This window comes from Musa acuminata, chromosome BXJ2-7, assembly GCF_036884655.1.
Source record: "Musa acuminata AAA Group cultivar baxijiao chromosome BXJ2-7, Cavendish_Baxijiao_AAA, whole genome shotgun sequence".
Taxonomy (NCBI): domain Eukaryota; kingdom Viridiplantae; phylum Streptophyta; class Magnoliopsida; order Zingiberales; family Musaceae; genus Musa; species Musa acuminata.
Window position 1 is genome coordinate 15,586,130 of NC_088344.1, and position 72,089 is coordinate 15,658,218.

Below are 72,089 nucleotides of genomic sequence, written 5' to 3' on the forward strand. Positions count from 1 at the left end.
TAACATGATCTCGTATAAAGTGATGTCTAATATTAATATGTTTAGTTCTAGAGTGTTGAATAGGATTTTTTGTTAAGCATATTACACTAGTGTTATCGCACTATGTTTTTTAGGTGAATTCCATAATCCTCTAAAGTGTTTTTCATACATATAACTTGAGCACAGCATGCACCTGCTACTATATACTTAGCTTTGATTGTAGATAATGCAATCAAGTTTTGTTTCATGGAAGACCAAGAGACAAGTGCGTGTTCTAAAAATTGACATGTTTTGGATATACTTTTTCTATCTATTTGGTAGCTAGCAAAATCGACATTAGCATAACTTATTGAATCTTAGATTTTGATGATGAAGTCAATTGTAATTGTTTGATCTAATTTATATGTTAAGAAAAGTATGTAGGATTAACTACGATGGCCATAAGACATAAAGCAGGTGTTGTGCCGAAGTCAAGATCAAGATCACATTAGGAGTTCGAGAGTTCGTCGGAAGTTCGGACGTTCATCGGAAGTCCGGACGTTCATTGGAAGTTCTGCAGGAACCAACCGAGAAGTCTAGGAGCTTGCCATAGAAGCTCATTGGAACTCACCAAGAAGATCGTTGCAAAGTCCAAGAGTTTGCCGAGAGTCTACCGGAGCATTGCTAAGAGTTCGTCGGATGTTCGTCGGAAGAACAATTGATGCACCGGAATAAAAAGTGCAGTAAACATGTCTTAATTATCGTAATTAGAGTGTAAATTAAGTTAGAATTAGGAGATAATCTCACTAACTTAATTAGGAGCCAATTGGGCCCTTGATAGGGCTGAATTGGGCCGAATGGTGCCCATTCAGCCCTTGAATTCCTGGCCGACGGTGGCACCGCTTGGGAGACTCAATCTCCCAAGAATTCTAGGTGGTGGTACTGCCCCTATCAAACGATGGCACCATCGATAGTTATTGCTGCCAGCAATGGTACCGCCCCTATCAGGCGGTGGTGTCACACCTCCCGAATTATCACATTCAGGAGGTGTGACCCTGTCTAAAATCAATAATATTATAATTCATCGTCAATTCAATCCAAGATCTAATCTAAAAATTTGAGGATACTAAGAACCATTCAAATCAATATTCATAATTCATAAAATTGTACGTTACATAAATCATACTCCACTTCACTCAGAGATTCATAAAATCCAAAGGCAACTCAACTAAACATCAACCACAATACAAATCCATAATCGTAGAAATATATACAATCATAAAAAGATAATTATTTACCATGAGTTCTTATCTTTATACAACTTAAACTTATCATTCCATAAACATGAGCGGTTCTTTAAACTTTTACAACACATAAGTATCAACATATCCTTAACATTATATCAAAAGTAAAGTATACTATACAATAAAAATCTATCAACCAACAAAGATTAGCCCAAAATTCTTCTAGCCTTTCACTACTTCAACCCAATTCTAGCTTTTCAGTATGTGACAAGCTACCATGAAAAATTTATATAGCAACGGGATGAGCATAAAGAGCTCAGCAAACAACTAACATATCCATGGCGATAGGAGAAGTTCAAGCAGGCTTAGTATCAAGATAACAAAAGCAGAAATACCAGTGTTCATTTGAAATCATCTTATTTGATATAAAAATCACAAAAGGTTACCTCATTCGAAAATAGGTGTTAGACATAACAATAGGAGAAAGGAAATTGGAGCATTTCATTGGCAAAAGAAGCATTTAGGCGTCTATCAAATGGCACATGAAGCATTTAGGTGCATATCAAAGGCGTAAGAGTGTTTGGGAGCATAAAAATGACATATGAAATACTTCAAGTATAACAAGCGAACCGAATAATAAACACAAGCTTGTATGTCATTTTTTGATGTAGCATGCATTCCATTTTTATCTAAAGCATAAATATAAACTCATAAGCAAAGCTTTGGATATCATATCAAAAACATAGAGGGTACTATGGGACCACATACATAATGTGATTCAGCCATTTCAAGATGACTACCAAGTATAAGTCTCCCACGTTTTGGAGCTCCATCCACTCACGTCTAAGTGAAGTCAATAGGGGCCGGCAGAGCATCGCGGGCTCTATGCATAACTCCCTTTATCATTTCTGGCAAAGGTTCACAATATCTCACAAGACACCAGAGTACAAAAGGGTAGTATGAACAATAATATTGGCACATATCGAAAGCACATGCGGAACAAGGAGATATGCATGTGCCTTTATCAAACAAGGAAATGCAAACAAAGCATTACATAATAAATTTCAGACATACAATAATTTCAGGATGAACAATACAAGAATTTCAAAGGACTAATATAAAGCTCAATTGAAGAAGAATTTAGCAGAAATCAAATTTATGATAGAATGAAACTTGAATAGGCAAAACTCAACAATGTTTTCAATTCTGGCGGAATTCGAATGGTACATTTCCTGATTTGTTTGAGTGACCAAGCATACTCCAATTCACTAAAAATAGGTATCAATGGAAAGCTGTATCAATCTATTTTCAGATGAACTTGGATTTGTATTTTTTTTTTTTAGTTCCTAATAGGAAGTTACAACGAATAGAGTAACGGAATGTCAGAATTGATCATCTCTGTTTTGTAGAATTGATAGAATCAATTTAAACAGATATTTTAGAAGGTAAACATAATTCAGAATTTTCACTAAAGAGTTATGAGCAATTTAGTAACAGAAGGTCAGAATTGATCATCTCTGTTTTGCAGAATTGATAGAATCAATTTAAACAAATGTTTCAAAAGGTAACCATACTTCAAAATTTCCAAATTAGGTATCAAAAGAAAGATATATGAATCTAGTTTCAAAAGAACTATGTTTTACATAATTCAGAATTTTCACTAAAGAGTTATGAGCAATTTAGTAATAGAAGGTCAGAATTGATCCTCTCTGTTTTGTAGAATTAATAGAATCAATTTAAACATATGTTTCAAATGGCAAACATACTTCAAAATTTCCAAATTAGGTGTCAAAAGAAAGATATGCAAATCTAGTTTCCAAAGAATCCATAATTCAGAATTTTCACTAAAGAGTTACGAGCAATTTAGTAATAAAAGATTAGAATTGATCATCTCTATTTTACAGAATTGATAGAATCAATTTAAATAGATGTTTCAGAAGGAAAAAATACTTCAAAATTTCCAAATTAGGTGTTAAAAGAAAGATATGTGAATCTAGTTTCCAAAGAACTAAGTTTTGAATAATTCAGAATTTTCACTAGAGAGTTATAAGTAATTTAGTAATAGAAGGTCAGAAGCTATAATATCTGTTTTACCGAATACATGAGGTCTTTTCATTCATATGTTTGGATAGGTAAATTTATTCCAAATATTTCATTTTTTTTATATCAAATGAAAGCTCTATAAGTCTTCTTTCGTATGAAAGAGGTTTTTCCTCAATCCAAATTTGGTGCAAAAAGTTATGGCCACACGAGTACTGAAAGGTCAAAATCTAAAAAATTCCAGATTCAACATTTGATCTATAAACGGCATAGATATCTTACATGCAGCCACAATCTTCCAATTTTCTCAAAATCAAGGTGAAAAGGATCAAAATTTATCTCTAGGATGGGTTAGAACGCTTGTCTTAAATAGTTTTGATTTCCAAATGTTGGAGAATTGATGCAAAGCCTTAAACCAAGATAAAACTTCTTCTTCTTCTTCAATTCTTTCTCTTTCTCTTCTCCTTCAATTCCTTCTCCTCTTCTCAAGTTACGTTAGATACAAAATTTCCCTTAATTGTGCCTTAAATTACTTAGGTTTGGCTTATGCTAAAATAGTGAGGTGGCAAGCATACATGAAGGTTTAGGTGTCATCTTTAGAATAAATACAAGTGGCTCATCCTTGCTAATGCCACAAGTCCTTCATTTTATTTTATTTTATTTTTTCTTAGTATGAATCTTTCATAAATCTCCTCCAATTAATGAGATTCACATTTTGGTCCCTCATAATACTTTCAATATATATAAAAAAATATTTAGTGCTAAAGAATTATTTAAAAAATCCTCATATTTACAAATAAGTCCTTATAAATTTTTAAAAAATGAGAGATGTTACAGGTGGTACTGCCAGAGCTCGGTCTCTGAGCTCTATCAGGCGGTGCTACCGCCCAGACTGAGCGATAGTACCGCCCAGTAATGGTGATGGTCCCGACAGTACCCCGAAAATCCGGGATAAGACACTTCTTGACTCTATTTTTGAAAGTCATTGAGGTCTATAAATACTCCACCCTTTTCTACATGAAAGGGAAACGAAATCTTGATATATTCTTGAGTCTTTAAAGTGTTAAAGAGTTGTAAAAGTTCTAGAGTTCTCCTCCTCCCTTTCTAAGTGTTGAGATCATTCAAGAGAGGAGTGAAACTTATAAGGGTCGTCTCCTAAACCCGGCAAAAGGAGAAAAGCTATAAAAGGTGGTTGGCCTTCGCCTATTGAAGGAAGGCCTTTAGTGGACGACGGTGACCTCGTCGGAGGAGGAATATGAAAGTAGATATAGGTCACATTGACCGAACCACTCTAAAACTCGTTTTGCATTTACTTTGAGCAACTTTCTTTTATAGCAAACTACATCTCCTTCTTACTGTGCTTTAACTATGTTTACATACGCTTTCAAGTAAACACCTTCCGAGATCGGCTTTAATCATATGAAGACTTTACGAAATTAACGCTTTTTTATTTGTGCAATTTACATTACTACAAATCACCTTAGTCTTCTCTTGCACTTTCACGAAAGCTTTCAAGTTCAAATTCTTTTCAGATTGAATCAAAACTATTCTCGTCGGAATCAGTTTTAATCAAAACAAGTTTTTTTTTTTTTAAATAACGAAAGTTTTCCACTACACTAATTCACCCCCCCCCCCCCCCCCCCGCTCTTAGTGCCGCTCTTGATCCTAACAATTGATATCATAGCAAGGTTCACTCTCATTTGGTTTTAAACCCAAGAGAGATGGCATTTACCGGCAACCTAGATAGTCATTCAATTACACGTCCGCCCATGTTCAATAGGATGGATTACACATATTGGAAGACTAGAATGAGGATCTTCCTAATTTCAATAGATTTTGAACTTGGGAATGTTGTCGAAAACGGTTTTCAAAAGTCTTCTCTTCCAATGAACGATTGGAATGAGTTGGAGAAGAAGACTTTTACTTTAAACGCAAAGGCTATGAATGCCTTATTTTGTGCATTAGATAAAAACAAGTTTAATCGAGTATCGATTTGTGAAATGACTTTTGACATTTGACACACACTCGAAGTGACTCATGAAGGTACTAGTAGAGTGAATGAGTCAAAAATTAATCTTTCAGTGCATTCTTATGAGTTGTTTCGAATGAAACTGAGTGAGACCATTGGAGATATGTACACCCGATTTATGGATATCATCAATGGTCTAAAAGGACTTGGTAAAGGTTTCTCGGATTTTAAACTTGTTAATAAAGTTTTAAGATCCCTTCCAAAGAGTTGGGACTCTAAAGTAACGGTCATTCAAGAGGCCAAAGATCTAAATAATTTTCCTCTTAAAGAACTAATTGGGTCACTAATGACCTATGAAATGACATGCAAAGCTCATGAAGAGCTTGAGAATACCCTTCTAAAAAATAGGAAGGATATAGCATTGAGAACATAAGAAGACCACTTGAAAGAAAACTCAAAGTGATGAGGACTTTGATGAAGACTTGGCACTATTAACAAGAAATTTTTAAAATTTTATAAAAAGAAATAAATTCAAAAAATGATATTAAAAATAAATTTGAACCAAAGAAAGAACAAGTAATATGCTATGAATGCAAGAAGCCGGGACACTTCGAGAGTGAATGTCCCCAAGCAAAGAGGAGGCAACCAAAGAAGAAGGTGCTCAAAGCTACATGGGACGACTCAAGTGCTTTCGAAGAAGAGGAGCCAACCAACACCGAGCAAGTTGCTCACTATACGCTAATGGCTATTGGTTCCTATTGCACAGATCCATTAACACCATAATATATATATATATATATATATATATACACACGCAACAAGTAATATAAAGTGATAAAATATTAAATAATAATAATAAGCAAAAAGACTACGTGTTGTCACTCGCGTGATTGACTTGTAGGGCACCTATAACTAGTAGGGCCTCTAGTAGATTTCGTATGGGCCTAACAGCACCATATCCAGTATATAGTCTTTGGGATATTAAATGGATAAGGGACTATAGATACACCATAAATGAGGATAGATAAGTCCAATGGATTAGATTCCCTTGTATCTTCTAGGGACTACTACGTAGTAGCCTAGTACATCCATAGTCGATAAGTCGAGTGAATTATTATGAAAGATGATAATTCACTGAGTCATAAGGAGTTCTGACAGATATGACTCACGACCAACTTGATATTGGGCCTAAAAGGTCATACACAAATGGTAGGTGTTGCAATGAATAGAGGTTCAAATATAAGATATCCGTTGGAGCCCCTAGCTTATTGAATATCCAGTAAGCCCCTGAATTATTGGATCTTATGGATAAGATCCAATAAGAGCTAATGAGATATTATTATATAAAAATCTACTAATCTAATATGCTTGGATAGTTTGATAGAGATCCAATACCCAATATGGTATGATCCATTAAAGTTAAGTTAATAGGGACCTTTATAAATAGGATATATATATCCTTTTTGGTTGTCACCTCCTATTCTCCTTCCTCTCTTTTCTTCTCAGCTGACAACCCCAGTTTGGGGCGTGTGGACAGCAAGAAGAGCTGGCCCCTTCTTGATAATATGGTGCTCTTGGAGAGAAAGATTGTGTAGTAATTTAAAGAGTATCTTCGTCAAATATGTCACGTGGATCATCACTAAAAAGGAGAACAGTTGATCTCCTTTATTTACTTCTATAAATATGAGATTTTATAGGGATATATGATCTCCCTAAGTAATAAATCTCTCTTAATACATGCGGTTTTGGTTTTGAGTTTTGTTTCATGCATCAATATTCATGCGATAACAAAATCTTTTTCTTTTAAAAAATTTAAAATTTTATTTTTTCTATTCTTTTGTTACGTATGTAATGTTCTTTCTAGGTTTTCCAATAATGATACGAGGCAAGGGGTGAAGATTTCTCATATCTTAGCGTTAATTTGACCTTGATGATCCTTCGTTTGCCTAACGAGGGGGTGGATGTCTTGACGCAACCACATGCAATGTTGTGATGGCCCAATGGCATAGCCTAACCCACCACCTTCCGACCATTCATTATTAGTTTATGATAGCACAAATGGGGTTGTGACCTCCTTGCCCATTCATTATTAGTTTATGATAACACATATGCCCTTACTTCTAATTCTAGTCCTTTAGCATCCCCTGCCCATTCCACTTGAGACCTCCTTGCTTCCCAAACACCTTTTTCTTTCTCGCAGATGGTTTTAAAAACTAAGTGATTGAGAATACAGCTACCATTGATGCTATGGCAGATGCTACAACTAAGGAGGTCGATGATGTCCAACACAAACTAGACTATGATCTTGGTCAAGGATTTGCCACTTACTAGCACTGTTGCATGTACCCAGGAAGGCTAAGGAAGTGGGTGTGATTCTTAAACCCAGGAAGGCCAGATCTGATGGAAGTACCTACTGTGCCTTCGGATCAACCCTTCCTATATGAGAGTTATTCTATTAGTTAATTTCTTCTCTTATGAAAATTCTAAATCAGAATTGTAGCGGTCTTCGTAAGAGACCTATCCAAGAAGTTCTTACCAATTGTATTAGATCCAACCAATTAGATTTGATTGTCTTACAGGAAACACACTTCCCCAAGCTGCGGGCAGAGGAATATGCATGGGTATTTGGTCAGCGGTGGTCCAAGAAAACTGTTGATGTTGTCGGTGCCTCCGGAGGGATTCTTCTTGTCTGGAATGCAAATAGGCTCCATCGTTCTAGTGATATCCTATAATTCTCAGCTTACGCATGCTATGGTGCAATCTTGTAGGGGTAAACTACGAGTGCTTACTGTTATCTATTCTACTACTTTCTCGTCTGTTTGAAATCAACTTTAGAATAGCCTTCGTGGTTTTCATGGCTTGTGATGGGTGATTCTAATTTGTACTCTTAATGCATGTGATTAAAAAGGTGGTCATCGATTTTTGTTTTTCTAGTTCGGTTGTGTAGTTTTGGAATTTTATTAAATTGATATGTTTAAATGATCTTAATTTTTCATATACTCGTTTTACATGATGTAATAATAGAAGTGGTGCTTGTTGGGCTAATAGCCCATATTCAGCCCATGTGGGCTAGGGCAGCCCACAGCCCACAGCCCACACCCCCTCTTAACCTAACCCTAATTAAGATTAGGGGGGTGTGGTGGCTGCGTTTTAGAAACAGAAATAGGCTATAAAAAGGCAGCAACGAGGCAGATCTTGAGAGCCACGGGATTCCAAAGAGAAGAAGGAGAACAAGGCAGAAAAGGAAGAGAAAGAAAGGGAAGAAGACAAGGACAACGCATAGAGACTGTTCTCAATCATCTCAGGCATTGTTACTTCTCAGTTCATTACCAGAAAGTTGGGAGACACTGGTGGTTTCCCTTAGTAATTCTGCGCCAGATGGTATTGTCACTATGAGTCAAGTAACAAGCAGTTTGTTGAATGAGGAGTTGAGAAGAAAGAGTTCAGCAACATCTCAGAATGATTCACAGGCATTTATCTCAGAGAACAGAGGAAGGTCAAAGTCTAGAAGCAGTTCACGTATGGGTAGGAGCAAGTCAAGATCAAGAAAAGATATTGTTTGCTATAACTATGGTGAGAAAGGATATTACAAGAACCAATGTAAGCAACCTAAGAAGAACAAGAAAAAGGGAAAAGAAGTGGAGTCTATAGAGTCATAGGATAATACTACAGCTACAATACAAGGTGGTGATTATTTGATTTTATCTCCTTCTGATGATATTTTTTCTTGTGTGTGTCAGGATCTTGAGTGGGTGATTGACACAGGTGCTTCTTATCATGCTACACCTCGGAGAGAGTTTTTTGCTACATACAGGTCTGGAAACTTTGGTGTTGTCAAGATGGGCAACTATGACACAGCAGTCATCATTGGCATGGGTGATATCCATTTAAAGACCAACCTTGGCTGTAAGTTGGTACTTAAGGATGTGAGGCATGTGGTTGACTTGAGGCTGAATTTAATTTCAGTTGGAAGACTAGATGATGAAGAGTATGAAAGTAGATTTCACAGAGGGAAATGGAAGCTCAGTAAGGGTTCTCTTGTTATAGCTAATGGAAAGAAATATCATACTTTGTACAGGTTGCAAGCTAAAGCTTATGGTGAGCAGTTAAATACTACAGAGAAAGACTTCAGTATGGAGTTGTGGCATAGGCGATTGGGACACATGAGCAAGAAGGGGCTGCAAGCTCTTTCCAAGAGAGAGGTATTACTAGATCTCAGAGGTATACATCTGAACCCTTGTATTGATTGTTTGGCTGGTAAACAACATAGAGTTTCATTTGCTAGTGCTGCTTTGTCTAGAAAAATGCATGTCTTAGACCGTGTTTATACAGATGTATGTGGTCCTTTGAGAACAAAAACTCATGGTGGATCTGTTGATGTTCTTGGTATAAGTGGTGCACTTTATTTTGTCACTTTTATAGATGATTTTTCCAGAAAAATTTGGGCTTATGCTTTGAAGATCAAAGATTAGGTTATTAATGTCTTCAAAGAGTTTCATGCTAGGGTTGAAAGGGAGACAGAAAGGAAATTGAAATGCATAAGATCATATAATGGTGGTGAGTATACGGGATTGTTTAATGACTATTGCAAGTCACATGGGATCCAACATGAGATGACAGTTCCTGGTACACCTCAGCATAATGCAATTGCAAAGAGGATGAACCGCACCATCATGAAAAAGATCAGATGTATGCTTTCACAGGCTAAGCTACCCAAAAGGTTTTGGGATGAGGCTTTGTGGACTGCAGTTGATGTGATCAACTTATCACCATGTACAGCCCTAGATGGTGATGTTGCAGAGCATGTATGGTCAGGGAAAGATGTTTCCTACAGGCATTTGAGAGTGTTTGGTTATCGTGCATTTGCACATGTTCCAGATAATGAGAGGTCCAAGCTGGATGGTAAGTCTAAAGAATGTATTTTTCTTGGTTACTCACATGATCAGTTTGGTTACAGGCTTTGGGATCCAGAAAAGCATAAGGTGTTCAGGAGCAGAGATGTGGTCTTCTTTGAAGATCAAACCTTTGAGGATTTGAAGAAGAAGGCACCAGCCAAGACTTCTGCAGAAGGATTAGCAGATTGTGACCCAATTATTCCTCCAATATATCAAGGTGATGGGGGAGATACGCAGGAAAATAGTGTAGAGCCTGATGTTGATTTACCTGCAGGACATGTTGAGCAAGAAGAAGTAGGAGAGCAAGTTCCCGCAGAACCTCAGTTGAGAAGATCTTCTAGACAACGTCAACCTTCCAGAAGATACTCTACAGATGAGTATGTGATGCTTACTGATGCAGGTGAACCAGAGAGTTTTCAGGAAGCAGTTGAGAGTGAGTAGAAAGAGAAGTGGTTAGTTGCTATGCAGGAAGAGATGGATGCTCTTCAGAAGAACCACACTTATGATTTGGTGCATCTACCAAATGGAATGAAGGCCTTGAAGAACAAGTGAGTTTTTAGGTTGAAGACTCAAGAATATTGTTCTCAACCAAAGTACAAAGCTAGATTGGTTGTGAAAGGCTTTGGTCAAAAGAAAGGTATTGACTTTGAAGAGATATTTTCTCCTGTTGTTAAAATGTCTTCTATTCGTGTTGCTTTTGGTATTGCTGCTAGCCAGGACTTGGAGGTTGAGCAGTTAGATGTGAAGATAGCTTTCCTTCATGGTGATTTGGAGGAAGAAATTTATATGGAGCAACCATAAGGCTTCAAAGTCAAAGGTAAAGATAATTTTGTCTGCAAGTTGAAGAAGAGCTTGTATGGGCTAAAGCAAGCTCCAAGACAGTGGTACAGAAAGTTTGATTCATTTATGACAGAAAATAGATATAAAAGAACGACTTCAGATCATTGTGTGTATATCAAATGGTTTGGTGAGGATTTTATTATTCTCTTACTTTATGTTGATGACATGCTTATTCTTGGGAAAGATATGTCTAAAATTGACATGTTGAAGAAGGAACTGAGTGAGTCTTTTGCAATGAAGGACATGGGGCCAGCAAAGCAAATACTAGGCATGCAGATTTCTCGTGACAGGAAAAACAAGAAGATTTGGTTGTCACAGAAGAAATACATCGAGAAGGTATTGGAAAGATTCAGTATGAGCAATGCAAAACCAATTGGTTCTCCTCTTGCAGGTCACTTCAAGTTGTGCTCAGAACAGAGTCCGTCAAGTGATGAGGAGAAGGAGAAAATGCAAAAGGTTCCTTATGCTTCAGTAGTTGGAAGTTTAATGTATGCAATGGTATGTATGAGGCCGGACATCGCATATGCAGTGGGTGTTACTAGCAGATTTCTTGCAAATCCAGGCAAAGAGCACTGGGCAGCAGTGAAGTGGATTTTTAGATATCTCAAAGGGAGCTCTAAGGTTTGTTTAAGCTTTGGAGGTGGACCACCTATGTTGACAGGTTACACAGATGCAGATATGGCAAGAGATATAGATACGAGGAAGTCCACTTTAGGTTATGTACTTACTTTTGCAGGGGGAACTGTGTCATGGCAATCCAGGTTACAAAGATGTATTGCTCTCTCCACCACAGAAGCAGAATATATTGCTGCTACAGAGGTATGCAAAAAATATTATGGATGAAAGAATTCTTACAAGAATTGGGGCTGAAACAGAAAAATTATGTGGTGCATTGTGACAGCCAGAGTGCCATCCATTTGTGTAAGAACCCAATGTTTCATTCCAAGTCAAAGCATATAGATGTCAGATACTACTGGATTCGAAATGTATTTGAAGAGAAGCAGTTGCAGCTTCAGAAAATTCATACAAATGACAACGGAGCAGACATGTTGACGAAGACCTTACCAAAAGAAAGACAGGAGATATGCCGATAGTTGGTCGGCATGGCTTCACATTGAGGAGTCATGGGACAGCCTTCCTTATGGGCTGAAGGGAGAGGTTGTTGGGCTAATAGCCCATATTCAGCCCATGTGGGCTAGGGCAGCCCACAGCCCACACCCCCTCTTAACCTAACCCTAATTAAGATTAGGGGGGTGTGGTGGCTACATTTTAAAAGTAGAAAAAGGCTATAAAAAGGCAGCAACAAGGCAGATCTTGAGAGCCATGGGATTCCAAAGAGAAAAAGGAGAACAAGGCAGAAAAGAAAGAGAAAGAAAGGGAAGAAGACAAGGACAACATAGAGAGACTGTTCTCAATCATCTAGCAGTGTTCTCATCTCAGGTTAGATCAAATCTATAGTAGACTCTTGCTGTGATTACTTGGGGAGGTTTTAGATATTGTGGGCAGTAACGTGATCCTTGTATCCCAGTTATTCTCTTGTGGTTGTTGCTAGGGTTTTAGGCAAGAGATTGAGATTTGTATATTCATTATTCTCATAGTGGATTATCTCTAGTTTGCCCTGTGGTTTTTACCCTTCACATAGAAGGAGTTTTCCACGTATATCTTGGTGTTCTATTTGATTGTGTTTCCATTTTATTCCGCTGCGTATTATGGTCTTCTAGTATTTGTTCATATACAAATGTTATTCCTCTTTATATCCCCATCAGTACTATCCATATTTAGGTTCACTTAGATTCAATCATTTGCTCGACTTATTTGATAATTCTTCTATCATGCATTGCTTCCGGTTTCCGATCATAGCCCTTTGATTCTAACTTGAATAGCAGTTAATTTTTTTTTATTTCAAAATCTTTGAATGAAATATCCTTACGTCAATTGGGATGGTAGTCAGTGGTGCAATAACTCTCTTTATGGTCTCTCATCTAATCTTTATAAACTTATAGGGGTTCTATCACAATGGAATAAGTCTTGCCTTAGTAGATAGACTCGAGAACCTCCATGGCTTCACTCAACAACAATAAGGATTGCTCCAATGGCCTCTCACACCTTGAACTAACTAATCTAACCTGCTTGTAAAAAACAGTTGACTGCTTCACCCGTCAGATTAATCTTAAGTACCAAATGGATTGGTCAAGGGAATGCCAAGGCAAGGTATTACCATACTCTTGTGTCTATACTCCATAATACTAATTTGATCAATCATTTATCCTTACCTAGTAGGTCTATCACTTATCAAAATTTTATAATGAGAGAGTTTGTTTGTTTCTTTCTACTACTCGCTATGGAATGACAACTCTATTTCCTCTTCTATCCCTCCTAATTGGCCTGGAATAGAAGGTTGGGGCCTTGGTACCATTGAGGCAAACCTACTTACCAAGTCAATGAGATTTGGTAAAAGCTCTAGCCTTAATAATTTTATAATTAAATTCTACAAAACTTACTGGGATACCCTTAGTAATCCTATGACTATGGCTTTCCGACGGATTTATCATACTATCTCTATGTTCGGATTGAACTAAGACCTATATTATTTTTATCCCAAGATACAACAATCCATGCCACATTAATTATTGGATCCTTACCAAGTTGCTAATCGTATAAAGCCTTTTCTTAACTCATTAATCTCTCTTCTTATCTAAGTGTAGCATCCATAATAACATTCTAGTTGCTTAAAAAAATATTCATTTTATATATAATTTGAAGAGCAAAAATCCTTTTATTTTGATCTATCTTGGGTGATCATTTATTTTTTTTTTTAATTATTGATTTTTCTAACCAATTGGATTATGGCTTGTATTACCTCTCCTAATTATCTTATCAATAGCAAAACATCTCACTTTTTTAAAGGTCACCGAGGTATTAAACAAGAGGATCCCTTATTTGTTTATCCTTATATCTCAACTATTGTCATACTTCTTGAATCAAACTTGTTGTAGTGATCAAATTACCCCTTTCTACTTTACAAGATCTTACAAGTTGTATAATTTACTTTATGCTAATAACATTCTTCTCTATTTTAAAGCCAATATAACCTCATGTGATAATGTTATCAAAATTTTTCAATTGTTTGAATCTCTTACCAACTTTAAGATTAATGTCCAAAAATTTGATATATATTTCCTTAGAATTACTCATCTAGATACAAAGAAGAATATCTATAACTAATTTAACATGCGAAGATACCTTTCCTTTCAAATATCTTAGAATTGTAGTAGCTCCTAGAAGGTATCATCTCATGTCCATAAGCAAGCTATGATGACGATTACTAATAGAATTAGGGTTTGGCGAGGATCTCTTCTTTTGCAAGCTAGTAGAATTATTCTCATTAACTCCATCATAACCATTATGTCATTACACTCCTTAAGTGTAACCTGAATGTCACAATTTGTCCTTCGTGATATTAACAAATATATAAGAAGATTATTTTTGATAAAAAATTGATCACCCTAGGGTTTTATACCTCCCCTCCTAGGAGGTGGTCTTGGCCTCTAAAACACATAAGGAGCTTGGGATTAAGGACATATAAACTTTTATTTTTCTTTTTACAAACTAAATGCATTGAGTTATACCTCAATAATAAGAATAGCTTATATGTATGTGTTGTGAGAGTCGAAAATTTTAATCCTTAGACCATTAGCCCGCTCCTAAGAATGGAGATAATTTTTAAAAGTTTTTTACCAACTCAAAACGGCATTATTTGCATTGTTTTAATAGTGACACTTGTATTGATATCTTTTAATTACTCATGGATTTTAGATACTCCACTCAACTTTAAACCTACATTCCTTAACGTGTCCTTGCGCTCTTCTTATAACAAATTAGATGGGTTTTGATTGATGATGTATGGAATTTTAATGAGCTTGGGAATGCGTTTAGATCGGTTTTTGTGGGTAAGATTACTAAGATTGATTTATTCCTCGAGTCATACGATGATAGATGGATATGATGGTCTGATGTGCATAGTAAAACTTCGACCAAACCTACTTTCCATTTCCTTTAATCCCATAGGCTAAATTCTATAGATTAAAGTTTTCTTCTATTAGAAGCTCCTATTGATGTTGCTTGTTGTTTATTTTATGGATGCAAGAATATGACTCGTAAGGTGACTACAGTAAAGTAGTAAAAGGCTGCTGCTTACGGCTAAACGATTTGGTATCCAGAGAATCCATGTTAAGACGAATTCAAAGGTGCTGATTAGAATCTCCTGAAGAATTAGAGCTATTATCCCGTAAATGAATCTGTAGCTTGTTCTAAGGAAGGTATTTGAACCTCCTTCATAGAGTTTTAAAGTATCACATGTTTTAAGGGAGGGCTAATTTTGCTAGAAGAACCACTTCATGCTTGTCGGGAAGAAAATCTATCTTCCAATTTGACTTTTATGGTTCGTTAATATTGTTTTTCTCTTCATTTGGAAAAAGAAAATTCCCTTTATTACCTCGCTACCAACCATCTGAATCTGGTGTTGGCGGAGTCTACAATAGTATAGTGTGACACGGGCGAGAACGGCCCGGCCGACCGCCTCCAAGGAATCCATGGCCATGGCCATGCACGCCCCGTGGAGCACGAAGAAGTGGAGCGGGAGGTAAGGGAGGAGGGAGAGGAAGCGGGTCTTGCTGGGCTTAAAGCGGGAGGCGGCGAAGCGAGCGTAGGTCATAGACATGGCCACCCACACCGCCACCTTCACCAACGCCTTGAGATCCGACCGTTGCTCCATCTCTGTAGGTGCACGCTGGGAAAGGGCCGCGTCTGCCGGCCGATGCAAGCAGGAAAAGACGGCGAGCGAGAAATTCTAGCGAGAAAACGTGACACCTACACTCGATCTGGTTGCCTGTGGGCCTCACCTTTTACCAGCATCCTGTAATTGGTCCACCTGGCTCGACTCAGCTTGTGGGCCTCATAATATAATAACCCGTTAAAGGTCTACACCAAAATTTGGGTTGGATTTGGGAATGGCTAATTTCCATATTGTTAAACGCCTACAAAAGTTGTATTATACGCCCACAGAAGTGATCCATATCATCCAATTAGTTACCAAATATGTCTGTTATTAGGACGAAGACGAGGTTGTATATATGCAAAGATGATTACGCTGTCCAACCGAAGATAGAGGAGGCATTCAATAGCAATATCACTTTGAATGTAATATTCAAGCAGCATATTATTAAAGAAGCAAAGACGATTTCTTGAAAGCAACTTCGATTTCCATTATGATTTGCTAATAGATTCATTAAAAAATCAAAATACATGATTATACTAAATATACAATTATCACCACAGACTAAAAGCAAGCCACTTCAAATTTGATGACTGGTGAAACCGTGAAAGTACAATTACATTGCTAGAATTAGAAATCTGCCACAGGTAAACACATAATGTTATGCTGCATCGATTATAGCGTGTCCTCAGAGAACTTTCAAGTTAACAAACCAAAGAGCCGAATCATTTCAATTAAATCCAGAAATAAAAAGCAGTATACTGGTGATACAGTTTTTAATTCTGGTCCGACAGCTTTTAAACAGTTTGAACTCCGAGTAGAACCAACACACAGGATTTCCACAAGATTTATATGGGAAAAGTTTGATGATAACTAAGGTACCTCATTCAGAATAATCATGTCTGAAACAGTAAATGTTTATGATACACTTGGAGCATAGCGGGTGCTGACAATACAGTGTACAGTTTGAAGTATAAACAGTGATTAGGTATCATCATCAACATGATGCATGTCGGTAACTTGATCTGCTTCACCAGACCATGAGTCTCAACTGGAGCAGGCTACATGGCGTATGATAATATTTAAGAAGCTGAAATCCAAAATGTGAAATAAATAACAAAAAAACAAAGAGATCAACCTAAAATCAGCCAGTGAGCAGAAGAACCAATATGTGTGAATGGTTTATATTTGAAGATCATCCAGCGAAATTTCTTGAGCTGACATCAGTTTCAATTTCTGCAGTAACAATTTCAGAGAAATATAGTCAGGCATATTATCAGCAGTGAATTCATAGATTCAACAAGCAGGGAATCAGTTGCACGGGCATAAGGCTTAGGAACAAAGATGTAGTTACTGCAAGAAGTCTTAAGTTTTACAGTGCATACAAGGTACCAAGAAAAGAGTCAATGCAATTTCCAAATGTTTTAGTTTATCCTTTGATGGAGGATTAACATAAATAATGAGGTAGAGCATGACCTAAAAGGATTTTACTAAAAACTATAAATAAACGTTTAAATACTCTCAATTTAATATAGTTCAATGGTGACCTATATTAAATTGAGAGGTAGAGCAAGACCTAAGGATGACTTTTTATATAACTCAGTGGTGACTGATTCATGTAGCCAATTTCAAATAATTGGGACATTAATGCCTTGGTGTTATTGTATCGTAAATCCTTTGATCAAGAAAGAGTAAAAGCACTCTTAGAAGTTGGCCACCATTGCCTATACTGCCATGTAATTTGTTACCTTCGGTAGAATGAGAACTGTTGAATTTGAGATAAACGGTTCACTAGCCTAATTAGGTCTTGCAATGATTTCATAGAAAAAAGTCAATTACTCCACAAATTCACAAGTGAAGTTGACTAATGGCAGAGTTAGTATCTCTAAGAAAACATGTGACCTCTCTGTACTTGAGCATTATAAATTTTATCATGCAAGAGTATGATTAGGAATAACATGTAGGGAAGGTGAATGCACGTTAGAAGTTCAGATACAAGACCACAATAATATCTTCAGATCATATTACTTTGTTAAATGCAAAACAAAGATTTTCTCGAGTAGAAACTCACCGTGATAAACTGGGGAGGATCATCCAGACTGGATGAGCCAAGGATGATTTCTCTATTCAGCTTTGAAGTAAGTTTGTGAACTACACGTAGCTGAAGTAGCATTTGAAAAGAATAATTTAAAACAAGATCCAACAAGTAAATTCAGGACACACAAAATGGTAAACACTGAGCTACCTCGGATCTTGTGGCCCCACCAATGATGAAGATGAATATCCGCTGGCCCATCTTTCTAAGATCACTTGAAGAATGCCTCAATATGGAATCACTACAGATGAAAAAATTCTGATCAGCTAATAAATAAAACATACATTGCCCTCATACTAACAACTAGATTGATCAAACATCAAATAGCACTAATCAGATCTGCCACTTGGATTCGAAATGTAGCACAGCCTCATTCAGGGCTACAATATGGACAATGGGCTAAGCAATTAAGTCACTTGTCTTCATACCTTGAATAGCCATCATCAGAGTTGCGAGGCCTAGCCCATGTCGCAGTTGGCCTGGATCTGACAGAGTGTGCCTGCGCGGGCTGAGCATGGGTTGTCCGAACAGACGTGTTCTGTGAAGTTCCATGGAAAGTTGGACTTGGGTCATTCATACAAGGGTACTCATCCTTTGGCAAATTACCGTTGCTAAGCTTCTCAAGCAACTCCTAAAATTTAAACAGGAATGAACATCAGAAAAAGATAATGACCAACAAAAGATCAAAGATGAGCAAGTATATCTGAGCCAGACTAAATAAAAAATAGTGTGGGAATGATAATTATCAATTCATTGTAACTTGCACAAGATGATAAGCAAACCATGTCTAATTTGGACTATCAACCAGAGCAATTTTCATCTATAACATGAACCACAGTCTACATTCAATCAATTATCATCCACACATTCACTTTCCATAAACAAATTATAATTGTTCACTCCTGATCATCCTATATTCCATAAACTAATAAATGTTCCTATATTCCGCTATCTCATCTAATCCTGTTATCTGAACTATATTCTTTACCTGGACTATCATATTGGTTCAAAACAGTACAAGATCCCTTATTTTACAGTACACTTGAGTTATGATATGTTGGGGTCACTTCCAGATGTTCTATTGGTCTACCCTATGTTATTTGGCTAATAAAGATGTCTCACATCACTGTCAACTAATGTGCTAATCCTCTACTGGAATCAGTACAAATTCACTTATAAGATCTGAAAAAAGCTTGAATTGGTTGTTAGCTGCCTAAGGCACTCCCTTTTTTCCAAACTCATGACTGGCTTAAGCACACATAAGCCTTATCATAATAATACATGTGCATTTTAGATCAACATGCAAGAGCTAGATGAATGAGATTATTATGTGAGTATTACTAACCCTCATATAAAATATTTGGTGCACAGCCAAACAGTATGATCTGCAAAAGGGACTTGCATCACCAGTCAGATAAGGCTATTTATATTTTGTAGCTCAATTCATTTGCTGATCAAGAGTGAAGATGAAGAGCAAAATAGATGAAGATGAACAACATAATACGAACATCATGTATGATTCAATCTTCAATTTAAGGCATATATACTTTGCAAGTTCGCTGTCTCTTCACAGTCCAACCAGCTACTCCATTTGATAGTCCTTTAAGATCTTCTTACAAAATTGCAAGCAATAAAGAATTTTATAATAACTGCTATGTACACCTTTCTTTATCTTGCAATCTTGTAAATCAAAAGATCAGTCCCAAAGATGATATTGTCACTCCTGATAGTTTTTCCTTTCAATTTTCAGAAGTACCAGAACATCTTTCTATATTTCTGATTTGAATGCCTTAAATATGAAAAAAGAAAATTACAATAAAGAGAATATTCTATATTAGAAACATATTAGGGGATAACTTGGTAAGTCAATTGAATTTTTTCTGACTTCATAATTTCAACTAATCTATAACATGCGAAGATGTGTCCCATTTCTGTAACAGTTCCCTTGTATGTAGCTTCTACATCACTTTATTCAAAATTTAATAAAAACACTGGGTAAAACCAAGGATCACCGTTTCAGGTACTAGACCCATTTCGATAATCTTGTCGAATAGGTACAATACCGACCACTACCGATGTACCATGTGTTAATACACCAGTACATACTGGCATTTTGAAGAGGAAGAAAAAGGAGAAGTGGAAAAGTGGGTGGAGGAAGAGGAAGAAAGAAGAGGAAGGAAGGAGAGATAGTGGAGGAAGAGGAAGAAAGAAGGAAGAGAAAGGAATGAGAGATAGTGGAGGAATAGGAGGAAGGAAGAAGAAGAAGAAGAAGAAGAAGAAGAAGAAGAATTAGTGGAGAAGAAGAGGAGAAGAGGTGGGAGTATACTTGGGAGATACACTAGCGAATGGCAGTAGCGACAATGTCGAGTGGCAGCAACAGCCATAGCGGAGTCATGAGAAGATGTGGCTGCAGCGAGAAGAAGGCTGGCGTGATGTCGAACGACAACGGTTGCGACAGCAGCATTGCAAGAAGATGGTAGCAACAAGAAGAATGCTCATGAAGCAGCAGCAGCAGCACTGCAAGAAGTGGGCTCGCATTCGCTAGCCCTAGTTGCTAATTTAGGTTTTTCCTTTTCCAATACTGAGTTGGATGGGACCCATCGCTGTTTTATCACTGTTTTAGTTTTTTTATTTTTTTCCCTGAGTTGGACCAACCACCCAAAATGGATGGTGATACATGTAGTGATCCAAGTCAGGACTGGTAAGTCCCACCCATCTTTGTACCATTTCAGGTGATACCACAGTCCTTGGGTAAAACACCTCATGAGTAAGAAAATAAATAAATAACCAGTTTCATTTTCTTTCAGCCAGCAAATCATATAAGGTAGTAGGCAGGGAAAGAAAAGAGAAGAGACAAGAGAAAACAACCAAGATAACCCATAGAAGTACAGAAATATAAACTTAATATGTTCAAGCATGATAAAATTAACCTCTATCAGAGGATAAAAACGTGACAGCTGCCAGGTTTCCTCTGAGTTCCGTTCTTTTCTTACAGCATGCTTCTTCTGACAGAAGATAGATTGAAAGAAGTTATTGCCAGAAATCACCTGCAGGGATAAATCTATAATCATTAACTTAGGAGCACAGGCGGGGTTACCTTGCTTATATCAAACTTGAGGGAGAAACCACTTCCTGATGCCTTCTTAGTATCAGACCCTCCCAAATAGCGCATATTGTTTACAGCAATCATATCATCAGATGACAATTGTGCAAGCTGGAAAATAAATAAATTGAATATCAACAAATTTAGCTCACCATTATATGCATATAAGAAATAGATCCCATAAACTATCATCCTTCAATTTATTAGGAAATTAGAAACATAGAATTCCATGATCTCATCAATATCATTTGTTTCTCATATACTGTTGAATACTTAGATCATAAACATTTTATCTCATAAATAGCTCAGCATTGTAAATATCATCATTATTCTTTAAAGTTATTCTAAATTTTGATATATGGAGTTTGACAAATACTTGACTACAATATGTGATAACATAGGAAAGCAGATTGTATATGCAAAAGATTGAGTATCACTTACTTCCATTAACTTTGATCCTTTTTCACCTTCAAACTTCTCTGGATAGATTGATGCATAGAGCATCATTAAACGCAATTTATTTTCACGACTGACATCCTGCAGATGGCCATTTTTTAGACATCAAATTAGAGAAACTTGCATATATATACACACACACACACACACACACACACATAATGATTGATAATAATAAACCTGCTTTGTCCTCAAAAAATTTATTAGTTCCTTGGTCCCAGCATCACCAAAGACAAGATCCTGCTCCAGTTGTCCAACTTCTCGAAGCCCCTGTTCTCTTATTACTCTATTAATTTTCCCTGCAATCTGCAAACGAATATAAGATTATGTAAAGGCAATTTTCCATCTGATTATTCTTGTAACTTTACAATATATGGTCCACAGGAATCTCAGTTGTTATTATCCAGAAACATACATCTATTGAAAAACAAGAAATAAGTGTAAATGATACTGAAATAGCATAAATTAAGAAATCCTTGTGTGGTCAGTAATGCCTAAACTGCTGAAGGTTGATGTGGCACCCTATTTTAGAATCCCAACCACAATTTTGACAGCATAGGAAGAGAAAATTCTTTGGAGTGAATTTACAATGCTGTATCAGCCTGGGCAGAGAGAAAGTCTCAGCTTACAGTTCTCCCATCATCATTTGAAATTTTTGAACTTGATCAAGTTGATTAATAAACTCTTAAAGAGTAGTTTCATCATGGTTCTGGTGACACCACAGTTCAAGGATTCTATCAGATCAGTTCATGCCAATTGATATTTACCAGTCCGACTGCAGGCCAACACATGGATACATCAATCTCATCCAGTCTAATTCCATACCATTGGTAAGCCAGTAGATTTACGTTACTGGGTATACTACTCATTATTCTCATCTTACCAAATTGCACCAAAAAGTGAGCCGACAGCCTATTGCCCGTACTCTTACCATCTTTTTTTCATGCCTCACCTGATTACTCATTCCTCTTATTTCTTCTCCACTAACAACCCATTTTCTCCTAATAATTTTCTTTATTTTTTTCCAAACCTCTCCCTTTTTGCATCAAATTTCCCAAATAGCTTAGATTTTGAGCTCTCTCTTGCAATGGGATGGATTTCTTGTGAGAGAGTGTAATTTCTTCAAGTCAAGGTAAATTCAAATCTCATCATCATATTTATTACTTAGTTTTTTTACTGGTCGATATACCACTTTATTCATTGGTACTATAATGGTCCTATGGGTTCCAAAAATGATGATAAACCAATATAAAAAGGGCATATCCAGTGCATGAAGCTCCTGCCAATATGGGGTCGGAGGTGGGTCTTGTCCAAGTCACTTCTCTTTTTCTTTGCAAGTACTGGGTCAGAAATATCCTCATTCATAGGTCCGAAATCTACATCTATGAATTGAAAGATCCGAATGATCAACTCTACAATCAATTGTTAAAATCAATAGGTGTTCAAATCGTTAAATTAAAACCCTTCTTATTGGAGCCATCCCTATAAATATAGAGAGATTGTTTCCTTGACTCAAACCCTGGCCTCTCAAATAGCAAAGAAGCAATATCCCAACACAGTATATAAACCATAATATACAGGTAATAACCAAGTATATAAATGTTAATTGCACCATGCTAGTAAGGCATATGCATAGAGCTCAATGCCATGCCAAAAGTATCCCAAGACCCACTTTAACAGTCAAAGCGTTTAAGATTTGTACAAATCCTTGTAGACCCTGCTGGCATGCCTTCTATGGACAAATTAGAAAGTTCTTCTGTATTGCACCACTAGTCAAATATGTTACTTAATACACTGAATGGACAATTTGCAACAAAAAGATCTAGTTGGAAATGAAAGATATTATCACCATAGTTGTCTTATAGATTTGGTGCATTTAGCAATTACATATTTCTTTTGCTGTAGGCTTTGCAACCTAGTGTCAGGAAATCAAGGTTCTTAGGCGATGTTATCACTACCGCCAGGCATGACTTGAGATCTGCCAAAACTTTTGATCGGAAAGGAAAGACAATGGGCACTTGAGTTTGGTCGAAGATATCTTTAGTAGAAAGAACATGCATGAAGCAGTCACACAGCTAACCATGTCAAATGAAAAAAAAAAAAAAAAATTTAAATGTTAGCAGTTCTATAGATTAATGGATCTCTGCCATGAAACTGTCCTAACCAGCATGCATATGATTCGATAAACTTTAAGCCTTTATCGGAAATGTAACAAATTTGCAAATGTGGTAGAACAAAATATGTTAGAAATTAGCAATATGCTCCAAATAACAGCACTATTAATTGTGTCACAACTAAAGCTAAATTTCAACCAAATGACCAGAGAAGAGGGATTAGATATGTACACAAAAATTAGGACAAAATTTGCTAAAAGGATAATTTTGCGTCTCATAAAGTGCTGAAGGACGAGAATATGAAACTCGACAACAGAAGTTACACTAACTTGAATGAAAAAGTGAAAAGCCAGTTCACTATCTACATCAATTCAGCTACCCCTATGAGAGACAGAAAGGCTACACTTATCACAGGATTTGAGATGCTCGATCTTTTGTTCAAAGAGCAAAGACCACAGTGAAATATAATGAGGATAAAAATAGGAAATATCTCTGAAACTAAACATACAGAAAAGTAGACAAGCAAAACCACTGAAATATGATTATTATCCAGTGTATTTCTCACTGGCACTGTTTCCTATTTAATCAGAAATAGTCAATTACATATCAAACATTGTTCGAAAAAGTAAAATCATATTTGTTAGCTGGAAAGACAAATCACTTGGAGGTCTTAGGAGATAAGATGAACCTCTACATGGAGGGAAAGCTTGTCAATTTGCTCACTATACTGTGGCAAAGCTTGAACCATCTTTTGCAAATCTCTAGTGGACAGCTCACCACCATCTCTAATTACAAATGAGAAGAAAAAACAGGATCAGATATGGTGTCCCCATAATGACACTGAGATCCTATAAATTGCCAGGAAACAGTTTCACAATGTCACAGGTAAGATCAACATACAAATAGCATAGATCTAATCACAGTATCAAAGATTTCAGTAAAAAATTAGCTACCCTCTTAGAAATGAAGGCAATCACTAGACTTACAAATATCGTAATAAGTCTATGGAGCAAAATCAATATATCGCATAACATGCCATTTTAGTTTGAATCACAAGGTGGCATGGTATGGTAAATAAAGAAATTTACATTCCATAAATAAACACAAATCGATCATGTCTTCTTTCCTTATTCAGAGAAGGTATATATTCATACTTATTCTTGGCAAACAATCTTTCTGGGTAAAATATTTGATTGATAGGCTCTCTTCCTTGTTTATTCATTAACAGCAAAGGAAGTTCAACAAAATGTTCAATAAAATTCAAAAGACACCCTATACTAACAAAATTTATTCAAGAGAAAAATAAATCAAAATTATCTCACATTACACACGATTTTAAGCAGAAGAATTCAGCTTCCTTGTTCTTGAGCAGAAGAACAACTAATCATATTTTTCGACTAAAATTATATTTAAGCAGAATAATTCACCTCAAGGTTCGCCATACCGATGTGTACCGCCCGGTACGGGCGGTACGTACCGGTCCGAGAGGCGACCGGTACGCGGACCGCCCTCTACCGGGCGGTACACCAAAAAAAGTATATATCGGGCGGTAACGGTCGAAATTTCGACCGTTACCGCCCGGTACCATTCGGTAACGGTCGATTTCGATCGTTACCGCCCGATACCACTCGGTAACGGTCGAAATCGACCGGTACCACTCGGTAACGGTCGAAATCGACCGTTACCACACTGTAGCAGTGCTACAGTGCTCCAACGGTCAAATTGACCGTTGGAGCCCTTTCTCCTCCTATTTAAACTAATCTTCTCTCCCCTATTTCATTATACTCTCTTAAACTCTCTCTCAAACATTTCTTTTCTCTCATAAACTCTATAAAACAACGATTTGTGAATTCAATCGAAGTAAATTTGGGAAGATTAAGAGGAAGAACTTTCTAATCAAGAGGTATGTATTCGTTTTCTTTAATTAGAGAGTAATTAAGTTATTTAATGCTGCGATTAGTTATTTTAATGATGATTTAATCGAAATTTGTTTGATTTTATATCAATTTAATGTCTTTAATACCTATTAGGGTATTTGTCATGTTTATAGTGGTGAAAGAGAAGTAAATGATTAGTGTAGATAAATGATAAGTTTATCATAATTTGAATTTTGAATCATATTGGATTAAAATTACATATTTAATGTTTCTTTTATGTGTTTAACATATATATGATGGTAAAATAAATTTAATTATGTTTTATTAAAGTTATTTAATACTGTAATTAGTTATTTTTACGATGATTTAATCAAAATTTATTCGATTTTATGTGAATCCAATATCTTTAATATCTATTAGAGTATTTGCCATGTTTATAATGTTGAAAGAGAAATAATTAGTGAAAAATTAACTATATTAATCACATAATTAGTGTATCTAATGATTTTAATACTTCTTTTATGCACGTAACATATTTATGATAATAAAATATGATTAGTTATGTTTTAATAAAATTACTTAATATTGTGATTAGTGATTTATAATCGATATTTGGTCAATTTAATATGTTTATACTTTATAGTTTATTTGATTTAAATTTGATAGGATCATGGCACCAAAGGAACAGTCACACGATGATGCATGGGTTCATGCCCGAAAGCTAGATGGAAACCGTCATCATTGGCAATGTATTTATTGTGACTACATTGGTAAAGGTGGAGGAATAACTCGAGTAAAAATGCATTTGGCTGGTGGGTATCCTGACGTTGCAAAATGCAAGAAGGTTCCAACGGAGATCCATAAATTATTTCAAAGCAAGATGAAACAAGCAAAGGAAGATGCATTAAAAAAGAAGGCAAGAGTTGAGGAAGAATATCATAGGGCTACACAGGAACCAGTTTATGATCAGTATGAGGGTTGCGGCGATGAAGTCGACCCGAATCTCATAGCTGGGATTCGTGCATCATTGGAGCATCAGCATACGGTCGATGAAGCAATGAGGCATCGACGACCTGACTCACAATTAGAGCATGGTAGTGGTAGTGGAATCCAGAGGTCAACCAGCATGAGGCAACCAACTGCTCCTTCTCAGTTAGGCCGAACTAGTAGCATGAGGTATGGTGGACTCCGTGGTTTTATGAGAGGTCTTGGCAGGAGGTCCGCACCAGATATTGTTGATATTGATCCGCAAGCCTATCCCCCACAAACAGCGAAACAGACACGGATTAACGATGCATATACAAAAGAAAAAAAACGGGATATTGGGAAGGCAATCTCAAAATGGTTCAACTTTCATAGGATTCCAGCCAACACAGCCCAAGGTCCATATTATCAGAGCATGATCTCCTCTATTCAAAAGTCTGGCACGGGGATCCAACCTCCAACACCGAAGGAGATTCACGGCGTGTACTTAGATGAGGAGGTGGCAGAACTAAAGGATTGGATCAAATCCTTCAAGAGGCAATGGGATGAATATGGGGTGACATTGATGTGTGACAGTTGGACAGGACCAACAAGAATGAGTATCATCAACTTTCTTGTTTATTGCAATAGAAGAGTGGTGTTTCATAAGTCCGTTAATGTTTCTGAAAAGATCCAAGATGCAAACTACATTGAGAGCTTGATGGACACTATGGTAGAGGAGATTGGACCACAGTATGTTGTCCAAATAATAACCGACAATAGAGCGAATTTCAAAAAAGCCGGTTTGCAATTGATGGAAAAAAGAAAAACTTTGTTTTGAACTCCATGTGCAGCTCATTGCATAGATCTAATGCTAAAGGATATTGGTGAGTTGGATACGGTCAAGAAATGTGTAGCTCGAGCACAATCAATTACAAAGTTTATATATAATCATCATTGGGTCCACGCATTAATGCAAAAGTATGTAAATGGTGAGATACTTCGACCTGGAATTACTCGGTTTGCTACAAATTTTATTGCATTAAAATCATTACAGCAAAAAAGACATGGCTTGAAGGCAATGGCTAGCTCACAAGAGTGGTCTGAATCCAGATATTCGAAATTGAGTGATGGAAAGAAGATAGAAAAGGCCATTCTTTCATCTAGATTTTGGGAGACTATAGCAGAAATCATAAAAGGTGTGGAACCACTTTATATTGTCCTCCGTAAGGTCGATATGGACAAGCGTCCACAAATGCCGTATCTTAAATATATGCTGATTTCAGCAAGAGAGGAGGTCAGGAAAGCATTCAAAGATGATTTTAAGGCCGACCAATACGTACGAATCATTGATCGTCGGACCGAAGTTCATATGGATCAAGATATCCATAATGCAGGTAAATTCATATTCAAAAATACTTAATTTATTATTATTTAGATAATAAATTATCATACTAACAAAATTATGTTTTGCAGCGTATTATCTAAACCCGGCAATTCAATATCGATATGCTCTCGGAACGCAAAATAATTTCCTAACGACACTACGAAATGTTATATATCGACTCTTGCCAAACACTACCGAGGCAGCCGATGCTCTTATGGAGGGTCGATTATTTCGAGAAACAGTTGGTTTATTCTCCGACGTTGTAGCTATATCATGCCGTTACACTATGGATCCTGGTGAGGAAAAGTTATGCATATTGATTATCAATTATATTTAATGTTAATTATTTGTTATGCTAATAAAATCTTATTTATATCTTTTTGCAGTCGAGTGGTGGTTACAATTTGGAGGCGATGCACCACATTTAAGGAAGGTTGCCGTTCGTGTACTTTCACAGACAACAACATCTAGTGGTTGCGAACGTAATTGGTCAACGTTTGCGTTGATTCATACGAAAGTCCGCAACAGACTCTCCTACAGACGGTTAGAGAAACTAGTATATGTCCATTATAATATGCGACTAAAATTGCGATGTGCTGAGTTGGATAAGGAGCTAGAGGAACCAGATATTGATCCCATTGACCTCCAATTCTACAACGAAGATTCAGAGCCAATGTTAGATTGGGTTGAAGCAGCAGAGAACCAAGAGGATCCTCTACTTGATGAGGCGGGAGATCCTCAGCGTCCTTCACGTTTTATCACCGAGGCAATAGAAGAAGAAGAAGCACAACCCCAACGGGTAGAAAATCCCCCTCGATTACAACATGGTATGAGTCAAACTGCTCAAGGAACTACCGATACCCAACGGTCACACTCGTCCGCCCAACGTGCAAAGGCAAAGGGGAAGGCAATAGCATCAGTTGCATCGTTGGAAAGAATCGAGTCGGGCGACGAGACACCTTCACAATCACATTCTCTTTCTCGTTCGGTCCAGAGACATGACAGCAACACGGACAGCAGTGCCTCAACAGATGATGGCGGTGATACCGGGCAGTCGTTGGTCTCGTCTGCACAACTTGAGGGTGGTGAATGGACTGAGGAGCAATATTTTACACATGTCACTCAAGATTCAGATCATGGAACTCGACAAGGTACTGGTCAAGTTTATGCGCGGAAGGGAAAGGAGAAGGGGAAGGGGAAGGCAGTGGATGAATATGAACAAATGCGACAGAGCATACATGATATAGACACAGAAAGAGACTCATCGTATTCACAGCCATCGTATTATGAAGAATCATATGGGCAACAACAGTATGGTGATAGTTGGTCATCCTTCTCTGAGCAACAACATGATACAGAACAACACCAATATATGCCTCAAGAGCTGCCTCGGACAAATATGATTTATGACGATCAATCTACGATCAGTACCACATTGATGCATCAATGGCATACGGTGTATCAATACACTATGTCATGGGATCAATTTCATGATTGGGTCCAACAAACGTATCATATTGATATGTATCGGATCGAGGACCCCGATCCACCACCCGTGGAGGCTCGTCGTTCGTTTTGGTGGTAGAATTAACAATCAGGTATATCTAGATATATGATTATTTAATTCATTTGAATTTTAGAGTTTATATTGTAACAAAATAGTCTAACAATTCAACTGATTTTTCTATAGATATTTCAATCTATAACGAGCTGAAATACGAACCTCGAATAAGACTACCTCAAAGCCCGAAAAAGATATGTGATGCTATTTTTATCTAATTTACATTGATTTTGCTAAACTTATACTATTACTATATTTATTTGTAACTTGAAAACTCTATCCTAACTTTTTTTTTAATTTTCAGGTATTTTCGGAGGGATAAATCGGTGAAATTAAGTGTACCGAGCGGTACACCTCGGTATACCGCTCGGTACGCCGTACCGTACCGTACCGAGCCGGCATCGAAACGCCGGTACGGTACGGTTCGGCGAACCTTGATTCACCTTCCTTCCTCTTGATCCCTATGTTGAATGCTTCATTCCCTTAGAAAATTATTTCATACTTCCAGCATAAAACCAATTATCAAGGCCATCAAATTTAAGTGTTCAACAGCCAATTTCCGCTGTATCACAAATTAACAATGAATGAACATTGCATTAAACTACAATTTTTAAGTTTCATTAGTAGGAGCATATAGGCAACATGCCAACGCAAAGCAGCGATGTGCCAGCTTCACAACAATAGGCTTATACCAACAAATAGAATTGTTGTGCCAGAAACAGATGCTTCATGCTAAGGGAGCACAATGACAATAGCTCATCAGCACCAAACATGGTGAAAAAGACATTGTCAATGCATGATACAGATTTAGTACATAGTGCCATAAACCAAGATTAAAATCTATTGATCCAACTATCTGGGCATTCGTTGTATACAATAGTCTGAGTTACTCACTGCATCTAAGTTAACACTTAATAGTTAATAGTTAATAGTTAATACAACTATGAACATGCTTGAATTGACAATCTTAACTTCATAGCTTTCATAAACAATACAAAAGCATTCATGGGTTCAAGATTCAGGAAGTTTAGGTTAGTTATGAGTCTATGACTATATGATACCATGTCAATATGATACTAACAATATATGCCATGTCTAGACCGTGCCAACACACCGATCTGGATATAGTTGGCTTGCACCAGTCTATATAAATCCGATGGCATAACATGTATCCTAGCAGGAACCAAGGAAAAATAGTATTGACACGAGACATGCCAACAAAAATTAAATCCTTGACTAACTCAAACATCTATGCAGATATAGGTAGACTTTAAACTTCATATATGATGGCATTATTCATAATAAAACTTTAGTTGAATTGCAAAACTAATCTAACTAGACAAATAAAATAACTACTTATCAAAATATGTATGCTGGTAATGCCCTATAACGTAATATTATGAACGAATCATGGTAGTCCATTTTGCACATACCTAATATGTTCATCATTTGATAAGTTGGCTTAGCAGTTAGCTTTTGTAGAAATCAACAAGCTAAACAGGTCTTAGCCTTGAAATATCTGCTTATTTCCAAGAAGCTAGCATATTTATAATTATAGTAGCTGAAGGTTCAAGAGATAAAGTGTTTACCTTGAGCTATGGTGAATTTGAGCCGCTTTATTCTTTGTTATGAAATTTGTCATCTTCTCATGCAATCTCTCACTAGCCTGCCAGAGAATTAAATTGAGTAGCAATTTTATGTACTCTCATCCAACAAATATTGATAGAATAGATTTAAATCATCAAAAACTAACATCCGCTATATGTGCATCACGAAGTTCAAGCCAAATAGGATCATGATCTTCCAAAAGGACCTCTTTCTTTTCAGTTGTTGATCCTGTTTTGCTAGGAACCTTCACATTAATAGAAAAAGTTTCAATAACAGCCCACAAAACAGAACTGATAGCCACTACATCTGCATAGTTCTACATTGACAGACTTACCTCGTGTGTGTATTTGTTACCATCCATGTTTAGTAAATCATGACACATGGCATCGTAGGTCCATTCATGTATGATGGGAGCAATCTATTTATTCAGTATCATATATGTGTTGGTTAAATCATAGTCCATACCAATTAAAGCTAGAAAGCATATTAGAGATTGTGAAAAGCTAGTACCTGATCTATGGAACGATCAACAATAAGTAACTCGCATGTCTCCCTTTGGGGAAAATCAGGAATCGTAGCCTTATACTTGGCAAGATAATTCCAAACTGCAGCAGCAAGTTTAGTTGGGACTAGATCACGAAGTGTTGTCAACATGGAAACATCTAAAGATGACTTAGCAGCACGGTAGCGCACATTAGGAAATTCCTGGGAAGTATGTAGTATCATAAGTGAGATGAAACCTCTCTGTCTGTATTTACAAATATAAGCATATCGACATCTATAAATGTCAATAAAGAAACAGGAAAAGGAGAAACCAAGTAGTTCAATAAAGAAACATAACCTAGTTACAAAGGGTCAAAGGCAATAAATGTCTGAAATATTATGCATACAAGATATATATAGATTTGCAACAGGAAAAGGAGAAACCAAGTAGTTCAATAAAGAAACATAACCTAGTTACAAAGGGTCAAAGGCAATAAAGAAATTTATTATCCCTAACCCAAAAAATTATCAAAGACCATATTACACCAAATATCCACATTAAAAAAATATGCCCATAACACTAATTACTTCAGGTTGTAAAGCAATTTCGTACATGATGAATTCAAAACAATTGTCTGAAGGACCTATGGGTGAGATCGAACCTGTTTCCTTTCAGGTTAAATGGATTAAACCGGCTACAGGTTATGTAAAGTTAATTACAGATAGAGCTTATGATGCATCTACGGGTAATGGTGAGATCAGTTTTCTATTACGGAATATTAATGGACAGTGTACTGTTGCAGGGCGGAAAACTACCATGGAGATGGAAGCTGAGTATAATGAGGTGCCAGCAATTAAAAATGGACTGCAGATGGCTTTACAAGAAAGAATCACCTATCTGGCGGTGGAATCAGATAATCTACGTCTCATAAAGATACTAAAGAAAGAGGCTACTACCCCTTGGCCTATTAGAAATTGCATCAATAATATATTGCCTCTTATGTCGAAGTTTCAACTAATCGTATTGTCTCATACACCCAGGGACGGTAATAAGGTTGCTCATTCCCTTGCAATGCATGCTAAACTTATGAGAGAAAATAGAGTGTGGAGTCTCGATGGCCCCCATTCCTATCCTGTATACTAAGCTCTGACGAGCTTGTTGATAATGTTACCTTCTTTAATAGTTTAAAAAAATCAGTTTTCTTTGGGAAAAAAAACACGAATTACTTCAGGTTCTAAAACTGGCAGAAAACAAGTTCTAGTTTGCGTATAATTTAATGAACATCAATCAACTATATTCAGAATTTGGGATAGCATTGATTCAATGTCTCCAAAAGAACCAGTTCAAATGTCTCTATTCCATTCAAATTTTGGGAACTCATAATTTAAAGGCCAATACCATGTGCCAAATGAAGGACAAACAGAACATAACAGGCGACTAAAAAAATCTAAAATTAGTTTCTGTACTATATTTCTACAATGTCGAAGAAAGCAAGAGAAGATTTAGGTCGACCCAAAAGGAATTGTTAATAACTTAGTAGATTTGGTAACGACAATTACAGACAGACCAATAATAAACCCATGAACATCTCCTGTAGACAAGCTTTGTTTATAATGGACGTCGGGGTTTAAGCTTGATTCTATTTATAAGGCTAATTAGAGTTCAGACTAAGTCCAATAAGAGAACATTAGGTTTTTATATCTATTTTTTCTGTATTTCAAAATAATATTATCATATATTTTGATCCTATATACGTTCAGTTTTTCTTAGTGCAATTCGACCTACTTGGATGTTATTTGATTAGGGTTATACAGAGTAATACTGTATTTTTTTCTGAATAAAGTGAAGTTTTGCTTCAGTTTTCACAGAATTATATCACATATTAGAAATTTAACATAATAAGACCATTGTATAAGACAATTAAAAGAAAAGTTTATAAGACAATTGTAAGGTCATTTTGTTGTAAAACATTGAGAACCAAAATGTAACTGAGCTGAGAAACTTGTACAAGTAAATGTAGCTGAGATGAGAAAGTCGAGGTAAATATGAGAAGTTGCAGGAGAAGACGAGACAACACAACTGTTTTTATTTATAAACAACCAAAGGTAGCCCCAAAGAGAATAAAATGAAGCAAGATTGTTTAAGATAGTGGACATATACACAGTAGACATATAGATGTTCTAGCTAGATGAGGAAAATCAAATAGGATTAGTGGACCCAGGGGTAGAGCAAAATCCAATAAAATTTTCTAGAGAAAATATAGTGAGATCTACCTTCTATTAATTTAAATGAATATTTCCTGACACCAAGCTTAATAACAAAAGAAAGCCCATGTTGCCAAGCACAAAAATATTGAGGTATTGTGGCATGTAGCTGTTGTTGCAACATAATAGGGTATTAGTAGTCCTGTTTAAAGTTGGTCAAAATTCAATTAAAGAAAGACAACAGTTTTTTCAATATTTGATAGCTGAACAGTGATCACTGCAGTAATACTATGCTACTTTCAGCCCTTTAACTTCTAAGAGTCCCACTTGACTGCCATTGGTAATACTACACGACTTTAAGACCTTTAATCTGTAAGAGTCTTATCTGCTTGACACGAATCCAGGAGGAAAAGAAATGGGACAGGTATCACCTAAATAGTATAGTTCATCGGATCTTAGCCATTTGTGTTTTATATTAATTTAAGTTGTATGACTAAATGATATCATTCTTGCTGATGTAAACAGCTTTATATCCTACAACAGTTTGGTTTATTTTGTTAGAGAGTAGATAGAAAGAGAGCTGATTATTTATTTTACAAATGGAAACATCATGTTTTCTTAGGCCAGATGCCCATGTTACCTTACTTTTTGTGACTTATCCTGCATCTAACCTGTCTCTGCTATCCAAGGTAATCTACCTGTGATCAGTCTTTACTCCCTAAACTTGTCATTCATTCATTAAATTCTAAGAGACTTGTAAATTATGTTTGCTATGAGGTGCATCAACTCCAAGATTGGTGTTATTATGATGAAAGCCGGACAGACAGTTCTAAGATTCCATCTCAATAATATGTGGGTCACTGCATCAGTTACGGTTTGGAACCAACATGTCACTCAATCATACTTCAAAATACAGGAAAGACAGTTACATTTTAGTCACAAATCAGCAGAAATTCAAGACGAAGCTGCAGAATGTTGTACCAGTGAAGTAGATGTTTCATCACTTTATTTACCACAAACATCTGTTAATTAACAATTGAAGTTGAACAAACTTTTCATATTTTCCTAGCAGCTATAAACAACATTTCAATAAATATTAATCAGTGTCATCAAGTCATCAATAACCATACCCTCAAGGATGCAAGTACTGTAGCAACACGAATGGCCATTGTATTCAAACAGGCATTGTACTTGTGAGAACCTTCTGCATTTTCCCCAAATAATTCCTCCAAAGCCCTCTCATGGTCGGTTACAAAACCCTAAATGTCACATCACAAAATATGGCAATTGGGTGTGTACATCCTTAACAATGACATTATCTTAAGAATAAAAAATTCAGTTGATCCATTTCCTAAATTGTTCCAAATAACCAATAATCAGAATGTACTGAGTGAGTAACACATGAAGCAATTAGAACATGAAGTGACAAAAATACCTGGCTATCAATAGCAAAATATTCCAAATTCATCTGCAAATTCCATCACAAGAAAATGAAATTAACTAAAAAGATGTTTCAGGAAGGAACACTAAATTCACCAATCAAATTCATGAAGATGAATAAATTAAAATGTCCAGCAAGTAAGGTGATCTTTATATGTTCAAAAAATAGAGAAACAGGAAATAACTTTGACCTCACTCAGTGCACCTATGCGAGGTAAGACACTAGCATCCTTCTTTATAATTGTCACTAATTCTTTATTAACAGGTGAACTGAAGAAAACAAATGCCCTAGAACAAAATGGATAAAAATTCACATTAGAACCTTGAGAAATTCAAGTTGAAGTTTGAAAAATACAATTATGTTAGCTTAAAGCATACTTTCTGTACAACGGAGACCTTCCTGACATGTCAGCTAGGAACCTGACCACACTGTATAAATGAATGTAGCATATTAGAAGTATCATATATATGCATATACATATGTATGCACAAGAAACCAAGCATTCAGCATGTAGTAGACCATAGAAGCTATCAGAATATGCAATGTTGTTAAAGTCATGGTTTTGAACAATATAAAATCTTGGAAATTGGAATTTCTACAAGTAGAAGTTTAGGATGCTATTTAGATGTTTACAGATTTCAAAATGTCAAAATTTCAAACAAAAAATTCAGTAAAAAGACAGCAAACAACCTGAGGTCAGAACATGGATAAGGGGTAAACTCAGAGAACTTCAAGAGGACCTCGCCATTAGCCTTATGGTAAATAAACCAAGCTTCTAATATCTTTTGGTTTTCTGAAGACAATTTTTTCTAATCTTTTAGCATCTATTATAAGGCACAAGGGACAGTAGCGGCAAAGTAACATTTCTTTTTTTTTGTTGTTGAATATCACAAAGGTCTAAAGATAATATGAAATGATTTATTTACTAACCAATGTTCAGCAAATCATGAACATGAGTGCACATACAAATGAAGACAGTTCGCATGTCAAATCAATACCATGTTAAAAATGTAATTTCAGGCATCATCAGTAAATAAATTATGAATGTTATACCCACAAAAATTGAATAATGTTCAACAGGTTAAACCATGGAAACAAGAAGAGATATAACCCATTCACTGTCAAATTTTCTCAGCCATATTACAAAACAACAAATAAAGTTTTTCCTATTGATTTAATATACCATTAACTCCTTATTAAAGGCATTAATAGTGCATGAAGATCCAGCAACTACAGAAATGGATTCCAAGGAGGGTTTGATGTGCATAACCTTATCCCAGCATGCAGGGAATCTGTTTCCACAATGCAAACTATGATGCTAGGTCAATCAAGCAACCTCATCATTGCCACTATACTAAGACAAGTCCTACACCTTGTTCTAATTGTTTAGCATTTGTAATACATCCTTCACAAATGATTTTGATAAAAAATTAGACTGATTTCCAATTGTGGTCATACGCCTATGAGTTATGGCAGCTCTAAAATAGAAATTTTCCACATAAATGATCAGCTGATCAAGCTACAATACCCTAGTATATACTCTTAAATAAGTAGTTTCAAACTTCGGATATGGTAAAAGCAACATAATTTCAGAAGGGGCATAACAAATTGTATGATTGTTTAAGCCTTTAAAGTATGTTTCAATGCAATGGAAACATTACAGAAAATTGAATCCCTGAGGAAAATATTAAAACTAAATTCTTGGAAAATCTTTTCCCTTGTTTCTGTTTAATGAAAATTTTAACAATTTTTCAAAACTGTTATTTCCATTCAAGGTAAGATTGAAGCTTCTTATTTTCCAACTTTACCAGGAAAACAAAAAGAAAACTCTTCAAAACCACCTTATATTTTTGGAATTTGAACATATGAATCTAGGTAAAGAGTCGGTATTACTACTTGGAACTTTGGAGATTGGCACTTTTGGAGAATTGATGCTATAATTTTTCTGTTAATATATCCTAACATTAACTGAAAAGCATGGAAAACATTTTGTGTATGATAATCATACAAGAAACATCTGGGGTGGATAATCTAACATACATCATTTGAAGTGCTCATATTCACAGTTCCTAGCTACAAGCATAGGCTTCTGAGTCAGATAAAGAAAAGGAAGGCTGAAAAGAAGACGATCTTTCAGCAGTAGAAGCAGTTTCAGAAGGCCTCCTCTTGATTTCAAATTGATAGTAATTAATCTACCTCACAAGTGAATGAAAATGAGCAAGCACTTTCTCTCCTATGGGAGGGAGTGACTCTCGTGAAATGGAGAAAGACCTTCTTTTTCACATAAAATCAAGTCGGACATAAAACACTTAATAAAGACATACATCCGTGCATACAACTCAGTGCATCAATAGTGAAAGAAGATCAATGGTTTAAACAAAATTTAAATACCAAAGCGAGGGAGAGAGCATGAATGTTTCTTTTTGTGTATGAGGAAAACAAAAACAAAAAAAATATAGAATGACATTACTTCTCTTTTGTTGGCTGAATAAAATATATAGCATCCATTGATGGTAAAGGCTGTCGTCGTTTGTATAGGTCTTCAACCACTGAAAGAAAATTTGTAGTAATAAGTTTCATAAATCAGTTGAATACAAGATCCTATAAAGGAGAGGAGATCAATGTCTTTCAAAAAAATTAAAAAAGCACACAGGTACAAATAGTGATGTTTAAGATCAAAAGCTCAGTTGCAGATCATTCCTTGGCAACTACTGCAGCATATGCTTATGTATGCTTTCCAGACTGAGAAAATACCACCATATAAATCCAAGTTTAAAACAAGAGGTGCAAACAGAAACAAGACCCATGAAAAAATGGAAAGATGATATTTTCCCAAATGCCCATTATGTAATGGGAGAAATATAAAAGTTTAAGACATCCATAAAGAAAGACGAACTATCTAGTAAAAGGATAAAGGATAAAGAGCATAATTTATAATTTCAAGGGTAGCTAAAACTTACATGAAACTCCTTCTTCTGTGATATCTGCCATCTTGCAAGAATATGACATTACTTTAACTGTAATTTTATCCATGATGAGTACCTACAAAATATTAACTTCAATCAACCATAGTGTTAAGATTTTGTAATAAATAAATAAATATAGAGGAGAAACAGAGAGGAAAAATATAATATTTTGTTATGCCAAGCCCCCTGTTGACTATGCATGAAGAAGAATCTAACTGTCAATGTTTGGTAAGTGAATATCATGGTTGTCCTGACTAAACTCTGATTGATAATCTTAGGAACCATATTCCCGTTCAGTGGAACCACATATTCTCATATTCTGACAACGAAGCTACATGGTACTCTATGCCTAATTCTAGGTAGCATATTGTTCATCAACCTTGCAAGACATATGCCACAAGGGTTATCTCTGGTGGAACTCATAGTAAACTGAAATGTTAGTGGTCTCAGAGAAAGGAATGGATACGAAATAGATTTTTTTAGGATGGGAAATAGAAGAGGAAGTGGATTAAGATTCTTCCAGTGATTTAAAAAGCGTTAGGCGCCAAAAGGCGCTAAGGTCCAAAAACGCCCGAGGCGCTAGGCGCTCGCCCAGGCGCTCGCCCGAGCGAAGCGAAGCGCTAAAATATAAAAATATAAAATATAATTAATAAATATAATTATTTAAAATTTTAAATAAAAATATAAAAATATATAATATAATTAATAAATATAATCACATTAACAGTATAAACCTGCTGACGGAGAAACGAGGAAGCGACGGCGGCGGCAGCGGCGGCGAGCAGCGGCAGCAGCGGCGAGCGGCGGCAGCGGCAGCAGCAGCAGCAGCGGCGAGCGGTGGCAACGGCAGCGGGAAAGGGAAAGGGAGCGGAAGGCGCGAGCAGCGGGAGGCCTCGAGGGAGGCGTGAGCAGCGGGAAGGCTCGCGGGAGGGCTCGCAGGAGACGCAAGCAGCGAGAGGGCTCGCGAGAGGCGCGAGCAGCGGGAGGGCTCGAGGGAGGCGCGAGCAGCGGGATGGCTCGCGGGAGGGCTCGCAGGAGACGCGAGCAGCGAGAGGGCTCGCGGGAGGCGCGAGCAGCGACAGCAGCGAGCAGCGACAGCGGGAGCAGTGGCAGCGAGCGACGAGATCGCGATCGGGATCGGGATCGGGATCGAGAGCGGCAGCCGCAGCAGGTTAGTGTTGGGTTAGGGTTAGGGTTAGGGTTGGGGTTATATCGGTTTAGTTGGTTCGATTGAACCAACTAACAACCGAACCAGGACCGAACCAGACCTAAAATTCTGGTTCGGTCGCCTTGGTTTACCCAGGCGCTCGCCCGAAGCGCCCAGCGCCTGGGCTCGGGCGAGCGCCCAGGCGACGCCTGTTTGAAGCGTGCCGCTTGGGACATTAGCAAGGCGCTTGGGCCTCGCCTCGCCTCGCCCGAGCGCCTAGGCAAGCGCCCGAGCGCCTTTTGCAATCACTGGATTCTTCTGTCACATTTTTCATTTTCGGGCAATCTCATTGGTATTATGAACAATAGTATTTAAAATAACTAGGTGGCAGGACCCACTTGCTAGGGACTATTATTGTGGAAGTGGAGTATCAGACAAAGGAGTGGGGATGAAATAGATTCTTTTAGGACGGAGGAAGATAGAAGAGGAAGAGGATTAAGCTTTCTGTACAGTGATTTCAATAGGCGCTCGAGCGCTCGCCTAGGCGCTCGGGCGAGGCGAGGCAAGGCGAGGCTCGAGCGCCTTGCTTCATGTCCAAGCGCCTCACTTCAAAGAGGCGCCGCCTAGGCGCTCGCCCGAGCCCAGGTGTCGGGCGCTTCGAGCGAGCGCCCGGGTTAAACCAAGCGACCGAACTAGTGTTTTACATCTGGTTCGGTCTCCGGTGCTTTAGTTGGTTCAATCGAACCAACTAAAGCACCAATATCAACATCCCTCTCGCAACTTCCCCAACCCTAACCCTACTCACGATTCTGCGGTTGACATTTCCTCTCTGTTGCCGCTGTCGTTGCCTCTCTTCGCTGTCGCTGCTCTTCGCTGCCACTGTCACTTCTTGTCGTTGTTGTCGCTGCTCGTCGCCGCTACTGCTGCTGCTACCACTATCACCGCTCCCGCTCCTACTGTCGCTACTCGCTGCTACCACTGTTGCTTCTCTCAGTCAGTAGCCTCAGTCTTACTCTTACACTGCGCCCTCGCTACCGCTATCGTTGCTCGCTGTTGCCGCTATCGCTGCTCGCCACAATCCTCGCTCCCGCTCTCGCTGCCGCTACTATTACTCTTACTCCCTCTTCTCACATTGACTCGATAGTATACTATTAACAGTATATTAACAGTATACTGTTAACTGTATACTAGTAACAATATTTTTTTATTTATTAGATTAATAATATTTTATTTTGATTTTAATACTACTAATTTTTATTTATTTGAAATTATTGTTATTTTTTAAAATTTTGAGATTTTTTGTTAATATGATATTGTGATTCTGTAAGATTTTTTAATTTAATATCATATTTTTATTTAAATAATTATATTTATTAATTATATTATATATTTTTATATTTTAGCGCCTAGTTCTTTTTAAATCACTGTTTCTGTAGCTTTTTCCAGAGCAATATCACTTGCATTATAAATAATGTTACTTGGAATAACTAGGCGGCAGAACCCTATTAGAATAACTAGGTGGCAGGACCCACTGTCAGCGACTATTATTATGAAAGTGGTAAACTAACATTGAATTTGTTTATGGTAAATATTGACTACTTCAGGACCTCTCTGCTTGCATGGGTAAGGCCAAGTCTATTTGACTTCCCCATGATCCTGCATTGGTGAAAACCTTAAACAACCTTAATACTTCAAAAAGCATCCTTGTTATAACTTTTTTCTCAAATGAAGCATCCTTAAGCTATCTTAATAAATTATGAGTGATCTAACATTTTTACCTTTTACCAAAAGAAACTAGGTTTTATGGGGAAAGATTGAGATCTATAATTGCCGAAATAATGGAGTACTGATTAAAAAGCCACTTTATCCTATGTTGACTCCTAAATCAATTCACTTTTAAAAAAACATGAAACTATCATTTCTCTAATCAGCACAAAATGCAAATAATCAAGCATATATATTAATGATTCAGATAATCCTGAATTACAACTCAATCAAACTCAAATAGGAAAACACTAAAGATGATCTAACCTTAGACCTACAACTCAACCAGTACATTTATATGTATAAACTAATTTGATCCTAATTTGATCATCCACACTTTAATATATGTTATTTGAGAGTCATTGTTTCTCAAATTCGTCTTCAGAATTTAGTGATCAGAGCATATCTGAAACCTTACATAATTTCTATTGTTTTGAAATAGCCTCAACACAAAAACAGACATGGACCTTGTTGTTTGCCTTGCCCATAAATTTGCACTATTCAGCAGTTATGGTAGTTCAAAATTAAAAAGGTCATCCCCATTTAAAAAAAAATTAGAAGAGAAAGACAAGATAAAGTAGAGAAAAGATAGAAGGGGATACAAAAAACACATTTTTGTCTAGGATCAAAAACTTTCTCTGATACGAATTGGGACAGATATGAGGTTATCTAATTGGCAAAGAGGCATCCTTCTCCCACTCTTTTCTCCAAATCTGCATTCTTTTATCAATCTTCTATCTATTTTTTCTCTGTTTTCTAATACTTCCCCCCATTAGCGCTATATTCTATTGGCCACAGCAGTTCTTATTTTGAACAGTATGAAAAAATGCAATTCTAATATTCTAATAGTAACTGGAGAATTAACACTTGAAACCAGAAACGAAGCAACCAAATTAATACTGCATGCTAAATTTGCCATTGGACCAAATTGTTAAACGTTTTGCAACCATTTTAATATTATATAGAATTACTTTTTAATAGATTGATCAATGGCATTTTGTCAAGCATACTTCAATTCTGCCTAATTTGACAAGCTTATCCAATCCTTCGTTTTCACCAAAAGAATCTTTCGATGTCTTTTCTCTCACAATCGAATTAATGGATTGTATTTGACACAATTAATAACTTTAGTTTTAATAAAAACCTAGGTTTAAGTAACAACAAAATTTTCTCCACAAAGGAAAAAGAAAAAAGGCAAAAGATATGAGATGCCTCTCTAGAATTTTTCATGTAATGAACAGATAAGTCAGAAATGGGGCATTCTGAATTCAATGTGCTTCAGCCCCTCCAAACAAGTATAAAATCAAGATGTCTTAAGTCTTAACAATTCAGCAAACATGCATGCATAATAAGCACAGACATTTGAATACATGGATACACAAGTATATAAAAGATGAATCAAAAGCTGAAGAGTTTGCATCAAATTATTTCAAGGTCCTAATGGTAAAGATAAGCCTCTGATACCCAGAAAATGCATGGACCGTTTTAGCCTCTGTATATGAAGTACAAAACATAAATAAGCAGAAGAAAGAAATGGAAACCCCATGCCAATAAATACCTTCCATGTCGATTTTGAGTCCTTGACTTTGGTTGACCGTAGCATTTCATACAATAACCCTAATAGAATTGAGTTAAGGAATGATCATAAGAAGCAATAAAGCAATACAAAATGGAAGGCACACATATGAAGTAGGCATTCTATTGTGGCCACATAAACTTTATTAAATGAAAATAACCAAAAAAAGTGACAGTTTTGTTTTATCCATAAAACAGAAAAGAAATAAAGTTGGAGATGAATTTATCACTCATTGGAAATGAAGAATTGTGAAAGTACACGGTCTTCCTAAATCCATGCTTGATCTTATCCAGTGGCCTATCAGCTAAGTGGGCAGAAGAAACACAGGTCCAGTTTTCTATAAAATAAAGTAGAGAAGCAAATAGTACAACGATCATTATACTATTATAGTATTCAAGGAAAACAGTTTACATGCAACCATACTTATATAGGTTACAATTTTTCCAAATGGTAAGCTATAGAAGTTACGAAAGCATGTCATATTCTAATATCATTGCCCATCAGTTGACAATGAAAAGGCAACCATAAAAGGGAATTATACAAGAGAAACAAACATAATTTTACAACTGATCTAATTCGTGTATAGTAAAAGTAGGGGCAAGTCAGCATATAATGAAGAGCTGCAGAAAATCTAGAGAGTTTTATCAAAATTTTGTCAGTGAAAGAAAAGTCTTTTCATCAGATTAGTAGTTGCTAATGGCCTTTCTCCACTATCTTTGATTCCTTTTTCCTCTTTTCACATTTTTCACTGTATCATCTCGACTTTACCTCTCTTTCTCTTTCTTTTTACATTTAAAACAGTGCATTTATACTAGTACGAATATGATACTAGTACACCTACTTATATTACCCAGTACCATTAAATCAATTAAAATATATATAATAAATTGTATATACAGAAATATCAAGTTATACATTTTGGAATTGGTACTTGGTCGAAGCGGCGTATATGGACTATATATACCAGTCAGACTAGTATATAAAATCTTTGTCCTAAATAACAGACCCAGATCCTATTGCTATTTAACTAAAGCACAAGTTTATAATCCTATTTGTAACATGCACAACGTTTGGTAGGTCAATCTCAGTTTTACCAATCGTGTCCACTCAATCTTGTCACTTATATGCCCTCGTGATGATTGGTATAGGTTCAACTGAAGAAAGACAAGAAAATGGAGGAGAAGAAAGAGAAGGTGAGGGAGGCACATGAGGAGGATGGAAGACGAAATGGTGGAGGAAGAGGAAAGGGAAATAGGCAACAGTGTCATAGCTGGAAGAAGGAAGCCCAGCAATGCAGCAGGAAAGAGGAGGAAGCAGTGGCTGTGCATAGAAGTTAGACAAGGGAAAAAGAGAGAGAAACAAACAGAAAGAAAAAGACAACTGTGTAAAAACTGTCATTATTTAAAAAAAAAATACACTAGCCGGTCTATTTTCATGCTCGACAAGCCCGACACAATGAACATGTCAAACAGAAGAATCCATACCTAATAGAAGCAGGGAAAATCACGTGGTCGATGTCCCCATTGGCAGTCAAATTGACAGATACTAGCCCATACCAACCAGTATAAGCAATATTTTAAACCATAGAATCAACCTTATCTAACACTATGCTATAAGAATCATAAGTATAGTGAACTATGAATCAGATGCAAGTAAGGACAACACTAGCATGTTTGTACTCATTATTGTCTAGGTGATAACACCTTAGTCATCCCGATGCTCTTTTATCCCTAAGATTGTTTAGCCTCAAGCAACTGCTCAAGAACAATGTTTGAGGCAATGATATAAGTCAGAAGTCTAGTCAATGCATCCCCTATAAAGATTGCCCAATAGCACTGATTATTAAAAGTGCACTTCCTTTTCTCTTGTACATCTACTTGGCACTTTTTGCAACGTTCCATTCAAGTGAAGAGCTACCGATAGCAATACAAGCAAGTGACAGTTTTCGGGTAATTGTACAGTATCCAAACAAAAAGCCAATTTGGAGGAAGGGATTCACCAAATCCCGTGTTTTCTCTCACATTATTGAGTCTACTACCAGCCAGATTGTCCCAGAAACTACACCCATCAGAAGTTCACAAACTGATCACCAATGTTTTGCTAGCTAATTTTCCTAGGGAGATCAGAAGAATCTCAAATTGGTATAATTATCTTATCGTCACAAGAAAACAGGCGTTAATTTCTCTGTAATGAACATCACCAAATCTTTGCCAGAAGAAGGTGCATAAATTTATCTTCCACTGCAAGACCGGCCACACATTCTGACCAACTTGACGAAGGTCATCAGTTTCTATGCGAGATCCTAGCTTTCCACCGTTTAATCCGTTCTACTACTGGAGGCGATCTACGCCTTTGTTTCCATAAAATCGAAACATTTGAAATCAATTTCCCAGAGTCACAAATAAGGAGAAAAGAGGCCAAATACAACAAACGGTAAAGAAGGGGGCAAAGACGAAGATCGTACGGTCTCGGCTGATCTGGCGGAAGGTCTTCTGATCTCCGCCGTGGGAGGACGAGTCGGAATCGGACATCGACATGGTATTCTCGCCGATCTCTTCCTAGATCTGGGATCTATCGGCCGCCAACGAACTCGAGGGGTAGGCGGCTAGGGGAGGACGTCACGCGGCAGCCGAGGGCAGTGGGGTTGACCGGCGGCCGAGGAGTCCGAGCCGCTGTCCCCCGGGGATTCGGAAACTTATAGAAAGGAAGGGGGCGGACGGGCGAATGCCGCAGAGGTCGAGACGACGTCGCCGCCGTCAAACAGGTAGGAAAACTAATAATTATTATAAATGCCAATTTCTTGTAATTTACGATGGCTTTCTATTATAACCCCTTTCATTTAATTTATTTCCAATTTAATTCCCGCCCTATTATAAACCATTTATCATTTAATTTTACATACAGTCCTTACTAAAATGAAATGTCATCTGAATGTGAATTTTCAAGAAAATTCTTTTTTTATGTCTCGAAAAGATGATCGTAAATCAAAATCCATCTTCACCGCTTATTATATCACCTTAAAATTAACCCTCTTTTCAATCAAACCATTCAAGTAAGTACCTATTGTCGACATAAACCTTTGTTACAATCAACTTCGACGAGGGAACCTCCCAAATGAAGTAAAGGGTTTCTTTTTTTCTTTTTTTCTTTTTCTTTTTCAAAGCAAGAAAAACTATATTGAAAATATTAAAATGATAATCGAACCCCAAAGAAAAATAAAAAAATATTATCCATCCAAATTAATTAAATTATTAGCACTAGCACTAATGTTTCTATTGATGTGAGTCCATCCTATAACAGTAATATTTTTGATCTAATAAAAAAGGAAGTGTAGTTGTCATCAAATGGAATTAGGACTAAGGAATATGATGATGATGATTATGCTCTTGGAGTTGATGAAAATTTTAAAAAATATTATTATTGATAGAAGATTACGATAGAGATAAATATAAAATAATATTTTTATATTTCTTACATTGTTAATCAATATATGATTTGAGGATAAATCATATATTTACATAATTAATTTGATTATGTAATTTATGTATGTGATTAAAGAAAATTATTTTCTCAAAACTTATATAAATATGAGCCAAATTTGATCGACTTTTAACTATACATCTATAACTCTTAAACTCTCTATCATATTCCTTTTCAATAACAAATTAAGTATTAGAAGAAGATAATGACTTTGTAATATTGGATTTTTCTTTAGTTTTTCTCCTTGTTGTTTTTGTGTTTGACAAAGTAAGACAATGATAACATGTGTTGTTTGACATTGGTATCATGATTTAAATCTCTTGTTGGAAGATTATAAGTTTGATGTGCCAATCACAGCTTTTCCTTTGAATAATTGATTATTTTTGTCCCTTTTGAAATCTTTGGGATCTAAAATGTTTTTTATAAATTCTAATCTTATTGAGATCACATAGATTTATAATAATATGACTATTATATTAAACTATAAAAGATAAATACAACCGATTATGAACATTACTGATCAACCAAAGAATAAATTAAACTTCAATTAATTTTTCTAAATACTGATAGACTTCTCAATCTGTTGACTTGACTTGGAAATGAGAGTGTAAGAATAGGTAGTTCTATATATTAATCACATTAAAATATATTATAATTATTCATAAAATGGTTTTCTAATTTAATTTATTATTAATCATAAACTTTAGGATAATTTTTCCTATACCCTTTTTTTTTCAAAAGTATCTTTAAATCCAAAAAAATACTAGAATGATCACTCCTTTATTCTCGTACCCCTCTTGTTTCTATCATCACCCTGTCCAATTGCTATTCTCTTCTCCTATCATCTATTTTTTTTCGTAACCTCCATCCCCTCCTCATTTCCTGATTTACTCTCCTTCACTCTCTATTTCTATCGTCTCCTTCCTTCTTCATTCTTCTTCCTTTCAAGGAAGCAAAAGGTATCGAAAGGTATAGATGACACGACGAGGTGAGAAAAAGAGGGGTAATTTTGAAAATTTAAAAATTAAAGATTAGTATTTGAGAAAAATCAAAGGGAGGATATGATTCGACAAAACCATAAAATGAGAATTTTTTTTGTAAAAAAATCACCCTAAAATTAACCCTCTTTTCAATCATACCATTTAAGTACCTATTGTTGATCGTAATCCTCTGTACAATCAACTACGAGCATAAAAAGGAACCTCCCAAATGAAGTAAAGGGCTTTTATTCTTTTCTTCAAAGCACGAAAAAATTTATTGAAAAAGTTAAATTGATCCTCGAACCCCAAAGGAAAAAAAAATTTATCCATCCAAATAAATTAAATTATTGGCATTGGTACATATGTTTTGTTGATATGCATCATACAGCAATATTCTTGATTAAAAAAAAAATCATGATAAAGGAAGTGTAGTTGTCACCAAATGGAATTAAAACTAAGGAATATGATGATGATAATGCTCTTGGAGAGAGTCAATAAAAATTTTTAAAAAATATTATTATTGATAGAAGATTACATTAGAGGTAAATATAAAATGATATTTTTATATTTCTTACATACTTAATCAATATATGATTTTAGGATAAATCATATACTTAAATAATTAATTTGATTATGTAATTTTAGTATATAATAAAAAAATTCACAAAAATTATATAAATATGACCCAAATTTTGAAGGACTTTTAACTATACATCTAAAACCCTTAAACTCTCTATTATATTCCATTTCAATTAAAGTATTAGAAGAAGACAATGACTTTGTAATATTGAATTTTTCTTTTGTTTTTTTCTTGTCTCTTTCGGCAAAGTAAGACAATGATAACATGTTTTGTTTGATGTCGGTATCATGATTTAAATATCTCTTGTTAGAAGGTCATAAGTTTAATGTGCCAATCATAACTTTTTCTTTGAATAATTAATTATTTTTGTCCCTTATGATATCTTCATATTTTGGGATCTAATTTTTTTTTAATTTCTAACCTTATTGAGGTCACATAGATTTATAATAACATGACTATTATATTAAACTATAAAAGATAAATACAAATAATTGTGAACAATAGTGATCAACCCAGGAAACTTCGGTTAATTTTTCTAGATACCAATAGACTTCTCAAACTGTTGACTTGACTTGGAAATGAGAAAGTAAGAATAGGTCGCTCTAGATATTAATCACATTAAATTATATTATAATTATTCATAAAATTATTTTTTAATTTAATTTATTATTAATCATAAACTTTAGGATAATTTTTCTTATATCCCTTTTAATTTTTTTTCCAGAAGTATCTTTAAATCTAGAAAATTATTGAATGATCGCTCCTTTATTCTTGTACACCCTCTTGTTGCTCCCATAGCCTCTTTCCATTGCTCTTCTCTTCTTCTATCATCTATTATTTTCCATCACCTCCTTCTCCTCCTCATTTCCCTTTTCACTATGCTCCACTCCTTTTTTCTATGTCTTCATCATTTTTCATTCCTCTTCCTTTTTTCCTTTTACTAAAGCAAAAGGTATCAATAGATATAGTCATTGACATGACGAGGTGAATAAAAGAGAGATAATTTTAAAATTTTAAATTTTAAATATTATTATTTGAGAAAAATTAATAAGAGGATGTCGTTCGATAAAAACTTAAAATAAGAATATTTGTGTAAAAAAATCACCCTAAAATTAACCATCTTTTTAGTCAAACCATCCAAGTACCTATTGTTGACCAGCATAAAAAGGAACCTCACAAATAAATTAAAAGGTTTTTATTTTTTTTCTTCAAAGTAAGAAAAACTATATTGAAAGGGTTAAAACGATCCTTGAACCCCAAAGGAAAATAAAAAAAATATTATCCATCTAAATTAATTAAATTATTGGTATTAGTACCAAAGTTTCTATTGATGTGAGTTGACAACAATATTCCTGATCGAATAAAAAATATCATAACAAAGGAAGTATAGTTGTCGCCAAATGAAATTATGACTAAGGAATATGATGATGATGATGATGATGATGATGATGCTCTTGGAGGGAGTCGATGAAAATTCTAAGAAAATATTATTATTATTGATAGAAGATTACAATAGAGATAAATATAAAATAATAATTTTATATTTCTTACATCGTTAATCAATATATGATTTGAGGATAAGTCATATATTTAAATAATTAATTTGATCATGTAATTTTAGTATATGATTAAAAAAAATTTCTCAAAACTTATATAAATACAAGCCAAATTTGAAGGAATTTTAACTATACATCTAAAACCCTTAAACTCTCTATAATATTTCATTTCAATTAAAGTATCAGAAGAAGACAATGATTTTGTAATATTAGATTTTTTTTTTGTTGGTCTCTTTTGTGTTTGATAAAGAAAGACAATTATAGCATGTGTTGTTTGATGTCAGTATCATGATTTAAATCTCTTTTGTTGGAAAGTCAAAAGTTTGATACGCCAATCACAATTTTTCCTTCGAATAATTGATTATTTTTTTATCTTTTTTGATATCTTCGAGATCTAAATTTTTCTTTTTTTTATTGGTTCTAATGTTATTGAGATCACATAGATTTATAATAACTTGACTATTATATTAAACTATAAAAGATAAAAACAAAATGATTGTGAATATTAGTGATCAACCCAAGAACAAAGAAAAAACCTTCGATTATTTTGTCTAGATACTGATGGACTTCTCAAACCGTTGACGTTGGCTTTTTCAAAGGCTGTTAAACACAAACTAAAACTTAATCCAATATCTAAATCACCAAAGCCATTTCTAGTCCTTTTGATGAGAAGGCTTCACAACTAGTGGAAATTGACACCACTCTTCAAGACAACCACAACTTTTCTTGGGTGGTGAAATATGTCATGGAACAAATGGAAGTGTTCAGATCCGGCTTCAATCTAATTAATTTCCTGTTACGTATGACAGGAATTTTCTTTCACCCAAAAACAAGCAGAACATTTGGAGAGAGTATGTTAAAGCTTAATTGGTGTTGATAAAAAATCATATCCAGATCTTTAAATGAAAAATTCATGACTTCATATTTTCTATCTGCCTATCTTGTCAAAATAGGACCTCAAGATCTCTTGGAAGTCCTGAGTCAGATGACCTGAAGTACTATAATATATTGCATGTTTATTTGACTTGATGGCCACATTATTCTAGAACTGGTAATCCATCTAACACAAATTCAAATCATCGAGAGAGATCCAAAAAGACCATATGACAAGATCAAAATGTTGTGATAGTATTTTTTTCTCGAGTTTGATGCCAACAAGAGATCCTATTGTCGACTTCTATAGAAACTTTCATAACATCAAATGACGTACAACATAGGGATATGAGATATATCACTTGTGCAACAAAGCACTCATCAATTCGGATGTCAACACAGACACCCTCTTATTCGTTGTTATTACTGGGTAATTGGCTTATTATTCTTTTATCTACGAGTAGATTCTTTGTACGTCCGCCGTCACCTCCTTCTCCTCCCACGTGATAATTAAGGGCAGAAGACAACCCTGTAATTAGTCCCGCCGGGGCAGGTGAAGGTGCTGGTTGCGTCGTCCTTGGGGTAGCTGTAAGCATCGGGGCAGTTGTTCTTGAAGAACATGGAGTAGTTTGTCGGTCCGCAGCTGCCGGAGGTGCAGCAGTACTCATCAGTTTTGAACACGGTGCAAGGGTTGTTGCAGCCGCCCGGCGCCCTCAGCTCCGCGGGGCACTGCCCGTTGATGTCGGCGGAGCACCGTACGCCCCGGCAGTCCCCCGAGGTGGGGCTGAAGTCCATGGGCACGTTGAAGCCGTCGACGAGGGAGATGTCGATGAAGTCCATGTTCTGGAACTGGTTGAGGGCGAACTCGGCCAGCGTATTGGGCGGCGTGCCGTAGGCTTGGCACTCCAGGAGGCCGCCGCAGTCGCCTGTCTGGCAGCTACCGCTGCCGCTTCCATCGAAGGAGCAGTCGGTGCGGGCCCAGACGCGGCCGCCTGTGGTGCCGGGATTGACGTTGATGGTCCAGGTCTGGCTCGGGTCGAGCTGGCGGCCACCCCCGGGGACGGCGGCGGCCCAGACAGTGAAGGAGCATTGGTTGACGATGTCGAAGGTGGCTGCATGGGAGACGACGAAGAGCAGGGGGAGGAGGAGGAAGGAGAGGCCGCCGAGCGATGCCATTGCTGCACCAGAGAAGGCCATTGCTGCACCGGTAGGAGGAGGGAGTATATATAGAGTGCAAGGAGAGGTAGACGAAGCTTCGAGCAGTTGGCATGGAAGTGACTACTTGACAAAGATGAAGCTTACGGTTGTATGCTGATGACATCATATGTGGAAGTCTATCTCTTGTCCGTGCCATGCATGGTGGAAGGAAGTTTCGCTTAGATGCCACGACAGGAGCTAAGAACCAAATGACACAATGGACTGTGGACGTAAAAGCGTTGGCACGATACGGCCAAGGAAATAGAATAGAAAAGAGGTGCAATGGACAAAGACGAGTTGATGTGGGGTATATACTGGCGGCCAAGTCTCTTTGGCATCATTGAAGCTATCTCCACCGGTTAGGCATTTGTTTCCAAGCTGCACAGTGTTTCCACCGGTTAGGCCAAAAGTTTGTTTCCAAGCTTCACATTGACTACAGGTTCGACCTGTGTGGATGATGGGGTCGGATCACATGAGAAATAGTTGGCCAAAAGTTTGACCCTAAATTCAATACAATTCTCCTCTAGAAAATTAGTTTGATAGACGGTAAAGTTAGCTTGAGATTAACCACGATGATGGATGTATACATGAGTATTAGGATCGAGTAATACTTTATTATTATTGTGAAAAGTAGAGCCTTCGTACGATTTTGTTATTATTATTATTGTGTTAATTAATTAATTTTATTTTATTTTTTCAAAAATAATAAATTTTACTACTTATATAAAATGTTTTATGTTTGTTGCCTTCGTACGTAATTTATCAATTTACATTATAGAATATTTATATTATGATCATCAATATTAAGTATCGTTTAGCATAGAAGTTGATTGCGAGTAATCTACGAATTGGTCATTAATGGTTTATCATTTCTATGTAAACTGAGTTACATAATTGAGCCAAATAATGAAGTAGATTAAATCATGTTACACATTGAAATTGGAAAGTCAGGTTAAAAGTTCTAATTAATCTAACAATTGGCCACCCAAATTGGAACCTTTTGTTGTCCTTTTTCGATTGTTAAAAGAGCATCTCTGTCTCTTTATTTATTATATTAATGTTTGTTTTCCTAAGAATAAATGGATTTTAACAATCAAACTTCTTTGAAGTTTATATGAAATTTACTGAATAATGTTTCAATCCTCGGGCTTTGAATCTCTAGTCAAAATAATTGGGTCTCCAAAGGCACCTTCATCCAGTTCTGTGTTCACTGCGTCAAAATCCTAATGATAGGTTGTAATTAATTAGCGTTTCAAACTTCTTTTAGGGTATTTTTTGTGAAGGGACAGGAAAGATAGTAATGAGATGTAAAATAGGATAGCAAAAGTGGTACTATGGTGCAAGGCAGCATATACAGATCTCGAGGTATCAATGATGTAAAGGGAGTCTTTGTACTTTAAGGATCAAGTTTTGATTCTTGATTTATTCGAAAATTAATTTCATAGCTAAGCACTTTTCTTCTTTGCTTGGTGAAACGCTGCGAGTGAGGAGTTGCCTTCAGTGGTTGGCAATCCAGATGAGGCTATTGTGGATGTTCCGCTCCACTGTTCACAAGCAACTTTCTTATAACAAGGGTGCGGTGGAGGTAAGCGTGATGACGGTAGCCTCGGCTGTCAGGAACAAAGAATCCCAAAGGGTGCAAGGCACGTGCATCTACCTCAGTTGCTAGCGTTGTCTCGGTTCCAATCGAACATAGGGGAGTGTTTGATTCTTGCCCTCCTTTATCTTCATTAGATTAGATCGTGTGTTTGCTAATGTTAGTTGGCTTAATCTGTCTAATCTTTCTTCTGTTAAACATCTTAGTTGGTGTTGTTTTGATCCTGCTCCTTTTAGGTTCTCGATTGTTTCGAGTCAACAGAATAAAAGGCATCCTTTTCGTTTCCATAACTTATGCATTGAAAACTATGGATTTCATGAGGTCTTAAGTGCCAATTGAACTTTCCTTAGCCGCCTTGCCCATTTTGATAGCAGTTTGGGAATTTGGACCAGCAGGCTATTGAGGTCAAGAGTCTTCTAATATCTAACTTTAAATTTAAAGACTTCCAATCTGATTTTACTGATGTCGAAGCCATTTATCTTTCATGTCATTCATAAAAGATTGAATTTTATTCTCAAACAAATTAATCTCAAGTGGTGGGTTTTGACCAAAGGCCATTGGATCGATCGATCGTAACATACGGTACTATCATAATCTTGTTTTTTTTAGGAGTAGGCAAAATCTCATCAACTCTATTTCGGTTGGTTCTAAAGTTATCGCCCAACATCCATAAATCAGGTCTCATTTTGTTGATTTTTATAGGCATTTGTGAACCAGCTTGCCACTACTATTACCCCATCTAGTGCTTGCTCTGCCATGCCCAGTATTGATACAACTTCCCATACATCCTTGATTCGGCCTTTTGAGCATGGAGATTTGGGATTCTATTTGATCTATGGGCAATGGTAAGAGTCCTCGATCATATGGTTTCACGATTGAAAATTTTACTTTGGGTGACGTTTAATTAATTTAATAATTTATTGGTTTTGTGTGAGGATTGAGTCTCGTAGATTTCATTCCAGCTTGAATTCATCTACCATTTTAGACTTTCTACCTATTTCCTTATCTAATTTAAATTATCATATCTTTTTCGAGTTGCTTACAAATTGCATGAAATCTCTACTGCATAATATAATTTTCAAATAATAGTCAGCATTTCTCAAGGGTCGTAGTATTTAGAATGATATTCTTATTACTAAAAAAAAATTGCACACACCTTATTTAGGTCTAAGGAGGCCTCTATCATTATTAAGGTCGGCATTGAGAAGGCTTACGATTAGCTTTCCTTGGAATACAATCATAAAGAAATTTATTTTTTTTAATTAATTTATTAATTTGATGTCCGTTGAATCTCATATTTTGATGATGAAATCAATTGATGAGTTTACAATCTAATCCATATTTTGAGAAAAGTAATGCAGGACTAATCATGATCATAAAACAACAAAACAATTGAAGAAAATAAATCAGATAGTAGGGCTACAATGATGCTTCTCAAATCTGCAGACCTGTTATCTGAGGAGGAGAAGGGAAGAGGAGAATAGGAGAAAAACATTCATATATTTCATTCCAACTTAAATTCGTCTACCATTTTAGACTTTCGACCTATTTCCTTATGTAATTTAAATTATCATATCTTTTTACGAATCACATGAAATCTCTACTGCATAATATAAGTTCCAAAGAATAATCAGCATTCCTCAAGGATCGTAATATTTAGGATGATATTCTTATTGCTCGAGAAGTTGCATACTACTTATTTAGACCTAAGGAGGCCTATGTCATTATTAAGGTTGGCCTTGAGAAGCTTACGATTGGCTTTCTTTAGACTACAATTAAACTGCTCTTGAGAAATTTATTTTTCTAATTAATTTATTAATTTTGTGTTTGTTGAATCTCGAATTTTAATGATAAAATCAATTGATGAGTTTATGATCTAATCCATGTTTTGAGAAAAGTGATGCAGGACTAACCACGATCATGAAAAGGCAAAACAATTGGAGTAAGAAGAATCAAACATTAGGCCGAAGTCAGAAAACGGGCATCGGGTCGGAAGAATCAGATGTTGCACCAAGATCAGATATTGAGGATTCAACATGTCGATGGATCTGGCGATACACCAAAGGTTCGGACGATGTGTCGGAAGTTCATCGAGTGTTCGGATAAACAAAAGATGTGTCGGACAATTGAGAATTCATGATTTGTAATTATTTAAGTCTTAATTATTATAGTTAGGTCTTAATTTGAGTTAGTTTTGGGAGTAATCTCACTAACTCAATTAGGAGTTGTTAGGAAATCTACGAGCGACATCACATGCGTAGTGGAAGAACATAAAATAAAAACCCCAAATTTCCCAATACGTGTTCATCGTCGTACGTAGATTGGTATGCAAAACTTACGAAATAGAAAACCACATGTGAGATAATTATGTTACCTAGGGAGATAGTATATCCCTAAATCCCTACGGATCTGTAGGAGTGGATAAATGAGGTTAAGAGTCATCTTCTCTAGCGGTGATTCACATAACAGGGCTGCAATGATGCTCCTCAAATCTCTAGGCCTGCTATTTGAGGAGGAGATGGAGAGAGGAGAATAAGAGGTGGCAACTTAGAAGCCCTAGCTTGTAGGCCTTTAGTTCCCTCCTATTTATAGAGGCCCTTAGTTAACCCTAATGAATCATGCCTTATTGGGTATTGGATCTCCATCCAATTACCCAAGCCTCTTAAATTAGTGGGTCTCTACCCAATAATCTTTTATTAGCTCTTATTGGATCTCATCCATGAGATCTAATAATTTAGGGGTTTATTGGATATCCAATAAGATAGGGGCTATAATGGATATCTCATATCTGAATATCTACTCGTCGTAACACCTACCATATGTGTGTGACCCTCTAGGCCCAATATCGAGCTGGTCGTGAGTCATACCTATTAGAACTTCTTTTGGCTTAGTGAATTATTATCTCAACAATAATTCACTTGACTCATCGACTATGGATGTACTAGGCCACTACGTCGTAATTCCCAGATTATACAAGGGAATCCAATTCTTTGGACTCATATATCCTCAGTTACCGTGTACCTATAGTCCCTCATCCATATAATATCTTAGAGACCATATATCGAGAATGGTACTGTTGCTAGTCATAGGTGCCCAATAAGCCAATTACGTGAGTGATGACACGTGTGACTTGACACGTAGTCATTTTGCTTATTATATTTTGGTATTTTATCACTTTATATTGACTATTATATATATATATATATATATATATATATATATATATATATATATATATATATATATATATATATATATATTGTGATGTCCTTGGATCTGTGCAATGAGAATTAAATCATGACGAAATCTTGATAATGAGATCGATTCGTATTTAAACATATATCCTAAATAATCCCGGTCATAGGTTACTTAAGTGGGACATCGAGATAATCGGACAGACTAGTGTATTGTATACCTGTCCATATGATGGATGCAGCTGATCTCATAGCTGCTCGTGTGGGGACACTAGAGATACAATGCAGGTGCTCATTGGAGAATGAGTTCACAGATTGATCCACTTACGGAATGTTGGATGGTTGATGATGCCTTATTATCATACAGTGATTCTATGGTCCCAATTGTGTATCTGGTCCTTAGACTTGAGACACCAATGATGTCCTATATGAGTGCTCCACTCTTTGATACCAGACTTATAGATTTGGATGTCCCAGATCTAGCATATCCGGTCTTCGGGAGCGGTAGTCAATCTTACGAGGGCTATTGAGTGTCAATAAAGGATCATCCACTCTCGATGTCATGAGAGGAATGTCTCATATGTTCTTGCTCAGACAAATCCCTGGCCAGGGTCATTCGGATTGAGAGAAAAAGAGTTTTTTGGGAGAATCTAATTATAGTAAGACTCGAGTAGAAACTGTATGGGTCTGACAACACCATGCATGATATACAATCTTTGGGATATTAGATGGTTGAGGGACTATAGGTACATGGTAACTGAGGATAGACATGTCCAATGGATTGGATGCCCTGTATCGTTTGGGGACTGCGGCGTAGTGGCCTAGTACATCCGTAGTCGATGAGTCGAGTGAATTATTATGAAGATAATAATTTACTAAACCAAAAGGAGTTCTGACAAGTATGACTCACGACCAACTCGATATTGGGCCTAGAGGGTCACACGCATATGGTAGGCATTACGATGGGTAGAGGTTTGGATATGAGATATCCACCAGAACCACTATCTTATTGGATATCCAATAAGCCCCTGAATTATTAGATCTCATGGACGAGATCTAATAAGAACCCATGAGAGATTATTAGATAGAGATCCACTAATCTAAGAGGCTTGGGTAGTTGGATAAAGATCCAATACTCAATAGGGGAGGATCCATTAGGGTTAAGTTGATAGGGGACCTCTATAAATATGAGGGATTCAGTGGTTCATAGGCTAGAGCCTTTGCTTGCCTCTCCTATTCTCCTCTCCCTCTCTACCTCAAAGTAGTCTTGGAGTTTTGAGGAGCATCGTTGCAGCCCTACTGTGTGGATCACCACTACAAAGGAGGGCGATTGACCTCCTTCACCCTCTCCTAGAGATATCTGTAGGGATTCAGGGATATACGATCTCCCTATGTAACACAATATATTATATATGTTGGGAAATCATAGGGGGGGGCGACATCATATGCGCAACGGAAGAACAAGAAAACAAAAATCCCCGATTCCCAAAAAGATGTTCATCGTCGTGCGAAGATTGGTGCGCAAAATCCGCAAAAAACACAAAAACTGCGTATAGAGATTGTGTTACCTAGGGAGATCGTATATCCCTGTTTCCTTGCAGATCCTTAGGAGAGGGTGAAGGAGGTCAAGCGTCCTCCTCTCTAGCGGTGATCCACACAGCAGGGTTGCGACGACGCTCCTCAAAACTCCAGGCCTACTCTGAGGTGGAGAGGGAGAGGAGAATAGGAAGGGCAAGCAAAGACTCTAGCCTATAAGGCTGTGAATCCCTCCTATTTATAGAGATCCCGTGTCAAAACCCTAATGGGTCCTTTCCCTAGTGGGTATTGGATCTGCATCCAATAAGACAAGGGCTCCGTCGGATATCTCATATCCGAACCTCTACTCATCGCAATGCCTACCATATGTGTGTGACCCTCTAGGCCCAATATCGAGCTGGCCGTGAGTCATACCTGTCAGAACTCCTTCTAACTCAGTGAATTATTATCTCTGTAATAATTCACTCGACTCATCGACTACGGAAGTACTAGGCCACTACGCCGTAGTCCCCAGACGATACAGGGGAATCCAATCCATTGGACCTGTCTGTCCTCAGTTACCATGTACCTATAGTCCCTCATCCATCTAATATCCCAGAGACCGTATATCGAGCATGGTGCTGTCAGACCCATACGGTTTCTACTCGAGTCTCGCTCTAATCGGATTCTCCCGGAGAACTCTTTCTCTCTCAACCCGAATGACCCTGGCCAGGGATTTGTCTGAGCAAGAACACATGGGATATTCCTCTCATGATACCGAGAGTGGATGATCCTCTATCGACACTCAATAGCCCTCGTAAGGTCGACTACCACTCCCAATGACCAGCTGTACTAGATCTGGGAACAGCCAAACCTATAAGTCTGGTATCAAAGAGTGGAGCACTCATACAGGACATCCTTGGTGTCTCAAGTCTAAGAACCAGATACACCACTAGGACTACGGAATCGTTGTCTGACAATAAGGCATCATCAACCATCCAGCATTCCGTAAGCGGATCAATCAGTGAACTCATTCTCCAATGAGCACCTGTACTGTATCCCTAGTGTCCCTACACGAGCAGCTATGAGACCAGCTGCATCCATCATATGGACGGGTATACAGCACACCAGTCTATCCGGTTATCACGATGTCCCTCTCGAGTAACCTATGACCGGGATTATTTAGGATATGTGTTTAAAGGTGAATCGATCTCATTATCGTGATCTCATCACGATCCGATTCCCATTGCACAAATCCAAGGACATCACAATATATATGCATTTATGCAATAGTTATAAAGTGATATACGCCAAAATATAATAAGCAAAAAGATTCTGTATCAAGTCACACGTGCCATCACTCACGTGATTGGCTTGCTGGGCACTTATGACTAGCAATCTCCCACTTGACCTAAAGCCAATCACCTATGTGTCTGATCCCCATCAGACCTCTGTGACGCTCAAAGACAATCTGAGACAATGGCTTTGTTAGTGGATCTGCAATGTTATCTTCGGATGGAACTCTTTCCACTGCTACATCTCCTCGGGTCACGATCTCTCTGATAAGGTGGAACCTCCTCAGAACATGCTTAGATTTCTGATGAGACCTAGGTTCCTTCGCTTGAGCAATTGCCCCGTTGTTGTCGCAATATAGGGAAATCGGCTCCTTACTATCCGGCACGATTCCCAAATCTGTGATGAACTTCTTCAACCAGACTCCCTCCTTTGCTGCATCTGATGCAGCAATGTACTCCGCCTCTGTGGTCGAGTCAGCAGTGGTATCTTGCTTGGAACTCTTCCAGCACACTGCTCCTCCATTCAAGGTGTACACATACCCTGAATTCGACTTGCTATCATCGACATCAGACTGAAAACTTGAGTCAGTGTAGCCTTCAACCTTAAGGCTATTACCTCCATATACTAGTAAAAGATCCTTAGTCCTTCTCAAGTACTTAAGGATACACTTTACTGCTTTCCAGTGCTCCAAGCCTGGATCCGCCTGATACCTGCTCGTGACACTCAGAGCATGCGCTATATCAGGCTTAGTACATAGCATGGCATACATGATAGACCCTTTTGCTGAGGCATAAGGTATCATATCCATGTTCGCCCTTTCTTCTGGAGTCTTTGGGGACATACTCGTAGAAAGCGATATCCCATGTCTCATCGGTATGAGACCTCTTTTGGAATTTTCCATGCCAAACCTTTTGACAATAGTTTCTATGTACCTGGACTGGGACAAGCCAAGCATCCTTTTGGATCTATCTCTATAGATTCTAATCCCCAAGATATAAGATGCTTCTCCTAAGTCCTTCATGGAGAAGTGTCTAGATAACCAAGCCTTTATTGTGGATAGCATTCCTATGTCATTCCCAATGATGAGGATGTCATCCACATATAACACCAAAAAAGCTAATAGCGCTCCCACTTACCTTTCTGTATACACAAGGCTCATCTTCGTTCTTAACGAAGTCATAAGATCTGATTGCCTCATCAAATCTTATGTTCCAACTTCGGGAAGCTTGCTTTAGTCCATAAATGGATCTAAGCAACCTACACACCTTATCTGGGCAGTTCTTGGACACGAATCCCTCAGGTTGCATCATATACACCTCCTCCTCCAGGTTCCCGTTGAGGAATGCGGTTTTCACATCCATCTGCCAGATCTCATAATCATAGTGTGCTGCAATAGCCAATAGAATTCTGATGGATTTTAGCATTGCTACGGGTGAGAAAGTTTCGTCGTAGTCAACACCTTGCCTTTGACGATACCCCTTAGCCACTAGCCTTGCTTTATAGGTCTCTACCTTTCCATCTACTCCGATCTTTTTCTTAAAGATCCACTTGCAACCGATGGGTACAATACCTTCGGGTGCATCAACTAGGTTCCAAACCTTATTGGAGTACATAGAATCCATCTCAGAATTCATGGCTTCTTTCCACTTCCCGGAGTCTATACTCATAATAGCCTCCTCGTAGGTCTGAGGATCAATATCCTCTACATCCTCTGCTCTAATATGTCCCACATATCTCTCAGGAGGATGGGATACTCTATCAGACCTGCGTAAAGTTGAAACTTGTGTATTAGATACCTGAACAGACTCGGGCTGTAGAGTGGTGCTTGAGCTTGGTTCTCCAACCTCGCTCAACTCTATCATTCTCCCACTGTCTCCGCCAAGAATGTGTTCCTTCTCAAGGAACACTGCTCTCTTAGCTACAAAGACCTTTTGGTCCTCGAGATGATAGAAATAATACCCACAAGTTTCCTTGGGGTATCCCACAAATTTGCATCGCTCTGTCCTTGATTCTAACTTATCGGGGTTGTGTCTTTTAATGTGGGTAGGGCAGCCTCAAATCTTAACAACCTTAAGATCAGGCTTCTTCCCTTTCCATATCTCATATGGTGTAGACACTACCGACTTAGTTAGAACTCTGTTCAGAAGGTAAGCTGCGGTTTCTAGGTCATATCCCTAGAATAAGATGGGTAGGTCAGCGAAACTCATCATGGACCGTACCATATCTAATAATGTACGATTTCTCCTTTCAGAGACACCATTGAGCTGAGGTGTATAAGGAGGTGTCCATTGGGATAATATCCCATGGTCCTTGAGGAAGTGAGTAAACTCTGTACTTAAGTACTCACCTCCTCGATCTGATCGAAGAGTTTTGATACTCTTTCCAGTCTGGTTCTCCACCTCATTCTTATACTCTCTGAATTTCTCAAAGGCCTCGGACTTGTACTTCATTAAGTACACATATCCATACCTTGAGAAATCATCAGTAAATGTAATGAAGTAGGAGTAACCTCCAATGGCATGAGTTGACATGGGTCCACATACATCACTATGTATGAGTTCCAACAACTCAGTGGCTCTCTCTCCAGTTCCACTAAATGGAGAGTTGGTCAGTTTTCCACGAATGCAAGGCTCACAAGTTGCATATGACACATAGTCGAATGGATCTAGATATCCATCATTTAGCAACTTTTGAATCCTTCTTTCATGGATGTGACCTAGCCTACAATGCCACAGGTATGCACTGTTCAACTCATCTCGTTTCCTTTTGGACACATTTATATTCATGATATGTGGAGTGGTGTCTAACATAAATAAACCATTATGCAATGTTCCTTTCGTGATGATCTTATCATCTAATAATATCGAACAACCATTGTTCTCAAAAACAAATTTATATCCACTAACTGTTAAACATGAAATGGAGATAATGTTTTTGATAATAGAAGGAACAAAATAACATGCATCTAATGCAATAAAAGCTCCACTAGGCAGATGTAGGGCGACCTCGCTAACAGCTAATACAGTAACTTTTGCTCTATTACCCATCTTGAGGTCCATCTCGCCTCTCTCTAGTCTCCTAGGCCTTGCCAGAACCTGCAACGAATTACATATATGATAAGCACTACCGGTATCTAATACCCATGTGTTATCATAAGAGTCTGACAAATGGAGACTGATCATGAATGTACCTGAAGCTTCATCAAGCTTTTGTTTCGCCCTTTCTGCAAGGTACTCTTTGCAGTTTCTCTTCTAGTGCCCATCTTTACCACAGTGGAAGCACTGGCCTTTGTCCTTTGTTGGGTCTTTCTTAGCAACCTTTGCTTTACCTTGTTTGCCCTTGCCCTTTCCCTTCTTAAGGGACCTTTCTGCTTTCCTTTTCTTTCTGGTCTCACCAGTGTAGAGAACTGGCTTCTCTTTCTTAATAGTACTCTCTGCCTCCCTCAACATATTGAGGAGCTCTGGGAGAGTCACCTCAAGCTTGTTCATATTAAAGTTCATTATGAACTGTGAAAAGGAATCTGGTAGGGACTGAAGCACAATGTCCACACACAAGTTATCCTCTAGGACCATTCCTAGACCTGTGAGTTTCTCTATCCACTCAATCATCTTTAGGACATGGTTCTGAACCGGTGTCCCCTCAGTCATCCTAGCGCGGAAAAGGCTCTTGGATATCTCATATCGTTGAGTCCTTCCCTGTTCCTCAAACAATTTACGGACATGTAGGAGAATGGATCTGGCATCCATCTTTTCATGTTGTCTCTGTAACTCTGGAGTCATAGAGCCCAACATATAGCACTGAGCAAGAGTGGAGTCATCAATGTACTTCACGTAGCGAGCGATCTCATCCTCGCTTGCCCCTTCTTCGGGCGTAGGCATCATTGTATCAAGGACGTTCACGATTTTCTCCGCTGTGAGAACAATTCTCAAGTTACGGAGCCAATCCGTATAATTTGGACCAGTGAGGCGGTTGACATCAAGTATGCCACGTAAGGGATTTGAAAGCGACATTTTCTGAAAATAAAGATGTAGCAAAAATGAATAACATGCAGATTTTGCAAGAAATAAACTATCAAGATATGGACTTCTATCTTAATATGCTCCCACTATTTTACTAACGAGTCACGCGACACCCTCAGCACGTGAAACGGAAGTCTCCGGCAGACTTCTAGTGGGGATCAGGATCCAATCAGCATCTTAGTGTAACCTCGAGGGACTCGACCAATCACACTAAGCCTAAAAGGTAGACAACTCTTGCCGATCACAACTCCTTGTGATTCCCGTCCTGTTCGGCCTCCGAATCACCATGGCCTCGAGGGACTCGACCAACCATGATGCTCGGTTAAGTCAACACCTTCGTTACAAGATGAGTCTGATTTGATGATATACCCTCGAGGGACTCGACCAAGCATATCATGCCCTCAGGTCACCGGTGACATCTCTATGTCGTAAGCAAGATAGCGAATCGCGATATAGGTGAGTCTCGAGGGACTCGACCAACTCAACCTACACCGGGATTCGGTTCCTACTCATAACGATGGAAGGCCACGTGGGTCAATCTAATTGCCTCACGTTTACCGACTTAATATTATCGAGAGATGTTTCTATGATTTGGTCTCCTAATATGACATGTCACACATATACATATTTAATATATATCTACATCGCATGCAAATATATATACATATCTAGTATGTGTATAAGCAATCACACCAGATGATCATGGACCACAACCTAATATGATTAGGCCCGAGCCAGTAGGCCTAATCACTCACATCAAGATCTATGTGTGCAACGGTGCATCTCCATGCCTTGTGATCGTCCATCTCGTCCTCGTCGGTTCCGTCGACATCTTGATGCATCTCCATGCATCACGATCGTCCGTCTCGTGGGTCCCGCTATGGCTTCCACGCTCCCGCTGCGCCTCCTCATGTGATTACAACTTAATCATAGGCACGCAGGCCCGACAATAAACGAGAAATATAATGGAGGTTCGCAGACCTCAATAATAATAATCACAAGTACACACATCACACGGTCCATGATCATCCGTCCACTCATCATACATCACATGTATAAATAATCATCATCATGTAGGACTACTAGATAATAATAAAATTAATAATCAACTAAACCTTTTAATTAATTAATATTTTCTGAAATCAGGGATATATAGGGAATTTCTCAATTCCTAAGGGTATTTTCATAATTTGGACAAAAGACAGAAACTGGAATTTCTCAAATTCCGAGGGGCAAAACTGTCTTTTGCGCAGAAAACCCTAATACCCTTTCCCCTTTTCGCTGCTGCCGCCGCCGCCACCCTGCCGGCGGCGGCCTGTGCGGCGGGGCGAGGGCACTGCCCTCGCCTGCAGGCGGCACGCCCGCTGGCGGCGATGCCGCTGCGGGTGGGCGCCCTCTTCGGGCGCCGCTGCCTCCGCAGGCGGTGCTGTCCCGTCGGGCGGCCGCCCCTGTGGGGGGGGTTTCGCCCGCGGGAGCAGCGGCGGCAGGCGTCGCGCGTCGCTGCCCTACGGCGGCAGGCGCCGCTTCCTTTCGGCGGTAGGCGCCGCTGCCCTGCGGCGCCTCTGCCCGTGGGGTGCCAGCCCCGCCGGCAGCAAGCCTGCTGCAAGCAGGCCGCCGGCCGGCTGCTGCAGGCACAGCGCTTGCGCATGCGCCGGCGCTGTGCTGCCTGGCTGTGGCTGCGGCTGCCGCTGCAGGTGGCTGCAGGCATGCAGATCGAGGGCAGCAACTGTTGTTGCCCTTCCTTGCTTTTGCGTCAACGATTTTGACGTCAAAATTCTTCCTAAACACAATACACGCAGTTCAAAACCAATCATTCGCACGAACAACCTGGCTCTGATACCACTGTTGGGAAATCATAGGGGGGGGCGACATCATATGCGCAGCGGAAGAACAAGAAAACAAAAATCCCCGATTCCCAAAAAGATGTTCATCGTCGTGCGAAGATTGGTGCGCAAAATCCGCAAAAAACACAAAAACTGCGTATAGAGATTGTGTTACCTAGGGAGATCGTATATCCCTGTTTCCTTGCAGATCCTTAGGAGAGGGTGAAGGAGGTCAAGCGTCCTCCTCTCTAGCGGTGATCCACACAGTAGGGTTGCGACGACGCTCCTCAAAACTCCAGGCCTACTCTGAGGTGGAGAGGGAGAGGAGAATAGGAAGGGCAAGCAAAGACTCTAGCCTATGAGGCTGTGAATCCCTCCTATTTATAGAGATCCCGTGTCAAAACCCTAATGGGTCCTTTCCCTAGTGGGTATTGGATCTGCATCCAATAAGACAAGGGCTCCGTCGGATATCTCATATCCGAACCTCTACTCATCGCAATGCCTACCATATGTGTGTGACCCTCTAGGCCCAATATCGAGCTGGCCGTGAGTCATACCTGTCAGAACTCCTTCTAACTCAGTGAATTATTATCTCTGTAATAATTCACTCGACTCATCGACTACGGAAGTACTAGGCCACTACGCCGTAGTCCCCAGACGATACAGGGGAATCCAATCCATTGGACCTGTCTGTCTTCAGTTACCATGTACCTATAGTCCCTCATCCATCTAATATCCCAGAGACCGTATATCGAGCATGGTGCTGTCAGACCCATACGGTTTCTACTCGAGTCTCGCTCTAATCGGATTCTCCCGGAGAACTCTTTCTCTCTCAACCCGAATGACCCTGGCCAGGGATTTGTCTGAGCAAGAACACATGGGATATTCCTCTCATGATACCGAGAGTGGATGATCCTCTATCGACACTCAATAGCCCTCGTAAGGTCGACTACCACTCCCAATGACCAGCTGTACTAGATCTGGGAACAGCCAAACCTATAAGTCTGGTATCAAAGAGTGGAGCACTCATACAGGACATCCTTGGTGTCTCAAGTCTAAGAACCAGATACACCACTAGGACTACGGAATCGTTGTCTGACAATAAGGCATCATCAACCATCCAGCATTCCGTAAGCGGATCAATCAGTGAACTCATTCTCCAATGAGCACCTGTACTGTATCCCTAGTGTCCCTACACGAGCAGCTATGAGACCAGCTGCATCCATCATATGGATGGGTATACAGCACACCAGTCTATCCGGTTATCACGATGTCCCTCTCGAGTAACCTATGACCGGGATTATTTAGGATATGTGTTTAAAGGTGAATCGATCTCATTATCGTGATCTCATCACGATCCGATTCCCATTGCACAAATCCAAGGACATCACAATATATATGCATTTATGCAATAGTTATAAAGTGATATACGCCAAAATATAATAAGCAAAAAGATTCTGTATCAAGTCACACGTGCCATCACTCACGTGATTGGCTTGCTGGGCACTTATGACTAGCAATATACGCAGTTTTAAGTTTCGTGGATTTTTGTGCACCAATCTTCGTACGACGATGAACATATCTTTGGTAATTGGGGATTTTGTTTTCTGTTCTTCCGCTGCGCATGTGATGTCGCCCCCAAGATTTTCCAATAGTTGTTAAGCCTATACGGTTTCTCCTCGAGTCTTGCTCTTATCGGATTCTCCTTAAGAACTCTTTCTCTCTAAATCTGAATGACCTTGGCCAAGGATTGTTTTAGCAAGAACACATAGGATATTCCTCTCATGATACCGAGAGCGGATGATTCTCTATCGATACTCAATAGCCCTCGTAAGGTTAGTTGCCACTCCCAATAACCGGTTGTACTAGATCTGAAACTTCAAAACCTATAAGTCTGATATCAAAGAGTGAAGTACTCATACAAGATATCCTTGGTGTATCAAGTTTAAGGACCAGATACACTACTATGACTACGAAATCACTGTTTGACAATAAGACATCATCAACTATCCAGTATTCCGTGAGCGGATCAATTAGTGAACTCATTCTCCAATGAGCACCTATACTGTATCCTTAGTGTCCCCACATGAGCAGCTATGAGACTAGCTGTCTCCATCATATGGACGGGTATATAGCACACCAGTCTGTCTAGTTATCTTATTATCTCTCTCGAGTAACCTAAGATCAAGATTATTTAGGGTTTGTGTTTAAAGGCGAATCAGTCTCATTATCATGATCTCATCACGAACTGATTCCCATTACACAAATCCATGGATATCGCAATATATATACATATATATATAACATGCAATATAAATTGATAAAATATTAAAATATAATAAGTAAATAGACTGCATGTCAAGTCATACGTGTCATCACTCACGTGATTAACTTGTATGACACCTATGACTAGCAAGGGTTATTTGAGCTTGATTTAGGACTGAATTGGGCATGTTATTGGGCCTATTCAGTGGCATGTAGCAAGGTTTGGTAGTGGTACCGCTACAGACTCTCAAACATTGTCTGTGCAATAGTACCACCTAGATCGGTGGTGGTATCGCCAAAACTTAGTCTCCGAGGTTGTTAAGTATTGGTACCGTCAGACTGGGCAGTGGTACTGCCCAATGTCAGTGTTAGGCTGGGCGGTGGTACTACCTAATATTAGATTGACAGGGAGTGGTACCGTCAGTTTGTCACCAACTTAACTGGAATTGCCTAAGTCGTGTTGCACTCCGTTAGGACCCTTTTTCTAAGCTTTTGAATAATGTTTATTGACGTTTAAGAAAGGAAGGAAACCGTAGTCAAGTTCGATGGACGTTTAAGAGTCCGAAGAATCGTCGGAGATGTTGACGGAACCAACTGAGAAGAAATCGGGAACCTGTCAAAATTTTCGGAAGTTCGCCGAAGAAATCGTCGGAGGTTCGTAGAGATCACCGAGAAGGCTCGGCTACTCATTAAAGTCATCACAAGTTCGGGAGCTTGCTGGGAGCCCGTCGGAAGAAGTTCGTCGGAAAGCTCGTCGGAACAAGACTCGACTTTCGCAGTTAAAAACTTGCTTAGGATGTGTTTTGTTATATAGTTCACTTATAATTAGGATTAGGATTAAGAGATAATCCTATATCCTGGTTAGGGGCCAACTGGGCCCAACATTAGACTTAGTTTGGGTTAAATTTGAAGCTCAACAAGTGAACCGAAGGGTCTGGCGGTGGCACCGCCAGACTGGGCGGTTGCACCGCCCAGCACCCGAGAGTTGGGCGGTGGCACCGCCCAGTGCCCGAGAGCTGGGCGGTGGCACCGCCCAGTACTGTCAGTGTCTGACACTGACAGGCGGTGGCACCGCCACTGACAGGTGGTGGCACCGCCAGTATCGGGAACCTGACGAGAATTCAAATTTGGAGCCCAAATTTGAATCCTCTTGAGGCCTATAAATACCCCTCAAATCTCAGCTGAGATTACAACTTTTTGAGAAGCAATTGATTGAGAGAGAAGTCTTGGAAGAGTCTTTGCTAGTCTTATTTTCAATTTGCTAGTGTTCACCTCCTTCTTTCTTGCTGAAAATCTGTAAGAGAGTGAACCGCTTGTAAAAATTGTAAGAGGGGTATTTACCCTTCCCTTTCAAGAGATTTGCTAGTGGAAGGTGGGAGCCTCATCGAAGAGGGGCCTCGCAAGTGTATGTAGGTCATTTGACTGAACCACTGTAAAATCAAGCGTGATCTCTGGTTTGCATATACTTATTGTCATTTATATTACTGCAAACCATTTGCACTTTAATGCTATACTGCTTTGTCTCCGTCTTATTTATCTCTTAAAGTTAAAACGCAATCGAAACAGTTTTAAACGAAAACGTTGCTTTTATCGTATGAAGTTTCCGAAAAGTGTTTAAATCGTGAAAAGTTTATCGCACTTCACCGCTGCACTAATTCACCCCCCCCCTCTCTTAGTGCCGCTCCGATCCTAACAATTGGTATCAGATCTAGGCTCACTCTCATATTTGGTTTAATACCCAAGAGAGATGGCTTACTCCGGCATGTATGAGGGTCATTCTATCACACGTCCACCTTTGTTTAATGGGGCGGATTATACTTATTGGAAGACTTGTATGAGGATCTTCCTTATTTCCATGGATTTCAAGCTTTGGACTATTGTTAAAAATGGATTTCAAAAATCTTCTCTTCCGATGAGCGAATGGAATGAATCGGAGAAGAAGGTTTTTGCTTTAAACGCAAAGGCTATGAATGCCTTGTTTTGTGCACTAGACAAAAATGAATTTAATCGTGTTTCAATTTGTGATTCGGCTTTTGATATTTGGAGAACTCTTGAGGTCACTCATGAAGGCACCAGTCAAGTGAAAGAGTCCAAAATCAACATCCTTGTGCACTCTTACGAACTTTTCCGAATGAAACCATGTGAGTCTATCGGAGACATGTACACCCGGTTCACGGATGTCATCAATGGACTCAAAGCTCTTGGTAAAGATTTTACTAACTTTGAACTAGTAACTAAAATCTTAAGATCCCTCCCTAAAAGTTGGGATCCAAAAGTTACGGCGATTCAAGAGGCCAAAGACCTTAAAACATTCCCTCTTGAAGAACTTATTGGGTCTCTAATAACCTATGAAATGACATGTCAAGCTCATAACGAGCTCGAGAACCCCCTTCCAAAGAACATGAAGGATATGACACTCACATCACAAGAAGACCACTTGAAAGGAACATCAAGTGATGAGGACAGTGACAATGACATTACACTTTTGACTCAAAAATTTAAAAAATATTTAAAAAAGAACAAATTTAAAAATAATACAAAAAATAAAGTTGAACAAAAGAAGGATCAAGTGATTTGTTATGAGTGTAAAAAACCGGGACACTACAAGAACGATTATCCTCAAGCCAAAAAGAGAACATCAAAGAAGAAGACGCTCAAGGCAACGTGGGATGATTCAAGCGCGTCCGAAGAAGATAAGTCCAACACCGAGCAAGTTGCTCATTACGCGCTAATGGCTTTAGGAGAAGAGGTATGTGATTTATTTAATGAAGATTTATCTTTTGAAGAACACTCTATCGCTTTTCATGAATTATTTGATGAATGTAGAACTATTAGCAAGAAGTTAAGTATCTTAAAGAAAGAGCATGCTTTGCTACAAGATAAGTTTGATAGTCTTCAAACTCCTCCATGCTCTAAGTGTGAGCATTTAGAAGCAATAAAAAATAAAAATTTGCTTCTTAAAGAAACCTTAAACAAGTTTAAGGTTGATAGCAAAGGATTAGATATGATCCGTGCACACAAGGGTCACGTCGCAAATAGAAATGGAATTGGATTTGTAAAAGGATTACATCAAAATCCTACCACTTTCATAAAAGGACCTACATTACATGTTTCCTCTTATATGAAATGCAACTTCTGTTACAAATTCGGACATATTGCCTACAAATGTCCATTTAGAAAAATTAGTTCACAAAAATTAATATGGGTTCCTAAAGGAACTATAAAGGATTCAATAATAAATAACAAAGTTAGTGGATCAATATTTGAGGCACCCAAAATCAAATGGGTACCCAAAAGTCATCCTCTTTTGTAGACAAACCCACAAGCTAGGAGCAAGAGATGGTATCTCAATAGTAGATGCTCAAGACATATGACTGGAGATCCATCTCATTTCTCTATGCTCACTAGCAAAGAAGAAGGGTACATCACCTTCGGAGACAACAACAAAGGCAAAATCATTGGCAAGGGAACTATTGGTAACAAATTTAGTTTTTCCATTGATGATGTTTTACTAGTTGATGGATTGAAACATAATCTCTTAAGTATTAGTCAACTATGCGATAAAGGTTATATCGTTAGATTCGAATCAAATATGTGTATTATCTAAAAACCAAATAATAACTTGACTATGATTGCATTAAAACAAAATAATGTCTACACCTTCAACCTTGATGATCTAAGTAATGAAATGTGCTTCTCTGCTCTAAATGATGATGCTTGGTTTTGACATAGGAGATTAGGCCATGCAAGCATGAAACTAATATCTAAGATCTCATCTAGAGAATTAGTACGAGAGATTCCAAATATGAAGTTTACTAAGGACAAAGTATGTGATGCATGTCAACTAGGTAAACAAATAAAAACTAGTTTCAAACAAAAAAATCAAATTAGCACCACTAGACCACTACAATTGATTCATTTGGACTTATTCGGACCAATTGACACAACAAGTCTAGGAGGAAGCAAATATGCGTTCGTAATTGTGGATGACTATACTAGGTACACTTGGACCTATTTCTTAGTCCACAAAAGTGATTGCTTCAAGTGCTTCTTAAAATTTTGTAAACTCACTCAAAACGAAAAGGGCTTCATGATTTCATCAATTCGGAGTGATCATGGTGGCGAATTTCAAAACCATGATTTTTAAAATCTTTGTGAAGTTATTGGATACAATCACAACTTCTCCACTCCAAGAAATCCCCAACAAAATGGTGTAGTTGAAAGAAAAAATAGAAACCTACAAGAAATGGTAAGAACTATGTTAAATGAACATAGTTTACCTAAGTATTTTTGGGCCGAAGCCATAAATACGACTTGCTACATCATGAATAGGGTCCTAATAAGACTATCCCTATCAAAAACTCCCTATGAATTATGGAATAATAAAAAATCAAATATTTCCTATTTTAAAGTTTTCGGTTGTAAATGCTTTATTTTGAATGAAAAGGATGCCTTAGGAAAATTTGATGCTAAATCCGATGAAGGCATCTTTCTTTGTTACTCTTCCGTTTCTGAGGCTTTTCGGGTTTTTAACAAAAGAACCTTAGTAATAGAAGAGTCTATTCATATAGTTTTTAATGAAATTTCTAATTTAAAGAAAAATGATTTTGATGATGATCTTGGTTTTGATAATTTGAATTTAAATGAACCCCCTCCTCAAAATAGTAACTTGGATGCACCTTCTTCCGAAATTTCCTTACCCAAGGAATGGAAGTATATAGATGCTCATCCAAAGGAGCTAATTATAGGAGATACATCAAAAGGGGTTCAAACTCGTTCCTCTTTCAAGAATTTTTGTGCCAACGCCGCCTTCATTTCTCAAATCGAACCCAAATGCATTGACGAGGCCATAAAAGATGATTTTTGGGTTATCGCAATGCAAGAGGAATTGAATCAATTTGAGAGGAATAAGGTATGGAAGCTTGTTCCTAGACCTAGTGACCATTTAGTCATTGGTACTAAATGGGTCTTTAGAAACAAGCAAGACGAAAATGGTACCGTAGTTAGAAACAAGACTAGATTAGTGGCCAAAGGTTTCAACCAAGAAGAAGGTATTGATTACGAAGAAACCTTCTCTCCCATGGCTCGATTAGAAGCCATAAGGATGCACCTTGCCTATACTAGTAGTAATAATTTTAAACTGTTTCAAATGGATGTCAAAAGTGCTTACTTGAATGGTTTTATTTCTGAAGAAGTATATGTCGAACAACCTCCCGGATTTGAAAATTCTCTTCTTTCTAATCATGTA

At 37.7% G+C, this 72,089-nt stretch overlaps 2 protein-coding genes across 2 annotated transcripts; both read right to left on the reverse strand.

Annotated features, from left to right (window-relative positions):
- Window positions 1-16,424: 16,424 nt before the first annotated feature.
- On the reverse strand, window positions 16,425-45,200 carry LOC103991983 (SNARE-interacting protein KEULE). Its single transcript, XM_009411532.3, has 22 exons — window positions 44,931-45,200; window positions 42,449-42,507; window positions 37,974-38,055; window positions 37,484-37,562; window positions 35,391-35,441; window positions 35,204-35,300; window positions 35,008-35,040; window positions 34,703-34,831; window positions 31,395-31,589; window positions 31,219-31,302; window positions 31,030-31,128; window positions 30,866-30,942; window positions 24,177-24,273; window positions 21,555-21,680; window positions 21,360-21,455; window positions 20,913-21,029; window positions 20,746-20,820; window positions 18,244-18,446; window positions 17,966-18,056; window positions 17,792-17,881; window positions 16,859-16,956; window positions 16,425-16,781 (listed from the first exon to the last, which is right to left on the reverse strand). Exons 1-21 carry the CDS (start codon window positions 45,001-45,003, stop codon window positions 16,903-16,905), a joined length of 2,007 nt encoding a protein of 668 aa, XP_009409807.2. The 5' UTR covers window positions 45,004-45,200; the 3' UTR covers window positions 16,425-16,781; window positions 16,859-16,902.
- Window positions 45,201-50,166: 4,966 nt separating this feature from the next.
- LOC103991982 (protein P21-like) lies at window positions 50,167-51,147 on the reverse strand. The gene has a single exon (XM_009411531.3). It carries the CDS (start codon window positions 51,130-51,132, stop codon window positions 50,446-50,448), a length of 687 nt encoding a protein of 228 aa, XP_009409806.3. The 5' UTR covers window positions 51,133-51,147; the 3' UTR covers window positions 50,167-50,445.
- Between the last annotated feature and the right edge of the window lie 20,942 nt (window positions 51,148-72,089).

Coding starts and splice junctions, on each gene's coding strand:
- LOC103991983 (XM_009411532.3), bottom strand. CDS start 45,003: ATGTCGATGTCCGATTCCGACTCGTCCTCCCACGGCGGAGATCAGAAG. Junction 18,057..18,243: donor TCTGATGATGGCTATTCAAG/GTATGAAGACAA, acceptor TTTCATCTGTAG/TGATTCCATATTGAGGCATT. Junction 17,882..17,965: donor GTGGGGCCACAAGATCCGAG/GTAGCTCAGTGT, acceptor ATGCTACTTCAG/CTACGTGTAGTTCACAAACT.
- LOC103991982 (XM_009411531.3), bottom strand. CDS start 51,132: ATGGCCTTCTCTGGTGCAGCAATGGCATCGCTCGGCGGCCTCTCCTTC.